The following is a 71,266-nucleotide window of genomic DNA, read 5'->3' as shown; positions in this document are numbered from 1 at the left end:
CTAGCACAGAGCCCAGAGCCCCAAGGCCTGGTGACTTAGCTTTAGACATGCCAAAAACATCACTCACAGTACTAGACAGAGTAGGTACAATTTTTATGTGAATGAGATAGAAGCTTTTATGTTAATTTATCGGCTATTGATGGAGCGACGGGAAGACTGATTCATGATCAGAATTCGATTTTACTGAGGTTTTCCAAGTCTTATATACCATTTCAGAGAGGTTAATCATTTCTACTACAATAATTAGGTTAGAAGATCATACAAGCAACTCATGCATTATACAACATCTTTATCCTAGAGGGTTGATTGAATCTTTTCCCTTAAACAGGTTTTAATCCCATCTTCTCATAAGCTCAAAGTTCTGTTTTTCCTTGCCACGGCATCCTAGTCACCAGACTAGTTATACTAATTAAGTCTGTCTTACTCTCAGACTTGCGTATTCCCACATTAATTGATAATGTACTATATGATAGAGCTTTTTCCATTAACAGATATGCTATGTGTGTAGGTTTTGTGTAAGGTTTGATACAATTCTTCATAGTTTTTTCGTAGTTTTACACACTTTCAAAGTTTGCTTTAGATCGGTGTAGAAAGAACGTTTAGAGTCGTGTTCTTAGTTAATGGAATAACACATAGATAAGGATATGAATACTCATTTATTGTTTATGGATAAAAATCCCTGTTTTGGGGACAATGGCATTGATTAATCGCTTCCTCGAGGATTGATCCATCCTCCTGCCATCTAGAAGAGAGAATGGGGCTCTGCCTGGGAGCCGTGGCCAGGACTTTGTCAGGTATCACCACTTGGGGGGTGCAGCTGCTGCTGCCGCGGCTGTTACAACAGAAGCCTTTGCTGCTGCGGCTGCTGCTGCAGAGAACTCTGCTTGAAACAGGACTCTGGGTCAGGAATCTGCCTTTTCCCTGTGGCTGGAACCCCTTGTCAATCTGCCTTCCCCCCGTGGCTTGAATTCCCTGTTATTATGTTATTGCCCCTGAGGTTGGAACTCTCTGTTGAGCTGCTTCTATGCTCCACTGGGACTTTAAGTAGTGTAATTCTTAGTAAAACTGCATGCTTAGAACTCTTACCTTCGAGACTGATGCGTTTATATAATAAACACCTTGGTAATAACAAGAAAATGCTCTTGGCCTTTTAATACCCTATGCCCATGAATAACTCGACAATCAATAAAGCTTTCCTTAACATACACATATTCATTAACATACAAATATTCATCCCTCAGTTATGAGAGCCAACTACCACATTACTCATCTCTAACAGTAGAGAAAGGGTTCTGCACATTAAAATACACTCTCATAAAAGAAACACATTTGCATGTGGAATTATCCTGATATCTGAAAAAACAATTAAAAAAGTTCCTGGTAAAATTAGCTCTATTGGTGTAAACTGAACTTCTTTCTCTGATCACTCCTGCTACCTTCTGGCCAAAGTTTTTATTGTTCTCCCAACATATTCAATTTCATGAAATCCTGTAAATACCTCAAACAGGAAAATAAACACATGGGAAAAAAACCCAAAAAAAACCAAAACAACAACAACAACAACAACAACAACAACAACAACAACAACAAAAAAAAAAAAAAAAAAAAAAAAAAAAAAAAAAAAAAGGCAAAAACCCACACACACCCAGCAGGAGGGCAGCAAGAGCTTCAAGCTGTGCTCCTGCTGCCCCACCTCTCCCCCTCAGTGCTGTCACAGACAGAGGGAGGGACCAGGAGGGACTGGGCCTGAGTGCAGTGACAGAGGCGCAGGCAGGGCAGGTGTGGGCAGAGCTGTTGTGCAGGCAGAGAGAAGGTGCAGAGAGGCCAGAGAGAGCGGGCCTGGCCATGTGGAGTGCCCTGTGCGTGGGCTTATTGCCCATTGTAGGTAAGTGAAGGCCAGTGCTGCTGGCCCCAGGAGCTGAGCGTGGCCCTGTGCTCTGCACGGCTCTGGGCAGCTGTGCTGAGCGCTTGCAGCCGCACCTGTTCCCACCTCCAGCTGCCCAGCCATGCCTGTGGAGCACGGGGAGAGCAGCCCTGCTCCTCTGCTGCCTCTGAGCTCGGCACCTCCATCCAAGCTGCCTCCTCTGCAGCCTGGCCACACGCAGGACACCTCCCTGCTGCACTCCCATCTTGGGACTCAGCGCTTTGCCCTGCCCCTGGACACTCTGCTCCTGGGCCACTGCGGCCCCTGTGGCACTGACCAGCTGGAGGATGGCAGCACAGGGACTGAGCCCCAGTGCCCGGGACAGCCTTTGTCTCTCCTGCCCTCATCTAGAGCAGTTTCAGGGACAGGAGAGTGGCTTCCTCACCATCCTGTCTGGGCAAGAACAAAGGGATTTGTCCCCCTGTGGTGAAAATCGTTTGTGCTTCTTTGGGGTAAATGAGAGAAAGTTTCCTGTCTGACAGGAAAAAGGAGGGAAGGAAATGTGAAGTCTCCTTCCTTGTGAGCCTTGAGAGCTGCTGCCATCTCTGTCCATCTGTGTCAGCTGGCTTCAAAGAGGAGGATTTTTTCCTCCCACTGTTGCAGTGCCATTCCAAAGCCCCACCAGCATTGCCCTGACCTTTGCAGAATCTTGGAGTGACTGTGGCTTATTCTTGCTCTCTGCAGCAGTCACTGGGCAGGTGACCTTGGAGCAGCACCCCAGGGAACTGACTGTGCAAGTGGGAAATTCAGTGACCTTTGAGTGCAGCATGAGGAGAGGTGATATGAACAACTACGTCATGTACTGGTACCGTCAGAGTCCATGGGGTGCTCCGGAATGGATTTGGAGGGGCCGTTACATCTATAGAGAAGGTTTCCGAGATCGCTTTGTGGGATCACTTGACGAATCCGAGAACAGATCCACACTGCAAATCCTGGCAGCAAAGCAAGGGGATGCAGCAACTTATTACTGTGGAGCAGCAGGCACCCTGGAACAGGTCTGCAGCAGAGTGAACCAAAAACCAACAGATGGGGAAGACAGATCTGTCTGCATTTCCTTCTAGCTGCTGCTCCCCGGGGCTCTTCTCAGGCAATGCCAGGTGCAGGAAACATCCCTCTGCCTTGGTGGCACTAAAAGGCCCTGGAGGGAGGGGTGGTAGAATGGCTGGTCCCATTTATGGTGCAGGAGGATCTGTTCTGGGAACTGCCAAGGCTGTTTGGGGAAGTGCAAGTTCCGTGGACATGTCCTGGGCTCCTGTGCAGCACAGCCTCATGTTTCCTTGGTGCCTTGCCTTGTCTTGCAGCCCTTTTCCCAGGACTCCCAGTCCAGACTAGGAAAGTGGGAATTGTGCTTAGACACATTTACAGCCTCCTAAAAGAAGACAAAGGGTCTTGCTGAGTGAGGAGAGAGTGAATGTTGTGCATACTTCATTCAGTTGTACTTTCAGCAATGAATTCCCTGGAAAACCTTCTGCATAAAATCTTTTGTTATGGACTTGACAAGTGCTCAGTGACATGGATTGTCTAAGTGTACACACTCCTGAACATTGCTTTCTCCCCAACCCTCAGAGCTGTGCCATTCTGTGGTCACAGGGAGAGTCCTGAGCCCTGAGCTGAGGAGGAGGACACAGGGCAGGGAGTGTCCTGGCTCTGCTGAGCCACCTGGTCCCTGCAGACTCCTGGGTTGCTGTTGGGAAAGATGGGACAGGAAGGGCTTATGGATATGATTTTCTGATAAGAAATAGTGGAAATATAAAATCTGTGAGTGAAATAGAAATGAAGGGCAGCTTTCAGATGTAGGCATGGCAGGCAGGAAGACGGTGATTAACTGGACATAGGTTGAAGGACAGAAAACAAAAGGACCCAAGAATGCAGTCTGTCCCCACCCTGCCAAAGCATCAAGGAAAAAGCAGTTAAGAGGAGTAGTCTTTAGAGTTTAGAATATAGGATGATATGGTAATTTAGTAGTTCTCATAGGCTGAATGCAACGTTTGTAGGTTTTGTATCTTGCTAGCGCAGGTTGGTCACTGTAAATTAGAATATTCAACACAAAGGAGATATAATGTGTTGTAATAAGGTCCTCGCCCTCCTACTTCTTACCTCTTCGTCGCTTCTCTTCCCTTCTTCCTGCTTGAATGCCTCTTTGCCCCTTCTCTTGCCTGCTCTCTCCCTCTGCTTCTTCTACCTCCCTCTCTCCTATTGGCATGACTCCAGCAATTTTCTTACTTCTCTTACCCCTCTTATCTTTTTCACCTCCGTTACCTCATACCCCCCCTTCTCTCTCTCCCTCTCTTTTTGGGGCTTCGCTTCAGCTGAGGCTGGTGGCTGAAAGCAGCCCTTTTTACCCACGGCCCTTGCAATAAAACCACATGTTTCTGAAATATCTCAGGTCTGCAGAGTTCCTTATCCCTGCCACCCACGGATATCCCTACAGGTCTCCTTTGCTGATGGGCAGGGGTGTAAGAGGGCTGTGACAGGAAGAAGCAGCCAGAGAAGTATCATCACTGGGGAGCAAGAGGGTGCTGGGTCAGAGTGCAGGGAGCAGGGTGAGGAGCACTTTGGCTTAGGGGAGCCCTGGCCAAGCCAAGCTGAGATCCCGGAGTTTCCTGTGTGGGAGCAGCAGCTCAGCAGAGCTACATCCAGAGGAAGGACAAGCTGACAGCCTCCCCAGTCACCTCTAAAGTCCCAGCAGAAGCTTGCGAGATTGCCTGAGAGAAAAGCCAGGGCTGGCCCCTTGGAGACACATCACCTTTTGCCCACCACAGCATTTCCTGCCAAACAAAGAGTCTGTTCTTGCACCACACAGAGTGAGAGACACCCAGGAGGGCAGCAAGAGCTGCAAGCTGTGCTTCTGCTGCCCCACCTCTCCCCCTCAGTGCTGTCACAGACAGAGGGAGGGACCAGGAGGGACTGGGCCTGAGTGCAGTGACAGAGGCGCAGGCAGGGCAGGTGTGGGCAGAGCTGTTGTGCAGGCAGAGAGAAGGTGCAGAGAGGCCAGAGAGAGCGGGCCTGGCCATGTGGAGTGCCCTGTGCGTGGGCTTATTGCCCATTGTAGGTAAGTGAAGGCCAGGGCTGCTGGCCCCAGGAGCTGAGCGTGGCCCTGTGCTCTGCACGGCTCTGGGCAGCTGTGCTGAGCGCTTGCAGCCGCACCTGTTCCCACCTCCAGCTGCCCAGCCCTGCCTGTGGAGCACGGGGAGAGCAGCCCTGCTCCTCTGCTGCCTCTGAGCTCGGCACCTCCATCCAAGCTGCCTCCTCTGCAGCCTGGCCACACGCAGGACACCTCCCTGCTGCACTCCCATCTTGGGGCCCAGCGCTTTGCCCTGCCCCTGGACACTCTGCTCCTGGGCCACTGCGGCCCCTGTGGCACTGACCAGCTGGAGGATGGCAGCACAGGGACCAAGCCCCAGTGCCCAGGACAGCCTTTGTCTTTCCTGCCCTCATCTAGAGCAGTTTCAGGGACAGGAGAGTGGCTTCATCTCCATCCTGTCTTGGCAAGGACAAAGGGATTTGTCCCCCCATGGTGAAAAGCCTTCCTGCTTCTTCGGGGGAAATCAGAAAAAGCTTCCTGTCTGACAGGGAAAAGGAGGGAGGGAAATCTGGAGTCCCTTCCTTGTGAGCCTTGATCGCTGCTGCCAGCTCTGCCCATCTGTGTCAGCTGGCTTCAGAGAGGAGGATTTTTTCCTCCCACTGGTCCCGTGTCATTCCAAAGCCCCACCAGCATTGCACTGACCTTTGCAGAATCTTGGAGTGACTGTGGCTTGTTCTTGCTCTCTGCAGCAGTCACTGGGCAGGTGACCTTGGAGCAGCACCCCAGGGAAGAGACCGTGCAAGAGGGAAATTCAGTGACCTTTGAGTGCACCATGAGGGGAGGTGATATGAGCAAATATTTCATGCACTGGTACCGTCAGGGCCCATGGGGCACTCTGGAATGGATTTACCGTGAGGGTGATATATATGGTGAAGGTTTCAAAGATCACTTTGTGGGATCTGTGGAGAGCTCCAGGACCACACTGCAGATCCTGGCAGGAAAACAAGGTGATGCAGCAACATATTATTGTGGAGCAGATCCACTGTGGAGCAGCTCTGCAATAGAGTGAATCAAAAACCAACAGATAGGGAAGACAGATCTCTCTGCATTTCCTTCTAACAACTGCTCCCCGGGGCTCTTCTCAGGCAATGGCAGGTGCAGGAAACATCCCTCTGCCTTGGTGGCACTGAAAGGCACTGGAGGGAGGGGTGGTAGAAGGGCTGGTCCCATTTATGGTGCAGGAGGATCTGTTCTGGGGACTGCAGAGGCTGTTTGGGGAAGTGCAGGTTTAGTGCACATGTCCTGGGCTCCTGCCCAGCACAGCCTCATTTCTCCTCTGTCCTTTGGCTGTCAAGTCATGGGATTATGGAGATGTGTTCCAGTAGCTTCCAGAGTGCTGTGCTGCATGGAACCAGGCCTTTTAGGAAAGCCAGATCAGCAGGGATGACATTTCTCTGGGTGGCTGCTACAGAGCTCCTGGTCAGGGAGAAGAATTCGAGAGTGGGTCGTGTGTTGACTGTGGTTCTCCTGCAGGTGCTCAGCAAGCTGCTGTCTCAGTGCTCCTACTCTTCAGTTAGATGGGCGCAAATATGCAATTGAGGCTTGTGGGTTGAGATAAGGACAGGGACATGTTGCAGGTGTGCCAAAATGAGCAAATTCATGGACCTGGAGAAATTTTTTTTGTTAATTAAATAAGAGTGGGAGAATGAAAAAAAAAAAAGACACAGTGAAAAATCTTTCATCTACCCAATCATTGCACAAGTTAGGGGAGTGCAACTACCAGTGAATTAAACATTTTCTCTGCTACTCCTTCCTGCTCTTGCCCTTCTCCTTCTCCAGAGTATTGACTCCACCCTAGAGGAGACATTTCTCCAGGAAGTTTTCAGCTTTCGTTCTTTGCATTGACTGGAGTTCTTCACAAACTCCACCTGTGTGGGACTGTAGTTCACAGTGCAGTCCTTCAGGAGCAGACTGCTTCAGTATGGGTACCTGCAGGTTGTCACAGAAAAGCTGCTGTGACATGGGCTTCTTCTCCCATGAGACCATAGTTCATGTCAGGACCCAGCTCCAGCATGAGCTCTTCATGAAATCTCCAGTTGCTTCTGTGTGGTGAATTCTATGGGCTGTAGGGTTAATATCTACTCCACCATCACCTGTCATCACCTGCACCACCATGGACTTCCCTGTGCCCATTAGGGCTATTTCCCAGCCCTCTTTCCTCAGGGACACTCAGCATGGCTTTGGGAAGTGGGAGTCTTGTGTAGACACGTTTACAGCATTCTACAGTAAGACAAAGGGTCTTGGTGGATGAGAAGAAGGTGGATGTTGTGTGCTCTTCATTTAACTGTGCTCTCAGCACTAACTTCCCTGGGAACCTTCTCAACAAAGTCCTTTTTTATGGACTAGAAAACAGCTCAGTTCCATGTTTCTTTCAGGAGTAGATATTGTGGGCTCCATCCTCTTCCCTTGGTCTCTGAGAAATGGAATTCCTGAAGGTGGATCTGGCTTCTGAAGCATGAGGGGAATAAAGCATTCAGGACCTCATCCCTGTCCCATGTCCTGTGTCACCTGGTCCCCATCCCATTCAGCAGTGGGGCCACCTCTTCCCAGCCTCGTTTATCCATGCAGCCTCCTGGCATGTTGACCTGACTCCTTGCTCACTGGGGAGGAATGTTCTTCAGGTCAGTGCTGCTAACACTGGGGACTACTGTGTCCCCTGCTGGGCTCCCAGGACTGGGAAAGACATGGACAGAGAAACAAATGCAGTGATGGGGCATGAGGACAAGGAAGCAAACACCTGACATAAAAGGAGAGCCTGCGAGATCTGGCTGCTTTTAGTACAGACCAGAAATATCTGGCAGGGAAATTTGTCACACACACCCCTTGCAGTCCTCCAGCGCTGGCCTTTTGTTTCTGCAAGGGAGAAAGAAAGAACTTCTAGTCATCATTTCTCAATTGAATTTCCTCCCATCTACTCTGCCCAGGATTGCAGCCTAGATCAACAAGCCGTGGCCAGCAATAGACTTGTCAAGCTCTAGGAAGCAGCCACTAGGACCATCAAATGAGAATATTAGGTCTTCCCCTTCTTTCCAAGGCCATACGTCTCTGTAAATAATAAAAAAGAACTTCTCTTGATAATACTGGTCTAAGCATCATCTCATGTCAAGGAACTTACAGACATTGCAAAGGAAGTTTTCTCTTCTGCCTGAGGCAAACACATCCTGCAGGAATGCAGCTGGGTTGGGGGTTAGGTTTGTCCCTTTTCCAGTCTAAGAAGCTGTCACGGCTTCTTCAGCACTGCTCTCTTGCTACAGTGTGACTCTGCACCCCCCTGCCCTGCTGGGACATCCAGCCCTTGCCTGCCAGGGACATCCTGCCGTTTCATCTACCAGTCCAGGAGTTTCTATTGTTCCAGCTTGGTACTTTTGGTGCTCTGAGGATCCTACAGGGGCACCGAGACTAAAGTGCCCTGGGTTTTTGTAAAGCAAAGCCCTCAAGAGCCTTGGTACTGTTTTGTTATTACTACTGTAGTCGTTGTTTTTGTTTGTTTTGTTATACATACTGGTAAAGAACTCCTATTTCTATCCTCAAATCTTTTGCCTAAAAGCCTCTAACTGCAAATTTATAATTGTAAAAAGGGATGGGGTGCGGGGGGGGGGTGGTGGGGTGGGGTGGGAGGGGGGTGTGTGTGAGTGGTTTATATTCTCCATTCCAAGGAAAACTCCAGCTTTCCCTGGCAGACACCTGTCTCCCCTTACCAAGACAACATGTGACTGAGTTTCACAGGATCAAAGAAAGTGTGAAATTGAAAAATGATTCTTTTAAACAAAGAAGGCTTAAAAATGATGGGAAAAGATTTTTTAATGCAGGCTGCTTTGATGGGACATTGGGTGATTGTTTTACAAAAACAGATAACAGATTCAGACAAGATATACGGAAGAATATTTTTTGAACTTATAGTGATGAAATAGATCGCCACAAGACATTGTATTGGTTCCAAACGTGAAAGCATTTAAGATCAGATTCAGTATGACCAGAGCAACCTATTTATCTTGGTTTGAAAGACAGGTGCCTGCCAAGGAAAGTAGGAACTTGCCTTGCAATGACATATGACACCCTTAGCTCCAAATCATTATAACTTTGAAATTATGGGACTTTCTGGGACAGATATGGAAAAAGGAATAACAGTTCTTTACTAGTACATATAACAACTCAAACAAACAAGAAGAACTACAGCAGCAACAACAACCAGACCCAGACACGCAGTCACAGCCTTCTCCTGGCCGCAGGCACTTTCCCCTTTGGTGCAGTTCCGGTCACAGCCAGCAGGGGCGCTGGTGGCTCCCGGCCGGGCAGGGCGGGTGCGCTGATTCCTCCGAGCCTGCAGGGGGCGCTGTGTCACGAGCTCAGTGGTGTCTCTGCATGTGGGTAATGGCGGGTGGGCAGGCAGGAGAGATGGAGAAGAGGCTTCTTATAAACCCACAGGAGCAGCAGGTCCCAGTGCCCCTCCAGATGGCAAAATGAGCTGTAGCAGGAACCTTGAAGCAGCAGCTGGAATGACAGAGGCAAACACCCCCAGAGTGGCAAAGAGTAACAAAAACTCCAGCGCTGCAACAGGAGCTGTGGGATTTGAGGCAGATATCGAGTATCACGTTAAAGTATAGCAACAATCCCTGAAGCAGCAGCAGAAAACAGCAGGGCTGGGCAGTGGCAGCCGGACTCCCGCAAACAGCCGGGAGACGCTCCCTCCAGAGCGGGTAGAGGATCAGGGGCCAGCATTTCCCCTGAGGCATCTGAACTGATGGTGAGCGTGCCTCCCAGTGAGATTGGTGTAGAAGAGGAACCAGTTTAATGACCACTCTTGTGAGCAAAGGCTCAGCCATGGTAGGAGGAGCAGTGGAGGTCAGAAGTCGGTGGTGGTAGTAAATTTTCCCCCAGCAGCAGCTCGGCACCAAGACTAAGACCACCAATCCTCCAATCCCCAGAGCCAGTGCCAGAAAGGAGCTGAGCCCAGCTACCTGACCTCCAGACCAAATCTTGCAGTATCTCTGCACTTCCCAAGAGAAAACCCCCCAGTTCAGAGTGTAGCCAACTGCACGCTGCCCCTTTCCCCCCTTCCCAGTCACATTTCTTGTCTCCAAAGTGTGGTCATTATCATCTCTTAGGCAACAAATGGGAGAAAAATGCCCTGAGAGAAAGAAAAGGAAAAACAAAAATCTTAAACTCCAACACCTGTTAAAGTTGAAAACTTCCCTGATTGCTACAGGAGGATTACACTAAATGACTTTTCAATTTCACTTCCAACTCAAACTATTCTCTGATTTTAAATCTCTCTATATTTCTGTACACTGAGGAGTCACGTGATGGTCCATATCAGCTGCAGAGATGAGAATGTGCTTGAGAATCTTTCCCAGGATCACAGAGGGCATGAATATTGAAGATGCCTCACTTATACAAAGAGGGCTTCAAGGAAAGATGATGACAGACTTTTTAACACAGCCTGAAGCAAAAGGATGAAAGGGCAACAGTTTGACCGAAAAAGAACTGCAGAAAAGTTGCATGGAAGAAATTGTTTATCATTAGGTGTTTACAGCTGTTTACAGCTTTTTTTGCTTTGTCATGGTGTTGGAAAACATACCAAAGTTAATTTTTTTTTTTTTTTGATAACTTTAGTCAGGTTTGTTTGCCTTTGCCCAGGTGGGAAAGAATTGAAGTATCTTTTCACGGCATTATTCCACCAGGTGAGGCCTTCTAAACTAAACATCTCAACAGACTGGGAGCAGCACAGAAGATTCACAAAAGATAATGACCATCAAAGGCCAATAATGAACCATGAACTCCAAACATCACCCCTTGCACGGTCAGAGGCACCTGCCCTGGGAAAGGAGAGGTAAGAATGAGGACCTAATTAGCATTGGAGGCCAAGATAAATTCATATCCAGTAGGTAACCAAATACTAAGTTCTGCAATTGGGATTAATGAACACCAAACGAATCAATTTCCATGGGGTTTGAGTGCATAAATATCTGAAAAAATCTGCTAATAGTCATGTCTCATGGAATAATTCTCTCTGCACACCCAGGCTATGTGTGGATGAAATTATTTCTGTTGCACATTGTGACCAGAACAACATCCTGGCCAGAATAAAATAATGCCTTCATTTTCTAACATTAAAAATGTTTTTGGAGGGTTTTTGTTTTTCCTAGAGTTTTGGCAGCAATGCCAAGGGTGGAACAGACTGGAAGTGTTACATCAGCACATTTCACAGCTTTCCTGCAGGATTCAAGGAATAAGGAGAAAAAACCAATTTGACACACTCAAGGGAGCAGCAGACAGACATGCCCATGTTAGCAATGGGAAACAGCAGCACTGCTGTGAAACCAGTGGCTAAAAATGAGAAACACACCTCTGTCTTTGTGAACAATAACAGTGCAAACAGGATGAAATCTTGATATTTGCTTTTTGTGTCTTTGTGAAAAACGAGTTCCACTCTTTTAAAAAAATTTTACAAGTTTAGTAAAAAATTAAGAAAATAGACAAATTAGGAGACAGAATAAAGTGAAGCCTCTCGGCTGAAGGGGCTTGGCACAAGGTGCGCCTGAAGCCCACCTCACCCTTTTAGGACTTCTATCTTTAAAGAGTGCTGTGTTGAATATTCAATAGATGTTAATCAAACATTCTTCTTTTGATCAGTTTTAACTACTCCAGATTATCTTATCTAATAGATTTATTTTGTGGGTGGTTCCACTCAGTCTGTTTACATGGCTGTAAATTTTCTTCTGAGGTTCTCTGGTTCTTTTCATTTGGATAAGAAAACAGAAAGTTAACAGTTTTTTATGAAGGGTCACAAGGTTACCCCCCTCCCATAACTCTGGCTTGGTGGTTTAAACGTTAAAAAGAATAGATTTAAAAAAAAAAAAAAAAAAAAAAAACCCAGTCTTAACCCTCTGGTATAATCAGAAAATACACATTTATTAACCTTCTAAACTCTTATTAATAAAATAAAATACAATGTAATTATACCTATAGTAGTCATGTTAATATTTGTGAAAAGCCAAGTGTATAATATGTATTTTTAACAATCTTCTAACTGCATCTGAGAATTAGGAAAATGCTCCACAGTTCCGGGCGACTATTAATCAGTATGATTAAGGTAAGACAAAAATGAAATTGAAAGCCAACTTCAGTCAAATATAACAAAGGCAAACAAAGTAAATTAAAGCACCATTAGCTGAACCAAAATGACTTCTGAATAATTCTTAAACGTGAACTGATTTTTTCTTTGGCATACAAATAGGCTTTCAGAAGAGAAATGCTTGAAAGTACAGAAAGATTTAGGCAATACAGAATGAAAATAATTTGAAAATTAATAACCCTGAGTGGTACTCCCCAGAAAAACCTTAAGCTATTTCACTCTCTCTTGTTGTGTGTTAAAAAAACCTCAATAATCAGATCCTTTCTCTGAGACACTTCTAACAGCAATACTCCTTTCCAAATTGTCAGAGCAATATTTTACAGAGATTAACACTAACTGTCCAGTCTGCCAAAAAAGCAAGGATGATAATGGCACTTTTAGTGTAGACAATCCTCTAGAACAGTATTAGATGTTCAGAAAAAGAGCAGGGTAGAGGGACAGGAAAACAAAAGGCACCACTACAAAGACATGAAAACGAGACATCACCTGGCACTGGAAAAACCCACAAATGTTTTTGTAGAACTATCTAGCACAGTGCGAACTACGTACCACAGTGACTGAAAACAACTGAACCACCACACACAAACTGTCTCCCTCCCTTCTCTTTTCCTTTCCAAGGCAGAAACATGATGGTCCTACTTTGTCTTTTTTTCCTCAGACAACTCTGTGCACATCCACCAATTTGATTCCCAGAATTATGTAAATATCAGACCTTAGGGGAGGCCCCTACATCTTGAGCATCATTTTGCCCTGATTTCTATGCCTCTATGGTCCTCCCCTGGCTAGCTGTGGACCTCGGGGCGGGGGGAATCTGGGCTAGGATGAAGATAAAAGACAAAGGCGCTCTTATTCTTCATGGGAAACGATCCCATAGGTTTAATGTAGAACCTACTCCTCAAAGACCAGGAGAAAAGAGGACAGGACCCCTCATCTGAGGAGTTTTAAGCCCTGAGAGGGAGGGGAAGGAAGAGGAGAGGCACCCAAGTTTGTCTGCTTTTCATTGTTTGTACTTTATTTTCACGCAGCTTCATGAAAACTACATATATTTTTAGAACGTATCTATTTTGTTTACATATTTCTCTTCTGGGAGGAGAAAGATGATTGATGGTGACATTCATCAATGAGGTCGAAGAGATTGGCTACCTGTGTAGCCAATCTTTTGCCTTCTGATCAAAGTATATATAAGACGGAGTCAGAAAAATAAAGAACAGAACTGTCACGCTGACCTTTCTGTGCCTGTCTTGTTCTTTCGTGTCCCTAACAGCAACAGGGGAGGGGGTCAGTTGACCAATGGGGGTGGACCCAGGGGAAGGGGAGATACAGAGGGTAAAAAGCAAAGGAGAGGTGCAAAGATATACGGGAAGGTATAATCAAAAAACATCCCGTGCAAAATGAACCAATATTTTGTGCAATACAACACTGTTGCCCTGTGGGTACTGCCTGGTTTATCTTTTTTTCTTTTCCTTCAGCACTGTGAGTAGGGCTCATGGGCGTGTTTCTCTGCTCCTTTGTCACTTGTGAGTCCAGAGCCAGTGTGTGCTGCACCAGGAGCCAGAAGCCAGGAGGACACTGGGCCACTCCCTTTGTGCGACAGCCTGACCCTGGGATGAGCCATCACTGTTGAGCTCTCCAAAGCAGCAATTCCCTGCCAAACCCAACTGTAATCTGCCACTGCTTCAGGGTATTTTTGCTGCACTTTAACTCAATAGCCCTTGTCTGCCCAGAACCACAGGGCTCATGCCACACTTTGTTTACCACCATGGGTATGCTCACCTCTGCCATCCCAGCCTGCTTCTCCAAGGTTCATGCTGCAGCTCATTTTGCTATTCCTGGGGATGTAGGAGTGGCTGATGCAGGGGGTTTGTAAAGGAAGCCCCTTCTCTCTCTCTTCCACTGCCAGAGCCACCATTACCTGATGAGGGAGACTGAGCTGCTGCAACAGCGCCCCCTGCAGGCTCGGGGGAATCAGCGCACCCGCCCTGCCCGGCCGGGAGCCACCAGCGCCCCTGCTGGCTGTGACCGGAACTGCACCAAAGGGATAGTGTCTACGGCCAGGAGATGGCTGTGACTGCATGGCTGGGTCTGGCTGTGATTGCTGCCAGAGTTGTTTGTTCGCCTTGTTAGATACATACATACTGGGAAAGAACAGTTATTCCTTTTCCCATACCTTTGTCTGGAAGCCCCATAATTTCACAAGTATAATGATTTGGAGGGAAGGGGATCATAGTCTCCATTCCAAGGGAGGTTCCTGCCTTCTTTGGCAGACATCTGTCTTTCAAACTAGGACAGCCACCGCCACCTGTGTGAAGCAGCACAGGCAGCAGATGGAGCAGCCACAAACTCACAAAGAGTACATTTATTTCCATGACCTTGCTAACCTGAGGGAATCCCTGAGCAACAGCCAGGCAGAGGCAAAGAGGACACTGACATCTAAACTGAGTTCATGCTAGAGGATCCCTGGAAGCAGTTCACCCTGAGCTATCAAGGGTAGTTCCAGCTGGAAGGTCACTTAAACAATTTATGATCCTCCTAAGTCTTCTGCTTTTAATGCATTATGCCAAACACTTCTAAAGCCATCCTGTTACATGCCAAGACTCCTGTCACACTACCATGAGTAGGCCCTAGAAAAGAGGTAGGGGAAATGAACTGCATTGTAAGAAATTCTTTGAAATAATACAAGAAGTGCTGATTATCTTCCTGCTTTCAATCCAGCTTAACTCCCTCAGAATTTTCAGAGGTGTCATGCAGTCCCCAAGTTCTCATTTATGACTCAACGTTTCTGATATTATTTTAGATCCTTCCTGGAAAGCCACACAGTGTTTCTTTATGTGGTATGTTAGGTCTTAAACCACTGAAGAAGTCATGTGACTGCCTGTATAATCCAAAATTCTGTGTAGCGGAATAGAAACAGTTTTTGCTATGAGATATATCATGGTGATTTTAGCAGGAGTATCACAATGATATAAACAGCATAGGGACCTGTACAAAAAGAAAAAGAGGAAAAAAATGGTGAGATATTTTGGAAAGAAAGGAGATGGGTGACTGTAAGGATTAAAGAAACAAATTGAACATTCTTTCTATATTGCCTTTTACCCTGGGAAGATAAAAGAGCTCGTGGGGATTCTAAAAGATGGAAGAAAGGGAGAAGATGAAAATTCTTTACTCAGTCAAGCTAACTTAAATCATTAAACTATTCAATTAACTTTTCCAGTTTTGAAAGTAAATTTACCACTGGATCCTTTTATGGACTTAAACCCATGGATTTATTAGGACTAATGGCTTTTCATCAACTGTTTCTACAACACTTTTGAGCAACATCAGGAAAAAGCGAGTTATTGGAATAAGTCTCAGCAGTGTGTGTATAGATAAGCTTATATTTGGACCAGGGACAACGCTCACAATTGTACCAAGTAAGTAACATTTCTTTACTTCTAAAACTTCATTTAAAATTGAGGTGGGGGTAAAAGAAGCAGTTTCATGGTTTGGGTTCACTGAAAGACTTTTCAGTGGCAATAATTCCATAAGTGCACTTGTTCTCCAGCCAGGCTTTCAAGCCAAATCCTCAGCTTGGATCTGCTCAGGAAGGTTTCCCAGGAATAACTGGGCTGACTCTACAGAGCACCATTATTCCATGATCCACAAACACCAGCAAGGCACTACTTATCATGTGATAACTGATTCCCAGTTTGGGCAGCACTCTGGCTCCAATTTCCTGTCAAGTGTCCAACTCTCCAGTGGACTTCCACTGCCTGACTTGGGGCAGGAATGCAGAGCTCAGTGAAGAGCTCACAGTGGTGAGGAGCTTTGAGACAGATCTGTAACTGCCTGGTTTGAGAAGTTCTGGTCTGACACCGGCACCACACTCACAGTGTCCCCAGGGAAGTAACTCCACTGCCCTGGGGACAGAGGAGGAAGGAGCTTAAATAGCCTTGGACTGAAATTCTCACAAGAGCCTCATCTCCAAGAGCTCCTAGAATGGAAGACAATTGTCTCCCAGGTTGTGTGGGTTCTGAAAAGACCAGTGTGTGGAGTAGGGATTACAGGAAGCCAGAGTTATTCCGATCTTTCTTTGGAATTCCATGATGTACAATAAAGGTGCATGTCACCCCAAGAAAATTGGCCATTCTGAAGAAAGACCTCTTCTTTCCATGCTCTTCCATGATTTTCTTTTTCTCGCTAAAGACAGCTATTTTAAGAGGTGCACAGACTCTGGGATTCTGTTTGATAATAAAAGATGTTGCACCTTAACTATCCAAGTCACTTTTGAGAGTGCTGAAACAATTAGTTGAAGCCAAAATTTCCAGGATATGAGCAACCTGTCCTTTTTGATTCTGAATTTCTTTGGGAGCTACTAATATGCATTTTAAGATGTTTAGAGCACAAATACTTCATTAGCCAATCTTTTGAGAACACTCCTAAATCAAAATTACATAAAATAACAACCATTAGTGTCACTGTGGGATGCTCCAGGCATATTGTGTTTCTCTGAAGCTCAGTGAAGGGCAGAGAAAATTTTCCTTTTGGTTCAAGTTCAATTATTCCAGATTAATCATTCCTTGAAAATGCTAAGGCCCATTACATTTTAGAATAAACATATCCTCCTATGACTTTATAAGACTAAAGGGCAGGAGAAGTGCAAATTTCTGTCCAAAGAGATTGTCAGAATATAAACCAGAAATCCCTTCCAGAACCAGGCAGTGGTAAAAATCCATGGCTCTATTCTCAGGTAATGCAACCTGACGGGACTCGGGTGAGGCTTCTGGGCTCAGATAAAACAAATCCTCTGCTCCCTACAATTATATTGTGTACATTATTTCTTGCTGATGGTCTTGTCCAGGGAGCCATTGCAGAGAAGCAGCTTTTCTGTATTCTGGCTGTTTGGAAAGCCTGGTGAGGAGACCACATGAAAAGCCTTTCAAAGTCTTCTCAGAGAACACAGAATGCACAGGACTGACAGGCTCTGGCCAACCATGGTACAACACCTGGGAAGGAAATGTTTGCTATCTCTTGGCTGTCTGGTTGCTGTAGGTGTGGACAAGTGTGTGGTTCTGCCTGTTTGATCAGGAGAGCCGGGCCATGAAGTTCTGGCAGAGCACCATTTGGCTTTCACCTCACGTCCTCAGCAGTGGCATAGGGCTGATGGGGAAAGGGTGTCAAATCAGAGCCCCTTGATCAAACTTCCAGCAGTACCCTGGGATGGACAAAATGTTAGAGCTGAGGGATCTCTTGACCTGACTGCAAAGCAGTCACCTTGCAAAATGAAAAGCCAAATGCTCTTCTCTTTACCCAAGAGGCTTCTCAGGATGCTCCCATCAACGCAGAGACATGTAAATCTTTGTGGATGTGTCTGACAACCTTTCATAAACTGAGGCCTTTCTGGCAAGGAAGGCTGCTGAAGGTTTCCTTTCAGTTCCATTTTTTAATCTAAATCAAATTGCTAATCTGAGTTAAGTCCTGACATTGGTTTTTGATATCGCTGTGTTTTTCCATATACAACCTGACCTAAAAAGTTCATGCAATCGTTTCTATTACTTGTACCTCTATTGGTGAAAAATAATTACATAAAAGACAGTAAATGAAAGTGCTACAAATTAGCCACAGCTAGAGTATATGTGAATTTTTTGGTCACTCAGCACTTGGGCAAGGCTGCAGTAAAATCAACTCTGTCCAAACCATGCTTTTCTTTACAGACATGCAAAACACCTCTGTCCCCGAAGTCATTGTGATGAAATCAAAGAAATTGGAGGAAGGTGGCAGCTCTAGGAAAGCAGCTTGTTTGGCAAGGAACTTCCTTACAAAGAACATCAGCTTGGAGATGCCCTCTGAGGAGGTCGTATATAAACAGAGCACATCCATTCTGACCTCCGAGGGGTTGTACAATGCAATCAAAGTGGTCAAGGTGACAAAAGACACAGAGGTGACCTGCACGGCCAAATCTGACAACAGCACAATAACAACAGAGCCAGGTACAGTTTGGTGGCACAACTGTCACTAATTTCTGCAGACAGTGGCCTGTGGGACTTTGTGTTCTTCTTCTTGACACCACAGCCCTGGGCAGCCAGCAGAAATGACAAAGTCATCTGGTATTTCAGCAGGGAGAGCTGAAAGATGTTTCAAAGCATCTGAAAGAAAAGGGTTCAACTATTTAATTACTTGGAGAGACCTTATTTGGCAAAGAGGAGAGAAGACACAATCAATTTGTTCCAAATGTGAATTTCCTTCTGACTAAATATCTTACCCTGTAGCAGCAAACCTGCTGCAGCTCAAGATGCAACAGCCTTTCTAAAATCTACAAAAAGTTAAAGATTGGTGTGTTGTAGAAATTGTTATATTTTGTGTAAAATTGTTATATTTTGGGGGTCAGTTTTCTTAGTCCTGAAGGTCATTCAAATAGTAAAACCAAAATAATGCAGCAATTCTTCTGTTTCTGTCAACTGCATGGAAAAATTGTCTCCTCAAAAAATTGTTGGAATTAATGACCGATCATCTGAGCCACATCCTGGTCATCTGAGCCCCAACTCTTCTCAAGTTCTACAGGACATGTCACATGAACATTTCTTTTAACCTTGCATGGATATAGTTTAAAATGCCTTTTCTTTGTCAGCTACAGAAGAGGAGGCTGAAGAACCAGTAACAGTGGCCAGCGCCAAGGTTTGCAACAGCACAGACCCCTCAGCACAAGGTGAGTGACTCAAACAGGCTGTGAAGTGACATTGCTATCTGGGGGTTAGAGACATGGAAATGTATTTTCTCCAGGGCAGAGGAATGAGAACACAACACCTTCAGCAGACACAAGCTGCTGTTCCAAGGCAGCTCCTGCAGTTACATACAAGCCCCAGGAAGCAAAAAGCCATGCAGACAGACCCTGGGCTCCCCTGTTGTTGTTATGTTCTCTATCGTCTGTTCCTTTAATGCTCTTCCTTCCCCTTCAATTGTCACCTGTGGGTTTTCCCACTTTCTGCCAAGATCACAACATCAAAACCTAGACCATGATGTCTCCCCTCTTTTCTGGTCACTGAGCAGATGCTGAAGGGCAGAGGGTGAACATGCTGTCCATGGCTGTGTTGGGTTTGAGAGTCCTGCTGGCAAAGAGCATCGCCATCAACACCCTCATGAGTATCAAGTTGTTTCTTTTCTGAGGTAAGGGAGCACCCAGCTACCAAACAGTGGTTCATAGGCCCCAAGTCATTAAATGTAGTTTAAACATCTCTTTACTCTTCCAGACATGAGGAATGAAGGCAAGAGGAACCTGAAGGAGAGCAGGAAAAAAGGTGAACCAGCAGCACAAGGGGCTTGAACAAGCAGGGGCAGAGCTGCTGACAGAGACCACCCAGGACACAGGGCAGCACCTTCCCCTGAAGACATTGAATACTGATCATTCCTGCCTGGGCAGCTGATTTACACTGAAGAGTTCTAAGTGCTTTTGCTGTTTCCTCTCCTCTGAGAACTGAGGAGAGTGCATTTATCCTCATCCTCCTGCTCAACAGATCTCCCCACTCTTCTGGCATTTGCACACACACAAGTGTCCAACCTGCTTCAAGAGCTTTGAAAACTCCAGTGCTCACTCTACATACATGGCCTTTGAAGAGCTCCTTTTCCCAGGCATGTTGTGTTACTGCCTGGAGAACTGCAGTATTACTGCTGAGGGAATTCAAAGCCAGGAGTTGCCATATAGCTATTGATTTAGACAGCTTCAATAACAAGAATAAGTGTGTATTGCAGATGAGAAGAGCTGTGTAGGATCTGAAGTGATTCAATTCAACCAGATAATGTTCATTTCTTTATTAAGCCTGCATTTCTTCTGCCAAATATATCTCATGTGCATTTTAGGTTCCTGTACGTGGAATGAAAATAAAGTTGTTCATAGCCAAAATGCTGTGGGTTTTCTGTGCTCTTTCTTCTGAAGCTGCAGATTGCTGAAATCCAACTCACCTAAAGCCCACTGGGATTAGAAACACAGCTTGATAACATAGATTCCTGCTGGCTGAATTTGTCCTTTCCAGACTCTGTGCAGGGAAGTGTCTCTCTGGCACGTTCAAAAGCATCAGTGAGGAGAGTCCTTGCTGAAGGCATGAGGCAGGAGAATGCTCCTATCAGCAGAGAAGAAACCCTGTTGTTGTTTTGCACTCAGTGACAGGTGGAAGGGGCCACCAAAAAATAATACCAAGTGGTTTGATGGAGTGATAGTTCCCATGGCAACTTGGTTCTACCCTAACAGAGCCCAGCACACACCTTCCCCAGCTCATAGCCCTCTCACAAGCTACAGGCAGGATGCTGTGGCCACCATTTCTGACTCAGTTACCCCAGGCAGGATTAACCCTCCCCTGCTTTTGAAAACACAAGTTAACCACATCCTGAGGGGAAAGAAGGCTTTTCTCCCCCTGGCTGGGCTCCTGCTGGCTTCAAGAGAGCCTCTGCAGAGGATACAGCAAGCTGGGCTGCATTAGAGTTTGTCAGGTCAGGCCCCCAGGGTCTGCAGACACCCAGAGAAGACCCTCAGCCCTTGCAGAAGCTGTGTGAAATTTCCATGGCAAATGCAAATCCTTTAAAATGCTCATTCAATGCATTCTACCTCCATAACATAAATCAGGGGGAGCAGTTCATCAGTATTTTTATCTTGAGTTTCCAATGTCACCCAGAACATTTTTCTCAAACACTCCACATCTTTTCCCAATCTCTCAGGCAGGTTTATATTCTGAGAATACTCGCTCAGACAAAACCAGTGGAATCAGAGGGACAGGAGGGAAAGACCAATCATGAAGTGCTGTTATAATCCCTTAGACATAAAGTCTTGATGAAGTCTGGGGCTTGCATTGGATCCATCTCCACCTCCTCTGAGAAGCACTTTATAAAGCAGGGGTGTCTTTTCTGTACCTCATAGCTCAATGTGAGGGACTTTCTTTTGCAGCTCTACCCCTTTCTTGTCCCCAGTCTCTGCATCAATCTTTACAAATTAATTCTATTTCAATGTTCCTGGCCCTGGATTAATCCATGGAGTAAAGCTGGAGAATGAGCATTGTTGTTGGACTGTGCCATACTAGAGCAAATCGTTATTAACTTGCTTTTGCTGACACCTCTGACAGTGAGTGTTTCACTGACTTAAAGCCCTCATTTCCTGTCAGGGCCCAAGACTAAACAGCCCCCACTAAACAGTGGCTTTTGACTTTACATGTGCAATGCAGAACATGCTACTGAAGAAAGCTGGAGAACTGAATTGTTTCCAGACCAATAGTAAGATTGTGTTTAGTGTGGTTAATTCCACAGAAAAGGGCAGAATTTGCATCTCTCCCAGCTGATATCAGCTGAGGAAAATATTGTAGAGAAACTGTGCTCCACATTAAAATACCTTCCCTTTAAAAAAGCACATTTGCATGTGCAATTTTCTTGAAATCTGAAAAACCAGTATTATCCTGTAAGGGATCCCATGATAGCAAAATAATGTTCGATGAGTACAACTCCTTTGACATAATACTTTTTGAACAAAGTAGAACTCTTTGATACAATACATTTTGCATTTAATACTACCTCTATTCTCCCACAGATTCATTTGTGTCCATATTTGATTGTGATCAGCCTTTGAAAATCTCCAGGGCTTGAGCCACTCCAGTCCCTGCAGATATTCAAAGGCCACCCAGACATGGTCCTTGGCAAACAGCTCCAGACAATCCTGCTAGAGCAGGGGAGACCCAGTCACCTCCAGAGGTCCCTTCCAACCTCAGTCATTCTGAATTGCTGTGACACCTTTCTCATACTGTGGGAAATGGTAAGAAATTTAAAATTTCTTTCTATACCTTTAGTCAGGGGATTTGCTCACCTCTGCCCAGGGGAAAGGAACTGAAGTTTCTTTCCTAAGGACTTTTTCAGCATTCAAGGACTGATGACCTTAACATTCCAGCAGACTGCGGGTAGCAAAGAAGGTACATAAAAGATAACTACTATTAATGAACATTAGCTCCAAACATCACCCCTGGCATGGTCAGAGACACCTGGTTTGGGAAAAGATTGATAAGAGCACAAAGAATGAGAATCACATTAACACTGAAAGTGAAGGGATCAATAGAAACCGAATATTACAAACTTGTGTAATTTGGCATCAATGGACATTGAACCAATGAATTTCCCTGGGTTTTGACAGTATGAAAAAATCTAGTGACAACTATGTGTAATGGAAGGATTTTTTTCTGCACAAGCTACACAACGTGTGGATGAAATTATTTCTGTTGCACATCTTGGCCACAATAAAGTAATGCCTTCATTCTCTAACACTAAAAAATGCTGTTGGAGAGTTGTTGCTTTTACCCTAGTTTCACTGACAAGATCATCCACAATGTGAACTTCAATAAAATGTTTTAAGTCATTTGAGGACATTTTTCACCTCTAGCACATCATACGTATTTTTCCTCCCCTTTGGTGAGTCTCACACATAGAGTGTGGTATCTGACATCTGTCCTGCTGAGCAAGTCAAAGTGCTGAGAGCTCTCTCCAGTGGCAGTCAACATTAAAAGCATCCTGAAAGAATAACTCTCTTTCTAAGTGGTTACACCAGAAAGCATCATGAAGAACTCCACGAGAATGGGCAATAATAAATAGCTTTTTGTACTGCTGAATCCTTCTGTTTTCTTATACAGTTTTAAAAATACGATGTAATAGTCATGTTCCTGCCTCTGCTGGGCATAATCTGATCTATCTGTTGTGTGTCCCAAAATACTAAAAAGTTCCTGACAAAATTAGATTTAAAGTAAACAGAAACTCATTAGGAGGATGGTTAATTATGTGACTGAAAGGCAAGTTCTCTTTCTCCCGCTCCCACATGTTTCACTCAGCAGATATGCTCTGAACTGATCTTCCCCTGACAAACTACTCAGTGCTCCTGGGAATGTCTGTCTTTCCAGCACAGCTTTGAAAATAGATGTCAAATCTGGGATTTCTATAGGGAAGGCCTTAGTTGATTCCTGGCTATGACAAAGCCTCTCAAGATCCGGGCAATTCCTTTTTTGTGACTTGGATAGAAATATAACCTGCAAGATGACAGAGTAGAGACACTCAAGCCTTCATTATGTGGCTATCTCTAACAGACATTTTGCATATACAGTTTTATTTTGATGACAAATAATCTTTGGTCATTGGGATCCACCTGCATGGGCAAACTGCTACATCACCCAGGCAGAAAATGTTCACTGACAGGAGTCCCCTCCAGAGGCTGAGAGTTTCTATCTCTTCCCAATCCCCTTGTCAATGCCCACAGCCCCACACAATTTCACCATGAGGAGCACCTACAGGAACATACACAGGGTGAGGTACCACAGGAACAGCCCAAGCAGCATTGTCACCTGTGGCCCCATACCTGATACAACTCATGCTTACATCAGATTTGTTTCCCACCCACTCTGGGCAGATCTGTTTGTATCTCAACTCTTCATGCCCCACAGTGGGAGCCAAATAAGGCTGTTGTGGTTTAGCAAATGGGATTTCCCAATTTAGTGTTGCCACTGACCCACTCCAAACCAAGCCTGAGGGTCTTTCAGAAGATCACAGAAAGTGTGAATATGGAGAGGATTTAAAGAAAATATGGAAACCACACAGAGTGAGAAACACCCAGGAGGGCACCAAGAGCTTCAAGCTGTGCTCCTGCTGCCCCACCTCTCCCCCTCAGTGCTGTCACAGACAGAGGGAGGGACCAGGAGGGACTGGGCCTGAGTGCAGTGACAGAGGCGCAGGCAGGGCAGGTGTGGGCAGAGCTGTTGTGCAGGCAGAGAGAAGGTGCAGAGAGGCCAGAGAGAGCGGGCCTGGCCATGTGGAGTGCCCTGTGCGTGGGCTTATTGCCCATTGTAGGTAAGTGAAGGCCAGGGCTGCTGGCCCCAGGAGCTGAGCGTGGCCCTGTGCTCTGCACGGCTCTGGGCAGCTGTGCTGAGCGCTTGCAGCCGCACCTGTTCCCACCTCCAGCTGCCCAGCCATGCCTGTGGAGCACGGGGAGAGCAGCCCTGCTCCTCTGCTGCCTCTGAGCTCGGCACCTCCATCCAAGCTGCCTCCTCTGCAGCCTGGCCACACGCAGGACACCTCCCTGCTGCACTCCCATCTTGGGGCCCAGCGCTTTGCCCTGCCCCTGGACACTCTGCTCCTGGGCCACTGCGGCCCCTGTGGCACTGACCAGCTGGAGGATGGCAGCACAGGGACTGAGCCCCAGTGCTGGGGACAGCCTTTGTCTTTCCTGGCCTCATCTAGAGCAGTTTCAGGGACAGGAGAGTGGCTTCATCTCCATCCTGTCTTGGCAAGGACAAAGGGATTTCTCCACCCATGGTGAAAATCTTTCCTGCTTCTTTGGGGAAAATCAGAGAAAGCTTCCTGTCTGACAGGGAAAAGGAGGGAAAGAAATGTGGAGTCTCCTTCCTTGTGAGCCTTGATAGCTGCTACCAGCTGTGCCCATCTGTGTCAGCTGGCTTCAAAGAGGAGGATTTTTTCCTCCCACTGGTCCAGTGAAATTCCAAAGCCCCACCAGCATTGCCCTGACCTTTGCAGAATCTTGGAGTGACTGTGGCTTGTTCTTGCTCTCTGCAGCAGTCACTGGGCAGGTGACCTTGGAGCAGCACCCCAGGGAAGAGACCGTGCAAGAGGGAAATTCAGTGACCTTTGAGTGCAGCATGAGGGGAGGTGATATGAACAGCTACGTTATGTTCTGGTACCGTCAGGGCCCACGGGGCACTCTGGAATTGATTTACCGTGAGGGTAATATATATGGTAAAGGTTTCCAGGATCGCTTTGTTGGATCTGTAGAGAGCTCCAGGACCACTCTGCAGATCCTGGCAGTGAAGCAAGGAGATGCAGCAACTTATTACTGTGGAGCAAGAATCACCCTGGACCAAGTCTGCGACAGAGTGAACCAAAAACCAGCAGATGGAGAAGACAGATCTCTCAGTATTTCTTTCTAACAGCTGCTCCCCGGGGCTCTTCTCAGGCAATGCCAGGTGCAGGAAACATCCCTCTGCCTTGGTGGCATTAAAAGGCACTGGAGGGAGGTGTGGTAGAAGGGCTGGTCCCATTTATGGAGCAGGAGGATCTGTTCTGGGAACTGCCGAGGCTGTTTGGGGAAGTGCAGGTTTAGTGCACATGTCCTGGGCTCCTGTCCAGCACAGCCTCATGTTTCCTTGGTGCCTTGGCTGTCAAGCCATAGGATGATGCACCTGTGTTCCAGTACCTTTCAGAGTGCTGTGGTGGATGGAGGCAGGCCTTTTAGGAAAGATAAATCAGCAGGGATGACATTTCTCTGGGTGGCTGCTACAGAGCACTTGATCGGGAGGAAGAAGTTGAGAAGGGGTGGTGAGTTTACTTTGGTTGTTCTTTAGGAGTTCAGCAAACTCCTGTCTTAGTGTCCCTATTCCTTAATTAGACAGGGGGAAAAGTATGCATTTGAGGCTTGTGGGTTGTGATAAGGACAGGGAAATGTCGCAGGAATAACAACACTGCCGATACATGGACTTGGAGAAATTACTTTGACTTTTTGTTGATCAAATCAGAACGGGATAATGAGAAGAAAAAGATACATCAAAAACCTTCCATCAACCTCATCATTGCACTGGAAGGGGGAGTGCTACTATCAGTTATTAACACATTTTCTCTGTCACTTCTTCTTTCTCCTGCTTTCCTCTTTCTCCAGGGTGTTGAGTACACCCTAGATGAGACATTTCTGCAGGAAGTTTTCAACTTTGGTTCCTTGCATTGACTGCAGTTCTCCACAAACTCCTGCAGTGTGGGACTGTAGTTCACAGTGCAGTCCTTCAGGAACAGACTGCTTCAGTGTGGGTACCTGCAGGTTGTCACAGAAAAGCTGCTCTGACATGGGCTTCTTCTCCCATGAGGTCACAGTTCCTGTCAGGACCCAGCTCCACCATGAGCTCTGCATGAAGACTCAGAGCTGCTCAGGATATATCCAGCTGCTTCTGTGTGGGCAACTCTCTGGGCTGTAGGGTCAGTATCTACTCCACCATCACTTGGCATCACCTCCACTGCCATGGGCTTCACTGTGCACATCAGGGTTATTTCTCAACTCTCCTTCCTCAGGGACTTCCATCATGCCTTTGGGAAGTGGCAATCTTGCGTAGACACGTTTACAGCATTCTACAATGAGACAAAGGGTCTTGGTGGATGAGAAGAAGGTGGATGTTGTGTGCTCTTCATTTACTTGTGTTCTCAGCACTGACTTCCCTGGGAACCTCGTCAACAAAGTCCTTTATTATGGACTAGAAAACAGCTCAGTTCCATGTTTCTTTCAGGGGTAGATATTGTGGGCTCTATCCTCTTCCCTTGGTCTCTGAGAAATGGAATTCCTGAAGGTGGATCTGGCTACTGAAGCATGAGGGGAGTAAAGCATTCAGGACCTTATCCCTGTCCCATGTCCTGTGTCACCTGGTCCACATCCTATTCAGCAGTGGGGCCACCTCTTCCCAGCCTCGTTTGTCCATGCAGCCTCCTGGCACATTGACCTGACTCCTTGCTCACTGGGGAGGAATCCTCTTCAGCTCAACACTGCTGACACTGTGGACTGCTGTGTCCCCTGCTGGGCTCCCAGGACCGGGAAGGACATGGACAGAGGGAAATAAATGCAATGAAGGCCCATGAAGACAAGGAAGGGAACAGCTGACATATACGGAGAGCCTGGGTGACCTGGGTTCATTTAGCATGGAGAAGAAAAGGTTGAAGGGGATCAGGCACTGTGTTGAAATACCTGAGACTCTGAAAGTTCCATTCTTGAGGACATTCAGAACTGAACAGGATAACTGTGAGCACCTACTGCCCGTGGCCCCATCAGGCAGCTCAGCCCCACGCAGCTGCTCTCTCAGTCACCCTCACTGAGATGGGGGAGAGAAACAAAAGGGTGGACTGAGAAAATGTGTGTTTTGACAACAACAGAGTTGAATATTCAAAGCAAAATCAGCACACAGTAGCCAAACAACATCAAGACAAAATTCCTGATTCCTGTTGGCACAAAGAAGCAGCAAAGCTGGCTCCTCTTCTGCTGCCCTTTCCTTATGCCCGTTCTGGCTCTCCAGAAAGAACAGCATCAGGTCTGATGGCCAGGCAGAGCCATCATGAGAGAGCCTGGGGGTCTGAACCTGTGTCTGCAGCCTTACAGAACAACAACACACCCTAAGTTGTGACACAAGAACACACACCACAAAGACAGCAAACAACAAAAACACAGAAAATAAACCCATGCTGAATAACTCTCCTCATGCCTCTGTGTGCCTCTCATTTACCCACCCTAAATCTCTTTTCTACCATTTGCAGGTTTCTCTGTTCCTTTCCAGCTTTGAAACTTGCAGCCTGAGCTGAACACAGGATTGTCCTCAACACCCCTGCAGCACATGGTATTTCTGCTAGTTCTCAGCGAAAAATGCTGAGAAAGGTAAGAGCTAACTGCAATATTCTTTACAAGAATCTGCAATCTGCTTACAAGAAGGAGCAGCGCCTGAGACTTTGAGCTCTGACCTCAGGGCTGCTTGGTCCTGATCACTGTGATAAATAGATATGATTTGTGCTGACAAAAGTGAAACTGTAATCAATATTTTAAAAGAGTAGTTATAATGTAACTTTTTAAAAGAGAGAGGGGGAAGTTTCCCCCCCTTCCCCAGCAGATGTTCAGTAGAGAAGAAAACACTGAGATTAGAAAGCTGTATTTGTTTGGAGATGGGAAAGTTTTGAGAAAAATCCAGAGAAATGTTAATTAAAATAAATTTATTGCCTCCGTGTACCATAAAATTATTCGGAGTTGCATATATAGTATTTATTGACATAATAGAAGCTTAGTACACCTGTGCAACCAATGGATTCATTGGAAGGACTCAAGAGAAAGATGAGAGCCTTCATCCCTGTGACCTGCGTAATTGAGGACACTCCTAAAAAGGGGATGGTGGAGTATGCGCAGTGGAGGCGGAAATAGTTGGTGATGAGACCAGTGATGTAAGTTTTATGAATTAAAAATAGGAGGGAATGAGAGGTGACACACAGTATAAAAGAAGTTAATTTTAGAACATTTTATTTGTTCAGGGGACAGGAGACCAAGTCCTGCTCCCAAGCCCACGGGAATGTATCCCGCAGTATAAATTTGCTTTTGTATTATTATTTAGAACCAATGCTCAAATTAAAATTGCTGCTATATTTAATTTTGTTTGGAGTTTGGTTTTGGATTGGATAATTAAGCAACAGATTCATTTATAACATCATCCACCTGCAGTCAGTTCTTCCAAGGTCAGAATGCTCCATAACCAGAGAAAATCAGTAGATGATTTATCTTTCAATAAAACCTAACACTGAACCATGTCCAGAAGTGGAATCAGCCAGAATCCAAGAGAAATTCTAGCCCCTGCATGATGCCTGACTTTTGATGAATGCATATCCTGCACCACTGACCACTCATCTGCAACACCAGCATTGGAGCAGAGTATAGGGATGCAGCACAGGACAAGCACTCAGGGATTATGTGAGCAAGAGTTGCTGATCAGGCACAGATCTGAGCTGCTTTGTTTTGCAGCAGGATCTGCCATGGACCAGTTGAGAGCACACTATAGGCAATGTATAAAAGAATAAATTCCCTTTGTGATTCTCTTCTCAGCCTACTTGTGTTCCTGCTCAGGTAACAAACAACTGACTGAGGTGGCAAAGTCAGTTTTCTCCCTGGCCCATATTGATTAAAATAAAAATTAAAAATTATTTCTGTGGCCACAAAGCTGGGGAATAGGACCTCAGCTTCACTGCATCCAGGATGTTGCTTTCATGCTATTGTTTTAACCAAATCAAATATAACTTTGCCTGGGTGATCAGGGGAGAAGGGAGGATGAGAACAATTTGTACTTAGATACATAGGCCTTAGAAATGAAGCTATTCACTACTAGATCAGGTGAAACTGTACCTAATCATCATATGATAGACGATACAATTGTAAGAATTGTTGGTAGTTGAATATGATTATTATCAAACCAGAATCATGAGAATCACACGGAAAGATATTTACCAAAAGTCATTCTTGGGTGTATACAATAGAACAACGGGGGCTTAATGATTAACATAAGAGTTGTATAATGAAGGGGTATAAAATGGTATACTTTTTGAGCCCTTGTTGGAGTTGGATTTGGGTCTGTACATTTGTGTCCTCAGTACTTAAGTTGTGTCCCCAGTACTTAAGTGTGGCCAAAGCAGTGACGGAGGGTCACACGTGCGGCTGCTGTATGGGACACGAAAAGACGAGACAGGTGACAGGAGGTCAAGAAGGAAAGCTTCCACTTTATTTTTCTGCCTCCATAATATATACAATTTTACAGACAGGCCAAGATGGGCGACACACCTCTTCGAACTCCTTGGTGAACACCACCATCAATCATCTTTCTCCTCCCAGAGGAGAAGAATTCACACAATTCTAAGAATATACATAGTTTACTTGAAGCTGCGTGAGAACAAAATGCAAACAGTGAAAAGCAGGCAAACTTGAGGCAACACAGCAGTGCCGAGGAGAGCGGAGCCATCACCTCCCTCAGCTGCGGGCAGCCTTTGGCCTGAGGCGGCCGCGGAGCCCAGGCACTTCCCGTGCCACGAGGGCGAATTTGTGGGCGCGTCGGGCACGAAGGCCTCGGCTCCGTGCGGCAGAAGGCGCTGTCCAAGCGAGCAGCGCTGCTCGGTGTGCGCGGCCCGGCCGTGGCCGGCGCTGCTCCTGCCCGGCGGGGCGGCGGCGCCGGGGCCCGGGGCGGGTGTGTCGGGGCGGGCAGAGGCGCCGGCGCTGCCCCGGCGAGGCGGGGCCGGGCGGGAGCGGCCCGAGCGCGGCTCCGCTCGGCTCCTGTGCGGCTGCCGCGGAGCCGGGGCCGGGCACGATGGCGGCCGGGCTGCGGCCGTGGCTGCTGGCCTTGGCCTTGGCCTTGTGGCCCGCAGGTGAGAGCCGGGCGGGGAGGGCAGCGAGCCCGGCCCGGGGAAGGAGGGACAGCGACAGGGACCTGCAGGAGCGGGGCCACGAACAGGGACCGGGACAAGGGCAAAGGACAGGAGCAGAGGCAGGGTCGGGAGCACAGAGGGGCAAAGGCCGGGGCGCACATAGGGACAGGGGCCGGGGGCCGGGGCTGGCGGCTGTGGCTGTGCCGGGCCGGGGGCACCGGGACACCGGGACAAGGCCTCGGTCCGTGCTCGTTCCCTGCCCGATTGCTGCTCTCCCTCCGCAGGGCTCCGGGCACAGCTGAGGCTGCAGGAGGCCGGCGGAGGGCTGCGAGCGGCCGGGGACTCCGTCACCCTCTCCTGCCGTGGCTCTGGATTCACCTTTAGGGATTATGGAATTTATTGGTACCGTCAGGTTCCCGGAGGAAGCCTGGAATGGGTGTCCTTTATTAGTTTTAATCCGACAGTTTTTTCTTTTGACCAGTCAGTGAAGGGTCGGGCCGAGATCTCCCGGGACAATTCCCGGTCCGAGGCTTATCTCTCCCTGCTGACCCTGCACCCCCGCGACTCTGCCCGCTATTTCTGCGCTGTTCACACGGGGACAGGAAAGCCAGCTGAGCTTTCGCACAAACCAGCTCGGGTCCGGCTCAGCACCCACGAAATCTGGAGATGGTAAATTCCAAAGTGGTTCAGGGCTGTTCCTAAGAAATCGGGGACCATCCCCACAAACCACAAGTGATCCTGGCCTTCCATTAAGAGCTCCTTTCCCAAAAACTGAGGCTTTCCTTCTCCTGAGTCCCAATTGCAATGTTCTGTTCTGTGGAGGAGGTTCAAGGTTTTTCTGTCATCCAGTCAGCCTGGTGAATGCCTCCAGTCCTTGTCTGCCTTCCTTGATCCCCTTCTTAAGTGGAACACGCAAATCACCTGGGCTTTGGTAGCACCACTACTGGCTTTGTTTGACCCTTTTGGGAGCCATATCCTTGCACCACTGAGAGAAAAGCAGTGAGCCTGATTTTCTTTCAGGTGCATTTCTAGGTGATGAGATCCAAGCAACAAGCTCTGCAGTGTGGTGGCCAGCAGGGAACACTGGCAGCCTCCGTTGCACTTACAGCTCCAAAGCCTCCTGTATTTTTGTGGCCCAGTATCAGCAGCATCCTGGTGAAGCCCTGCAGTACCTGCTGCAGTGCCAGGCCCCTGGAGGCTCCTACAGCCACACAGCCCCTTTTGCCCACAGGAGGTTTTCCTGCGAGGCTGATGAGAGCTCTGGGACACTGACCATCAGCCGGCTGGAGCTGGGGGACAGTGACTCTGTTACTGCACCTGGAGGGACCACAGCGGGAGACACTTGGGGTGTCCATGAAGTACATCAGCTGTCTCCTCTCCTGCATGTTCACGTGGGTCCCAGCCCATACAAGGGAAGAGTCAGTGTGTGAGTTGTTCCTGGGGTCAGAGAATTGGGGTCCCATTGGTACTTGGGGCTTGCAGAGGAGAGGAGGAGAGTAGGGAGAGGGGAGAAAAAGGACTGTTTCAACCATCTAGTCCAGCTGCCTGACCATTCCAGGCTTCAAACAAACATAAAGCTGGTTGTACACAGCATAGGTGTCATTTAAATTCCTTTTCCATAGTGTCAGGATGGGGGCATTGACGGCCTCTGCAGGACGCCTGTTCCAATGTTTGACCACTCTCAGTAAAGAAATGCTTTCTGCAATCCACCTTTCACCTCCTCTCGTGTAGCTCTGAACTATTCCCACATCCCATCACTACATACCAGGGAGAACATCCTGCTCCATTTCACCTCCTCACCAAGCTGAGAGAAGGATGAAGCAGCCCCAGAGTCCCTTTTTTATCAAACCAGACCAGTGTTCCATGGGCTTGGGTCTCTAGGGAGCCCGGCACATCACAGAACCACAGAATATTGTGACTTGGAAAGAATACACAAGGAGGAGTGAGTCCAACTCTTAAATGCATGACCCATGTACAATAGGGACCAAAGGAGTGACCATGGCAGTATTAAGGCCATGCTCTAAACAAGTGAGCTAACCTCAGGTAACCACTGACATGCTGGAGCAGCCCCATGTGTCCCAGGACAACCCGCTTCCCCCTGGGGCTGCATCCCACTGCCTCTTTCCCCAGCCTCAAGCCTCCAGTCTCGGTGGGCTCCTCTACCCTCTCCAACTCATCTTTCCCACCCCTGTCCTGGAGATCTCTTCCACAAAGAACTGTATCCAAATACCCAGAAAGAGAGCAGGGAATGGATTCAGTCTGTGGTGGGACTGTGTGGAGTGGGGCAATGCTTCCCAGAAGGGTGGTGGCAGTGAGGACAGTGACACTGTCAGGACTCAGAGCTGTGCCAGTCTGTGGTCAAAGGGAGAGTCCTGAGCCCTGAGCTGAGGAGGAGGACAGAGGGCAGGGAGTGTCCTGGCTCTGCTGAGCCACCTGGTCCCTGCAGACTCCTGGGTCACCTTTGCTGATGGGCAGGGGTGTGGGAGGGCTGGAACAGGAAGAGGCAGCTGGAGAAATATCACTGAGGAGCAAGTAGGGTGCTGGGCCAGAGTGCAAGGAGCAGGGTGAGGAGCACTTTGGCTTAGGGGTGTCCTGGCCAAAGCCGAGCTGAGATCCTGGGGTGTCCCATGTGGGAGCAGCAGCTCAGCAGAGCCAGGTCCAGAGGAAGGACAAGCTGACAGCCTCCCCAGTCAGCTCTGAAGTCCCAGCAGCAGCTTGCGAGATTTCCTGAAAGAAAGGCCACGGCTGGCCCCTTGGAGACACATCACCTTTTGCCCACCAAAGAATTTTCTGCCAAACAAAGAGTCTGTTCTTGCACCACACAGAGTGAGAGACACCCAGGAGGGCAGCAAGAGCTGCAAGCTGTGCTCCTGCTGCCCCACCTCTCCCCCTCAGTGCTGTCACAGACAGAGGGAGGGACCAGGAGGGACTGGGCCTGAGTGCAGTGACAGAGGCGCAGGCAGGGCAGGTGTGGGCAGAGCTGTTGTGCAGGCAGAGAGAAGGTGCAGAGAGGCCAGAGAGAGCGGGCCTGGCCATGTGGAGTGCCCTGTGCGTGGGCTTATTGCCCATTGTAGGTAAGTGAAGGCCAGGGCTGCTGGCCCCAGGAGCTGAGCGTGGCCCTGTGCTCTGCACGGCTCTGGGCAGCTGTGCTGAGCGCTTGCAGCCGCACCTGTTCCCACCTCCAGCTGCCCAGCCCTGCCTGTGGAGCACGGGGAGAGCAGCCCTGCTCCTCTGCTGCCTCTGAGCTCGGCACCTCCATCCAAGCTGCCTCCTCTGCAGCCTGGCCACACGCAGGACACCTCCCTGCTGCACTCCCATCTTGGGGCCCAGCGCTTTGCCCTGCCCCTGGACACTCTGCTCCTGGGCCACTGCGGCCCCTGTGGCACTGACCAGCTGGAGGATGGCAGCACAGGCACCAAGCCCCAGTGCTGGGGACAGCCTTTGTCTTTCCTGCCCTCATCTAGAGCAGTTTCAGGGACAGGAGAGTGGCTTCCTCACCATCCTGTCTTGGCAAGGACAAAGGGATTTGTACCCTCGTGGTGAAAATCCTTTATGCTTTTTTGGGGGAAATCAGAGAAAGCTTCCTGTCTGACAGGGAAAAATAGGGAAGGAAATGTGGAGTCCCTTCCTTGTGAGCCTTGATAGCTGCTACCAGCAGTGCCCATCTGTGTCAGGTGGCTTCCAAGAGGAGGATTTTTTCCTCTCACTGGTCCAGTGCCATTCCAAAGCCCCACCAGCCTTGCCGTGAATTTTGCAGAATCTTGGAATGACTGTGTTTTTTCCTTTCTCGCTGCAGCCGTCTCAGTCACTGGTGCAACCACCTTGGAGCAGCCCAGGGAACTGTCTGTGCAAGAAGGAGATGCAGTGACCTTTGAGTGTACCATGAGGGAAGATGATATAAACAGGTTCTATATGTACTGGTACCGTCAGGACACACAGGGCGCTCTGGAATGGATTTGCATGGACAGTTATGCCTATGGAGAAGTTTTCCAAGATCGCTTTAGGGGATCAGTTGAAAGATCCAAGAACAGATTCACACTGAATATCCTGGCAGCAAAGCAAGGGGATGCAGCAACTTATTACTGTGGAAGAATCACGCTGGAGCAGCTCTGCAGCAGAGTGAGCCAAAAATCAACAGATGGGGAAGACAGATCTCTCAGCACTCCTTTCTAGCAGCTGCTCCCCAGGGCTCTTCTCAGGCAATGGCAGGTGCAGGAAACATCCCTCTGCCTTGGTGGCACAAAAAGGCACTAGAGGGACGGGTGGTAGAAAGGCTGGTCCCATTTATGGTGCAGGAGGATCAGTTCTGGGAACTGCAGAGGCTGTTTGGGGAAGTGCCGATTTAGTGCACATGTCCTGGGCTCCTGTCCAGCACAGCCTCATTTCTCGTCTCTGCCTTGGCTGCAGAGCCATGGGATGATGGAGCTGTGTTGCTGTAGCTTCCAGAGTGCTGTGGTGAATAAAGCCAGGCCTTTTAGGACAGCCAGATCAGCTCTGAGTGGCTGCTGCAGAGCACTTGATCAGGAAGAAGGAGTTGAAAAGGGGTGGTGAGTTGACTGTGGTTGTCCTCCTGGTTCTCAGCAACCTGCTGTCTTAGTGCCCCTTCTCCTCAATTTGATGGGGCAAATCATTATATTGAGGCTTGTGGGTTGAAATAAGGACAGAGACATGTTGCAGGAGTGACAACGTGGGCAAATACATGGACTTGAGGAAATTTTTTCTAAATTAGAAAGTAGGATATTGAAAAAAAAAGACATATCGAAAAACCTCCTATGTACCCAATCATTGCACAAGAATGATTATTAACACATCAATTATTAACAATTATTAACACATTTTCTCTGTCACTTCTTCCTTCTGCTCTTCTCTTTTTCCAGACTGTTTAGTCCTCCCCAGAGCGGAAATATGTGCAGGAAGTTTTCAACTTTGGTTCCTTGCATTGACTGCAGTTCTCCACAAACTCCTGCAGTGTGAGTCTGTAGTTCACAGTGCAGTCCTTCAGGAACAGACTGCTTCAGTGTGGGTACCTGCAGGTTGTCACAGAAAAGCTGCTCTGACATGGGCTACTCCTTCCATGAGACCACAGTTCGTGTCAGGACCCAGCTCCACCATGAGCTCTGCAGGAAGTCTCAGAGCTGCTCAGGACATATCCAGCTGCTTCTGTGTGGGCAACTCTCTGGGCTGTAGGGTCAATATCTACTCCACCATCACTTGGCATCGCCTCCACTGCCATGGTCTTCACTGTGCACATCAGGGTTATTTCCAAACCCTCTTTCCTCAGGGACTTCCATCATGCCTTTGGGAAGTGGCAATCTTGTGTAGACACATTTACAGCATTCTACAATGAGACAAAGGGTCTTGGTGGATGAGAAGAAGGTGGATGTTGTGTGCTCTTCATTTAATTGTGGTCTCAGCACTGACTTCCCTGGGAACCTTATCAACAAAGTCCTTTTTTATGGACTAGAAAACAGCTCAGTTCCATTTTTGTTTCAGGAGTAGATATGGTGGGCTCCATCCTCTTCACTTGGTCTCCGAGAAATGGAATTCCTGAAGGTAGATCTGGCTGCTGAAGCATGAGGGGAATAAAGCATTCAGGACCTCATCCCTGTCCCATGTCCTGTGTCACCTGGTCCCCATCCCATTCAGCAGTGTGCCCACCTTTTCCCAGCCTTGTTCATCCATGCAGCCTCCTGGCACATTGACCTGACTCCTTGCTCACTGGGGAGGAATCCTCTTCAGCTCAACACTGCTGACACTGGGGACTGCTGTGTCCCCTGCTGGGCTCCCAGGCCTGGGAAGGACATGGATAGAGAGAAACAAATGCAGTGAAGGGGCAATGAGGACAAGGAAGCAAACACCTGACATAAAAGGAGAGCCTGGGAGATCTGGGTGCATTTAGAACAGACCAGAAACATCTGGCAGGGAAATTTGTCACACACACCCGTTGCAGTCCTCCAGCACTGGCCTTTTGTTTCTGCAAGGGAGAAAGAAAGAACTTCTAGTCATCATTTCTCAATTGAATTTCCTCCCATCTACTCTGCCCAGGATTGCAGCCTAGATCAACAAGCCGTGGCCAGCAATAGACTTGTCAAGCTCTGGGAAGCAGCCACTAGACCAATCAAATAGGTATGCTTTCTTTCTTTCCAAGGCCATGTGTTTAGCTAAATTATAAAAAAGGGAACTTCTCTTGGTAATTTGGCTCTAAGCATCCTTCCATGGCAAAGAACTTACAGACATTGCAAAGCAAGTTTTCTCCTTTGCCTGAGGCAAATATCTCCTGCAGGGATGCAAATGCAGCTGTGTCTGAGTCTTTCATAACGTCACAGGAAGAGTGAAATTGAAAAATGCTTCTTTTAAACAAAAAAGGCTTAAAAACAATGGGGAAGGACTTTTTAATACAGGTCGCTTTGATGGGACAAGGGGTAACAGCTTTACACAAAAAGACGAGAGATTCAGTCAAGATGGAAAAAAATTTTTTTTAAAAAAATTACTGTTCTGAAATCAATTACTCGAAGAAATTGTGTTTGCTCCAAACCTGAAATCATTTATGATCAGTTTCAGGATGGCTTCAGCAACCTCTTTATCTTGGTTTGAAGACAGATCCTTGACAAGGAAGGTGGGAACTTCCCTTGGAGTGGAGAATATGACCCCCTTTGCTCTGAATCATTATAACTTTGAAATTATGGGACTTTCTGGAAAAGAATACCAGTTCTTTACTAGTACGTATAACAACTCAAACAAACAAGAAGAACCACAGCAGCAACAACAACCAGACCGAGACACACAGTCACAGCCTTCTCCCGGCCACAGGCACTTTCCCTTTGGTGCAGTTCCGGTCACAGCCAGCAGGGGCGCTGGTGGCTCCCGGCCGGGCAGGGCGGGTGCGCTGATTCCCCCGAGCCTGCAGGGGGCGCTGTGGCATGAGCTCAGTGGTGTCTCTGCATGTGGGTAATGGCAGGTGGGCAGGCAGGAGAGATGGAGAAGAGGCTTCCTTTACAAACCCACAGAACAGTTGGTCCCAGTGCCCCTCCAGATGGCAAAATGAGCTGTAGCAGGAACCTTTGAGCAGCGGCTGGAACAGCAGAGATGAACATCTCCCAGGTGCCAAAGAGTAGCAAAAACTCCAGAGCTGAGCCAGGAGCCGCAGGATGTCGGGAGGACATTGGGTATCAGGTTGAAGTGTAGCAACCATCCCTGAGGCAGCAGCAGAAAACAGCAGGGCTGGGCAGTGGCAGCCAGGCTCCCGCAAACAGCCGGGAGACGCTCCCTCCAGAGGGGGTAGAGAGTCAGCGGTCAGGGTTTCCCTTGAGGCACCCAAAGTGATGGTGAGCGTGCCTCCCAGTGAGATTGGTGTAGAAGAGGAACCAGTTCTATGACCACTCTTATGAGCAACGGCTCAGCCATGGTAGGAGGAGCAGTGGAGGACAGAAGTCGGTGGTAGTTCTGAATATCCCCAGAGCAGCAGCCTGGCACCAAGACTATGACCATGTCCTCTCCAATCACCAGAGCCAGTGCCAGGGAGGAGCTGAGCTCAGCTCTACACTTCCTAAGAGAAAGCCCTCCATTTAAGAGGGTAGCCAACTGCACCCTTCCCTCTCCTCCCCTTCCCAGGCACATCTTTTGTCCCTAAAAGTGTCATCGTTATCATTTCTTAGGCAACAAAAGGGAGAAAAATGCCCTGAGAGAAAGAAAAGGAAAACCAAAAATCTTAACCTCCAACACTTGTTAAAATTGAAAACGTCTCTAATTGCTGCAAGAGGGTTACACTAAATGACCTTTCAGTTTAGCTTCCAATTCAAACTATTCTTTGTTTCTAAACCTCTCTGTATTTCTTTATATTGAGGAGTCATATGATGGCCCCTATCAGCTGCTGAGATGTGAATGTGCTTGAGAATCTTTCACAGGATCACAACAGGGCTGAATATTGAAGATGACTCAAAGAGGGCTTCAAAGAAAGATGGTGAAAGACTTTTTTAACGCAGCCTGAAGCAAAAAGACCAAAGGGCAACTGTTTGACACAGAAAGAAGATGCAAGAAATTTATATGCAAGAAATTGTTTATCAGGAGGTGTTTACAGCTTTTTTGCTTTGTCATGGTGTTGGAAAACATACCAAGGTTAATTTTTTTTTATTTTATAACTTTAGTCAGGTTTGTTTGCCTTTGCCCAGGTGGAAGAGAATTGAAGTTTCTTTTCAGGGCATTATTCCACCAGGTGAGGCCTCATAAACTAAACATCTCAACAGACTGGGAGCAGCACAGAAGGTTCACAAAAGATAATGACCATCAAAGGCCATCAATGACCATTAATGAACCATGAACTCCAGACATCACCCCTGGCATGGTCAGAGACACCTGCCCTGGGTAAGGAGAGATAAGAATGAGAAGTTAATTAGAATTGGAGGCCAAGATAAATTCATATCTAATAGGAAACCAAATACTAAGAAGTGCATTTGGGGCAAATGAACACTGAACCAAAGAATTTCCATGGGGTTTGGGTGCATAAATATCTGAAAAAAATCTGGTAAAGCTCACGTGCCAGGGAATGTTTATCTCTGCATACTTAGGCTATGTGTGGATGAAGTGATTTCTGTTGCACATCGTGGCCAGAACAACATCCTGGCCAGCATAAAATAATGCCTTCATTTTCTAACACTAAAAATGTTTTGGAGGGTTTCTGTTTTTCTTGTAGTTTTGGTTACAATGTCAAGGGCGGAACAGACTGGAAGTGTCATATCAGTATATTCCGCAGCTTTCTTGCAGAACTCAAGGAATGAGGAGAAAAAACCAATTTGACACAGTCAAGGGGACAGCAGACAGACATGCCCATGTTACCAATGTGAAACAGCAGCACTGCTGTGAAATCAGTGGCTAAAAATGAGAAACACACCTCTGTCTTTGGGAACAACAACAGTGCAAACAGGATGAAATCTTGGTATTTGCTTTTTGTGTCTTCAAACTGCATCTGAGAATAAGGAAAAAGCTCCAAAATTCCAGACTACCATTAGTCAGTTTGATTAAGGTAAGACAAAAATGAAATTAAAGGCCAACTTCAGTCAAATAAAACAAAGGCAAACAGAGTCAATTAAAGCACCATTAGCTGAACCAAAATGACTTCTGAATAATTCTTAAACATGGACAGATTTTTTTCTTTGGTATGCAAATAGGCTTTGAGAAGAAAAATGCTTGAAGGTATAGAAAGACTTAGGAAAAACGAAATGAAAATAATTTGAAAATTAATAACCCTGAGTGATGCTCCCCCAAAAAACCTGAACTATTTCACCCTAACCCTCTTGTTGTGTGTTTTAAAACCCACCAGTAAACAGATCCTCTCCATGAGACACTTCTAACAGGAATATTCCTTTCCAAAGTGTCAGAGCAATATTTTACTGCGATTATTGCTTACTGTCCACTCTGCCAAAAAAAAAAAAAAAAAAAGAAAAAAAGAAAGAAAGCTAGGATGATAATGATATTTTTAGTGTAGAGAATCCTCTGGAACAGTATTAGATGTTCAGAAATAGAGCAGGGTAGAGGGACAGGAAAACAAAAGGCACCACTACAAAAACATGAAAGATGAGACATCACCTGGCACTGGAAAAACCCACAAATGTTTTTGTAGAACTATCTAGCACAGTGCGAACTACGTACCACAGTGACTGAAAACAACTGAACCACCACACACAAACTGTCTCCCTCCATTCTCTTGAATGGGGGAAACATAGTGGCCCAACCTCGTCTGTTTTCCTCAGACAACTCTGTGCACATCCACCAATTGGATTCCCAGAATAATACCAGAAAATACCAGAAAATACCAGAAAATCTTTCCTATTTTCCCAAGGCAGATTTCTTCACCATTCAACCTGAGATCCTGGCTCTTGCAAACAGCTCATTTTAGACATTTGATCACCAGCTCCATTTGAACAAGTAGGCAGGATCATTCTATGTTTAGATATTTCCATTTAAGTTCATCATTATGTTTCTCTCTTTGTCTCAGAGCACAGAATAGGATTTTGGTAAGAACAAAGATCCTTTTAATTTCAGATCCAGCAATGGCCAGAAGCAGATGCATAACAAGACCTGCACAAACAAAAATGGCACTTTTCACTGGGAATCTGTCCACTAGAGGCATCAGAAGAGGGATTGATTTATCTGTGGTTGCTTTGTATTTACCCTTTATGAGTTTACTCTGGAGACCATTTTTCATCATTTTAGACTTCTGTCACAATGCTTGACTTACTGCTTCATCAAGAGGAACCATTCTTGAGGTTCAAGGAGATAATCTCTGACAATGAGCAGCTCTCCTAGACCCCTCCTCTGTCTAGGACCATAACCATGGGATTCCTCCCAGAAGATCCCTGAAGAGCCCAGATTTTGCTCTGCTGAAGCAAAGGGCTCCAGTCCTGTTTTGCATTGCTCTCTTCTGCCTGGGTCCTGAGCTCAAACAGTGCATGGTCACTGCAGCCAAGGCTGCCCCGACCACCTCACATCCATCACCAATTCTTCCTCACTGGTATGTAGGAGGTGCAGCTCTCCAGCCACCTGTGTCAGCAATTTTGCATCAGCACACTCCAGGAAACTCTTGAGTGTGTGTTTTCGGTTGTGCTGTCCTGCCATCAGACAGTTGACACATTTCAATACCCCATGAGGACCAGAGCCAAGGAATGTCTCATTTGTCCCAAGAAGGCATTGCCTATTTCTTCCCATTCCTCTCATCTTTTCTACCCATATTTACGTCTTGGGGATACCTTAAATTCCCTATCCATTTATGTTTGGGGGGTTTTTTGTGTCCAGGATGGTCACTGCCTCCCCTGGCTCTGAGAGTGTCATGATGAGTGAGGGGCAGTGGAGATCTTGTGAGGATTGGGGGCCAGTGGCGGCTGCTACTTCCTTCTGGTGGAGCTTCTCAACTCAGGAGCCACATGGCAAGGGCGTCTGTCAAGACGTACTTTGCCCTGTGGGTTTTGCCTGTTTTTCTTTCTTTACTTCTTTTCCTTCCACACTTTGAGTAGGGGTTGTCGGCATGTTTCTCTGCTCCTTTGTCACTTGGGAGCCCAGAGCAAGTGTGTGCTGCACCAGGAGCCAGGATTACGCTGGGCCACTCCCTTTGTGCCACAGCCTGACCCTGGGATCAGCCATCACTGGTGAGCTCTCCAAAGGAGGAACCCCCTTCCAAGCACCACTGTTGTCTGCCACTGCCTCAGGGATTTTTGCAACACTTTAACTCAATAGCCCTTGTCTGCCCAGACCCCCACAATTCCTACCACACCTTCAGAGTTTCTGCAACACTTTCTTAACCACCCTGGTGTGCTCATATCTGATGTTAGAGCCTTCTGTTTCAAGGTTCCTGCTAGAGCTTGTTTCACTATCCAGAGAGGCACCCTGGGACCAGCTGCCCTGTGGATTTGTAAAGGAAGCCCCTTCTCCATCTCTCCTGCCTGCCCACCTGCCATTACCCACATGCAGAGACACGACTAAACTCCCGCCACAGCGCCCCCTGCAGGCTCGGGGAATCAGCACACCCGACCTTCCGCCGGGAGCCACCAGCGCCCCTGCTGGCTGTGACCGGAACTGCACCAAAGGGGAAAGTGCCTGCGGCCAGGAGAAGGCTGGGACTGCGTGTCTGGGTCTGGTTGTTGTTACTGCCAGAGTTGTTTGTTTGCCTTGTTATTTATACACATACTGATAAAAAACTGTTATTCCTTTTCCCATACCCTTGCCTGGAAGCCCCATAATTTCAAAGTTATAATGATTCAGAGCAAAGGGGGTCATAGTCTCCTTCCAAGGGAGGTTTCCTGCCTTCTATGGCAGACACCATCATTCAAATTAGGACCAGCCACCACCACCTGTGTGAAGCAGCACAGGCAGCAGATGGAGCAGCCACAAACTCACAAAGAGTACATTTATTTCATGACCTTGCTAACCTGAGGGAATCCCTAGCAACAGACAGGCAGAGGCAAAGAGAGACACTGACATCTAAACTGAGTTCATGCTAGAGGATCCCTGGAAGCAGTTCACACTGAGCTATCAAGGGTAGTTCCCCAGCTGGAAGGGACACTTGAGAAATTTACCATCCTCCTGAGTCTTCTGTTTTTAATCCATTCCTCCCAACACTCACAGAGACACCCTGCTACATCTCTTGGCTCCCAGCACAGTATCATGAGAACACACAAGGAATGGAAGGGGAACAGAGTGCATTGGAAGAAATGCTTTGAACCAACACAAGATGTATTGATTATTTCTTTGCTTTTTATCACGCTTAACTCCCTCAGAATTTTCAGAGGTGTCATGTAGTCCCCAAGTTCTCATTTACAACTCAACCTTTCTGATATTATTTTAGATTGTTCCTGGAAAGCCACACAGTGTTTCTTCATGTGGTATGTTAGGTCTTAAACCACTGAAGAAATCATGTGACTACGTGTATAATCCAAAATTCTGTGTAGCGGAACAGAGACAGTTTTTGCTATGAAATATATCACAGTGTTTTGGGCTGGCATACCACGATGATATAAAAACCATAGGGAGCTATACAAAAACACAAAGAGGAAAAAAAGGTGAGATATTTTTTGAAAGAAAAGAGATGGGTGACTGTAATTATTAAAGAAACAAATGGAACATTCTTTCTTTATTGCCTTTTACCCTGGATAGATAAAATAGCTCATAGAGATTCTAAAAGATGGATGAAAGGGAGAAGTTGAAAATCCTATCCTCCATCAAGTTATTTGAAAACTATTCAATTAATATTTTTCACTTTCCTGTTTTGGAAGTAAATTTACATCTGGATCCTGTCATGGATTTGCACCCATGGATAATTAGGACTAATGGCTTTTCATTTCCTGTTTTTACAACACTTGTCAACATCGTCAGGAAAGACTGAGTTTTGGGCTAAGTCTTAGCAGTGTGGAGACAGCTAAGCTTATATTTGGACCAGGGACAACGCTCACAGTTGTACCAAGTAAGTGACATTTCTTTTCTTCTAAAACCTCATTTAAAATTAAGGTGGGGGTGAACAAAGGAATTTAAAGGCTTGGGTCACTGTAAAGATTTCAGCTGCAATAATCCCTTGAGTGCACTTGTTCTCCCAGCCAGGCTTTCAAGTCAAATCCTCAGCTTGGATCTGCTCAGGAAGGTTTCCCAGGAATAACTGGGCTGACTCTACAGAGCACCATTATTCCATGATCCTCAAACACCAGGAGGGCACTACTTAGCATATGATAACTGATTCCCAGTTTGGGCAGCACTCTGGCTCCAATTTCCTGTCAAGTGTCCAGTTCTCCAGTGGACTTCCACTGCCTGACTTGGGGCAGGAATGCAGAGCTCAGTGAAGAGCTCACAGTGGTGAGGAGCTTTGAGACAGATCTGTAACTGCCTGGTTTGAGAAGTTCTGGTCTGACACCAGCACCACACTCAGTGTCCCCAGGGAAGTAATTCCACTGCCCTGGGGACAGAGGAGGAAGGAGGTTAAATAGGCTTGGGCTGAAATTCTCACAAGAGCCTCATATCCAAGAGCTCCTAGAATGGAAGACACATTGTCTCCCAGGGTGTGTGGATTCTGAAAAGACCAGTGTGGGGGGCAGGGATTATAAGAAGCCTCAGTTATTCTTATTTGTCTTTGGCATTCCATGGTGTTCAATAAAGGTCCATGTCACCCCAAGTTTTTCTAAAGGAATATGAATGTTGGGTTGTCAGAGGTGTTTGTGATGTTGATCTGTGTTATCCTGAAGATTCAGGTGCATCCTCCTGCAACTGTTGCTGCTCTTTCAGATGTTTTCATGTCTTTAAAGTACTTTAAAGTACCCATGTTATTTTACATAGCTAAAACCTCCCGCTCTTCTTCCAGAAATACATGGAACTGCCTTGGCTGCTTGGGGTGCTGCCTAATATCTGTCCATATCTGTAGGATATGTTCCATTGGAATAAATCTGTATTTTGAAAAAATCTCAGTGCACTTCCAATTCCAAAGGGACAAAAGAATGCAAAGATATCATTCTGGAGAAAGACCTTTTCTTTCCATGCTCTTCCATGATTTTCTAAGGACAGGATATATTCAGAGCTGAGCACAGACTCTGGGATTCTGTTTGACTGTAAAAGACATGCAGTCTTAAGTAACAATGTCTGTTTAGTGTCTTCTGAAATACTTAATAAGCTGAAGCTAAAATTTCCAGGATGTGAGCAACCTCCCCATTTTGGTTTTGAATTCCTTTTACAAATATGCATTTTAAGGTGTTTAGAGCACAAATACTTCATTATCCAATCTTTTGCAAATTCCTCCAAATGAAAATGACATAAAATAACAACCATTAGTGTCACTGTGTGACACTCCAGGCATATGCCGTTGGGACTCAGTCAGATAGGGTTTTCCTTTTGATTCATGTTAGATTATTCCAGATTATTCATTCATTGAGCATGCTATGGCCCATTACTTTTTAGAATATATGGATCCTTCTCTGATTTTACAAGACTGAAGTGAAAGAGAAGTACATCTTCTGTCCAAATAAATTGTCAGAATACAAACCACAAATCCCTTCCAGAAGCAGACAGTGGTAGGAATTCATGGCTGTATGGTCAGGTAATTCAAACTAGTGGGACTCATGAGAGGCTCCTGGGGTCAGATAAAACATCTTGGGTGTATTGGGAGAGTTTTTTAGCTAAATAAATTGTTGTATTTTTTGGGTCAATTTTTGCAGTCCTAAAGGTGATTCAAATAAGTAAAACTAAAACAATGTAGGAATTCTTCTATTTCCTGCAACTGCATGGAGAAATTGTCTCCTCAAATTAATGTTGGAATTAATGTCTGATCATCTGAACATCTGCTCTCTGAACTACAATTGCACTGTGTACAGTATTTCCTGCTGATGATCTTGCCCAGGGAGCCATTGCAGAGAAGCAGCTTGTTTGTATTCTGGCTGTTTGGAAAGCCTGGAGAGGAAACCACATGAAAAGCCTTTCAAGGTCTTCTCAGAGAACACAGAATGCATAGGACTGACAGGCTCTGGCCAGCAGAGCTCTGGCCACAACACCTGGGAAGGAAATGTTTGCTATCTCTTGGCTGTCTGGTTGCTGTAGGTGTGAACAAGTGTGTGGTTCTGCCTGTTTGATCAGGAGAGCCGGGCCATGAAGTTCTGGCAGAGCACCATTTGGCTTTCACCTCACGTCCTCAGCAGTGGCATAGGGCTGATGGGGAAAGGGTGTCAAATCAAAGCCCCTTGATCAAACTTCCAGCAGTACCCTGGGATGGACAAAATGTTAGAGCTGAGGGATCTCTTGACTTGGCTGCAAGGCAGACGCCATGCAAAATGAAAAGCCAAATGCTCCTCTCTAGCCAAGAGACCCTCTCAGGATGCTCTTGTCAAGCAGAGACATGTAAATTTTTGTGGATATGTCTGACAACCTTTCATAAACTGAGCTCTTTCTAGAAGGCTGCTGGAGGTTTCCTTTCAGTTCCATGTTTTTACTCTAAATCAAATTGCTAATCTGAGTTAAGTCCTGACATTGGTTTTTGACATCACCCTGTTTTTTCCACATACAACTGGACCTAGATTCAAAGGTATTTTCATTAAAAGAGAAATCATGGTACCACAATAATTGGCTGGCTACTAAATCCTTTTGACTTATTTTGACAATAGTTTTCTTGGAAAACAGCTGGTTGTGAGTTTTATCAATCTTCTTTCATTACTTGGACCTCTATTGGTGAAGAACACCTACATAAAAGACAATAACTGAAAGTGTTACAAATCAGTCACAGCTAGAGCATGTGTCAATTTTTGGTCACTCAGCACTTGGACAAGTCTGCAGTAAAATCAATCCTGTCCAAACCATGCCTTTCTTTACAGACATTCCCAAAACTTCTGTCCCCGAAGTCATTGTGATGAAATCAAAGAAATTGGAGGAAGGTGGCAGCTCTGGGAAAGCAGCTTGTTTGGCAAGGAACTTCCCTACAAAGAACATCAGCTTGGAGATGCCCTCTGAGGAGGTCGTATACAAACAGAGCACATCCATTCTGACCTCCGAGGGGTTGTACAATGCAATCAAAGTGGTCAAGGTGACAAAAGACACAGAGGTGACCTGCACGGCCAAATCTGACAACAGCACGACAACAACAGAGCCAGGTACAGTTTGGTGGCACAACTGTCACTAATTTCTGGAGACTGTGGCCTGTGGGACTTTGTGTTCTCCTTGACACCATAGCCCTGGGCAGCTAGCAGAAATGACAAAGTCATCTGGTATTTCAGCAGGGAGAGCTGAAAGATGTTTCAAAGCATCTGAAAGAAAAGGGTTCAACTATTTAATTACTTGGAGAGACCTTATTTGGCAAAGAGGAGAGAAGACACAATCAATTTGTTCCAAATGTGAATTTCCTTCTGACTAAATATCTTACCCTGTAGCAGCAAACCTGCTGCAGCACAAGCTGCAACAGCCTTTGTAAAACCTACAAATAGTTAAAGATCAAATGTGATGTATAAATTGCTGTATTTTGGGGGTCAGTTTTCATAGTCCTGAAGGTGATTCAAATAGTAAAACCAAAACAATGCAGGAATGCTTCTGCTTCCTGCATGGAGTACTTGTCTCCTCAAAAAGATGGTTGGAATTAATGACTGATCATCTGAGCCCCAGCCTGATTATCGGAGTCCAAACTTTTCTCAAGTTCCTTCAGGAAATGTCAAATGAGCATTTCTTCTAATCCTGCATAACACATGGATATAGTTTAAATGCCTTTTCTTTGTCATGCTACAGAAAAACCAGTAACAGTGGCCAGTGCCAAGGTTTGCAACAGCACAGACACCTCAGCACAAGGTGAGTGACCCAAACAGGCTGTGAAGTCACATTGCTATCTGGGGAATAGTGACATGGAAATGTATTTTCTCCAGGGCAGAGGAATGAGAACACAACACCTTCAGCAGACACCAGCTGCTGTTCCAAGGCAGCTCCTGCAGTTACATACAAGCCCCAGGAAGCAAAATGCAATGCAGACAGACCCTGGGCTCACCTGTTGTTGCCATGTTCTCTATCATCTGTTCCTTTGCTGCTCTTCCTTTCCCTTAAACTGTCACCTGTGTGTTTTCCCACTTTCTGCCAAGATCACAACATCAAAAACCAGACCATGATCTCTCTCCTCTTGTTTTTGTCACTGAGCAGATGCTGAAAGGCAGAGGGTGAACATGCTGTCCATGGCTGTGTTGGGTTTGAGAGTCCTGCTGGCAAAGAGCATCGCCATCAACACCCTCATGAGTATCAAGTTGTTTCTTTTCTGAGGTAAGGGAGCACCCAGCCACCAAACAGTGGTTCATAGGCCCCAAGTCATTAAATGTAGTTTAAACATCTCTTTACTCTTCCAGACATGAGGAATGAAGGCAAGAGGAATCTGAAGCAGAGCAGAATAGAAGGTGAACCAGCAGCACAAGGGGCTTGAACAAGCAGGGGCAGAGCTGCTGACAGAGACCACCCAGGACACAGGGCAGCACCTTCCCCTGAAGACATTGAATACTGATCATTCCTGCCTGGCTGATTTACACTGAAGAGTTCTAAGTGCTTTTGCTGTTTCCTCTCCTCTGAGAACTGAGGAGAGTGCATTTATCCTCATCCTCCTGCTCAGCAGATCTGCCCACTCTTCTGGCATTTGCACACAACTGTCCATCTTGCTTCAAGAGCTTTGAAAACTCCAATGCTCACTCTAGATACACTCTAGGCCTTTGAAGAGCTCCTTTCCCAGGCATGTTGTGTTACTGCCTGGAGAGCTGCAGTATTACTGCTGAGGGAATTCAAGCCCAGGAGTTGCCTTTTAGAGCTTTGGGTAATATTTAATAACAGTAAGTGTGTATTGCAGATGAACAGAGTTTTGCAGGATCTGAAGTGATTCAATTTGACCATATAATGCTCATTTCTTTATTAAGCCTGTGTTTCTTCTGCCAAATATATCTCATGTGCATTTTAGGTTCCTGTAGTTGGAATGAAAATAAAGTTTTACTCAGGAAAAATGCCCTGGGTTTTCTGTGCTCTTTCTTCTGAAGCAGGGATGGAGATTGCTGAAATCCAAGTCACCTAAAGCCCACTAAATTTAGAAACACAGTTTTAAAGACATAGATTTCCTGTTGGCTGAATTTGTCCTTTCCAGACTCTGTGCAGGGAAGTGTCTCTCTGGCACATTCAAAAGCCTCAGTGAGGAGAGTCCTTGCTGAAGGCATGAGGCAGGAAAATGCTGCTATCAGCAGAGAAGAAACCCTGTTGTTGATTTGCACTCCGTGATAGAAGGAAGGGGCCACCAAAAATAATAGCAAGTGGTTTGATGGAGTGGTAGTTCCCATGGCAACTTGGTTCTACCCTAACAGAGCCCAGCACACACCTTCCCCAGCTCATGACCCTCTCACAAGCTACAGGCAGGATGCTGTGGTCACCATTTCTGACTCAGTTACCCCAGGCAGGATTAACCCTCCCCTGCTTTTGAAAAAACAAGTCAACCACATCCTGAGGGGAAAGAAGGCTTTTCTCCTCCTGGCTGGGTTCAAGAGAGTCTCTGCAGAGGACACAGCAAGGTGGGCTGCATTAGAGATTGTTTAGATCAGACCCTCAGGCCTGCAGACATGCAGAGAAGACCCTCAGCCCTTGAAGAAGCTGCATGAAATTTCCATGGCAAATCCAAATCCTGTAAAACGCTTGTTTAATGTATTCTATTACCGCAATGGAAATCATAAATTTCATCTGGATTTACCTATGACATGCAGAACAATTTTCTCAAGCACACCACACCTTTGCCCAGTCTTTCAGGCAGATTCATATTTTGGGAATACTCCCTTCGTCAAAACCAGTCGAATCAGAGGGACAGGAGGGAAAGACCAATCATGAAGTGCTGTTATAATCCCTTAGTCATAAAGTCTTGATGAAGTCTTAGGCTAGGATTAGATCCATCTCCACCTCCTCTGAGAAGCACTTTAGAAAGCAGGGGTGTCCTTACTGTACCTCATGGCTCAATGGGAGGGACTTCCTTTTACAGCTCTGCCCCTTTCTTGTCCCCAGTCTTTGCATCAATCTTTCCAAATTAATTCTATTTCAATGTTCCTTGCCCTGATTCATCCATAGAGTAAAGCTGCAGAATGAACATTGCTTTTGGACTGTGCCACACTAGAGCAAATTGGTATTAACCTGCTTTTGCTGACACCTCTGACATTGAGTGTTTCACTGACCTAAAGCCCTCATTTCATGCCAGGGCCCCAGATTGCCCCCACTAAACAGTGGCTTTTGACTTCGCATTGGCAATGCAGAAAATGCGGCTTAAGAAAGCTAGAAAATTGAATTGTTTTCAGAAAAGACCCCATAATTGGAAGCTTTTGTGCAGTCCAAATGTAAGGTTGTGTTACTGTGGTTCATTCCAGAGAACAGGACAGAATCTGCAGCTCTCCCAGCTGAAATCAGCTGAGGAGAGTTTTGTAGGTGCAAGAAACAACACTAACTTTTAAACTTGCAATGATTTATTAAACCTTAACAAAATACAACAGAAGACTGAATATAGAAAAATTACAGCCCAGGCACTTTGGAACTAAACTGCCAAGTGCTCTGCCACAAGATGGCTGCTCTGCCTTTTATACCCCTGGTGCTTCATCTGGGAACCCTGGCCCCTCCCACTGTCTGCCAATCAACTCTTCTTACCATCCATTGGTGGAGACTGCTATCTTTCCCCTTGATTGGAGGTCAGGTGTTGCCATAGTAACAAATCAGCCCGCCCCCAAATGCCCCAACTCCCAAGGCCATCCTGTGACAACAATGGAAGGGGAGAGGAAAGACGACGACGGTTGAACTTTTCACAGTAATATAACTATATATAAATGAAACTTCTCTCAACATACACATCATACTCATCCCTTAATTGTGAGAGCAAACCATCACACTACTCATCTGTAACAATAGAGAAACTGTGCTCCACATTAAAATGCCCTCTCCTAAAGAAGCACATTTGCATGTGCAGTTATCCTGACTTTTGAAAAAGCAATATTTTCCTGTATGGGTTCCCATGATAGCAAAATAATAGAGGATGATTACAAGCAGAACTCATTGGTACAATATATTTTAACAGTTCTACCTCTATTCTCCTACAGATTAATTTGTGTCCATATTTGATTGTGCTCAGACAGCCTTTGAAAATCTCCAGGGCTTGAGCCACTCCAGTCCCTGCAGATATTCAAAAGCCACCCAGACATGGTCCTTGGCAAACAGCTCCAGACAATCCTGCTAGAGCAGGGATTGGGAGGGACCACCTCCAGAGGTCTCCTCCAACCTCAGTCATTCTGTATTGCTGTGACACCTTTCTCATACTGTGGGAAATTATAAGAAGTTCAAAATTTCTTTATATGCCTTTAGTAAGGGGATTGGTTTATCACTGTCCAGGGGAAAGGAACTGAAGTTTCTTTCCTAAGGACTTTTTCAGCATTCAAGGCCTGATGAGTTTAACATCCCAGAAAACTGTGGGTAGCAAAGAAGGTACCTAAAATATAATGACCATTAACAAATATCAGCTCCAATATCACTCCCGGCATGGTCAAAGACACCTGGTTTGGGAAAGATCATTAAGAGCACAAAGAATGAGAATCTCATTTACATCGAAGGTGAAGGGATCAATAGGAAACCAAATACTACAAACTTGTGTAACTTGGCATCAATGGACATTGAACCAATGAATTTCCCTGGGTTTTGACTGTATGAGAAAAATCTAGTGACAACCATGTGTGATGGAAGGATTTTTTCTGCAGAAGCTACACAATGTGCGGATGAAATTATTTCTGTTGCACATCTTGGCCACAATAAAGTAATGCCTTCATTCTCTAACACCAAAAAATGCTGTTGGAGAGTTTTTGCTTTTCCCCTAATTTCAGTGACCAGACCACCCACAATATGAACTTCAATAAAATTTTAAAGTTATTTGAGTAAATTTTTCACCTCTACCACATCATACGTATTTTTCCTCCCTTTTGGTGAGTCTCACACATAGAGTGTGGTATCTGACATCTGTCCTGCTGAGCAAGTCAAAATGCTGAGAGCTCTCTCCAGTGGCAGACAACATTAAAAGCATCCTTAAAGAATAAAACTCTTTCTAAGAGGTTACAGCGGAAAGCATAATGAAGAACTCCATGAGAATGGGCAATATTAAATAGCTTTTTGTACTGCTAAATCCATCTGTGTTTTTATACAGCATTAAAAATACAATCTAATAATAATGTTCCTGCTTCTGCCGGTCATAATCTGACCTATCTGTTGTGTGTCCTAAAATACTAAAAACTTCCTGGTAAAATTACGTCTCCTGATGTAAACTGAACTTCTTTCTCTGACCTCTCCTGCTACCTTCTGGCCAGAGTGTTTATTGCTCTAATATCATTTTCAATTTTATTAAATCCACTAAATAGGAAAACAGGAAAAAAACCCATAAAAACCCAACAAACCAACAAACCGAAAGCACTCAAGAAGTGTTGTGTTTGCACATACCACAAATTAAACTTCTTTGCTCTTCATTTGCATTCTGCCCCTGCCAGCTGGTGCAGTTAGAAAGCCTTGCTAAGGGATACAGAGGCTTTGGAAAGTCCTGGATCAGGAAGCTGAAAGAGCTGAAGAACTGAAGGTAGTTCAGGGAAGCTTCATTTGAAGGTTCAGACTAAAGCAGGGTTAGAGCTGGAAATGATTTGTAACAGAAGAAATGGAGTAGAACACAGGAAGCACTTGCAGCACTGCTTTCAAAATTATTTTCTAATCTCAAATACTGCAGCAGTCCTAACTTGGGTTTCCTGCCTGTGTTTTGTAGGAATCAGGCTGAATCTCTTAGTAAGTCCACATTCCTGACTTGTGATCAGAGTGGTGTCTTCTGACAGATTTTGCCTTGGATTCACAGGTGAGAAACTGTGGTTTTGCTGAACTCTGGAACAAGCATTTCTCCTTGCCAAATGTCAGGAAATACAGGAGGGAAGGAGCATGGTGGCAATGAAAAGTGGTATGTAGAAAATGACAGGAGGAAACCCAAGGCAGAGCCAAGTGAGCACCACAACGTCTTGGTAATTCAGTTACAGCCTTGCTTTGATCTGGATCTTATTCAGGATGTAGTGAGTGATGTGTGCCCTGATTGGGTGCGGGAAGGAGAACTGTGTGTGGTTGCATTCATGGCATCTTCATTACTGCATTTTGGAAAACTTCCCATAGGCAGGGCAGCCACTTAAAAATGTGCGGAACAACTCAGGAGAGGCAATGGAGAGCTGAAATGGGCATGTCCATCACAGAAACTCATTAGGAGGATGGCTAATTACCTGACTGCAAGGGCAAGTTTTCTTTCTCTCCCTTATGTTTCAATCAGTAGATATGGCGTGAAGTAAAGTACTGGGAATCTTATCTTCCCCTGCAAAATTGCTCAGGATGAGGGAGTGCAGAGCTCCTTGGAGTGTCTGTCTTTCCAAAGCACAGCTTTGAAAATACATGTCAAATCTGGGATTTCTGTAGGGAGGGCCTTAGTTGATTCCTGGCTATGACAAAGCCTCTCATGATCAGGGCATTTCCCCTTTTGTGACCTGTATTGAAACATAACCTGCAAAGAGACAGAGTACAGACACTCCAGCAACTATTACATGGTAATCTCTAGCAGGGATTTTGCACATACAGTTTTATTTTAATGACAAATATAGTCTCTGGTCATGGTGTTCCACTGGCATGGGCAAACCGCTAGATCATCCTGGATAGAATCCCTTCAGTTCACACTTGACAGGAGTCACCTCCAGAGGCTGAGAGTTTAGTTCTCTTCCCAATCCTCTTGTCAATGCCCACAGCCCCACACATTTTCACCATGAGGAGCACCTACAGGAACATACACAGGGTGAGGTACCACAGGAACAGCCCAAGCAGCATTGTCACCTGTGGCCCCATACCTGATAAAACTCATGCTTGCATCAGATTTGTTTCCCACCCACTCTGGGCAGATCTGTTCTTATCACAACCTTCCTGCCCCACACTGGGAGCCGAATAAGGCTGTTGTCGTTTAGCAAATGGGATTTCCCAATTTAGTGTTGCCACTGACCCACTCCAAACCAAGCCGGAGGGTCCTTCAGAAGATCACAGAAAGTGTGAATATGGAGAGGATTTAAAGAAAATATGGGAACCACACAGAGTGAGAAACACCCAGGAGGGCACCAAGAGCTGCAAGTTGTGCTCCTGCTGCCCCACCTCTCCCCCTCAGTGCTGTCACAGACAGAGGGAGGGACCAGGAGGGACTGGGCCTGAGTGCAGTGACAGAGGCGCAGGCAGGGCAGGTGTGGGCAGAGCTGTTGTGCAGGCAGAGAGAAGGTGCAGAGAGGCCAGAGAGAGCGGGCCTGGCCATGTGGAGTGCCCTGTGCGTGGGCTTATTGCCCATTGTAGGTAAGTGAAGGCCAGGGCTGCTGGCCCCAGGAGCTGAGCGTGGCCCTGTGCTCTGCACGGCTCTGGGCAGCTGTGCTGAGCGCTTGCAGCCGCACCTGTTCCCACCTCCAGCTGCCCAGCCCTGCCTGTGGAGCACGGGGAGAGCAGCCCTGCTCCTCTGCTGCCTCTGAGCTCGGCACCTCCATCCAAGCTGCCTCCTCTGCAGCCTGGCCACACGCAGGACACCTCCCTGCTGCACTCCCATCTTGGGGCCCAGCGCTTTGCCCTGCCCCTGGACACTCTGCTCCTGGGCCACTGCGGCCCCTGTGGCACTGACCAGCTGGAGGATGGCAGCACAGGGACCAAGCCCCAGTGCCCAGGACAGCCTTTGTCTTTCCTGGCCTCATCTAGAGCAGTTTCAGGGACAGGAGACTGGCTTCCTCACCATCCTGTCTTGGCAAGGACAAAGGGATTTGTCCCCTCATGGTGAAAATCTTTCCTGCTTCTTTGGGGAAAATCAGACAAAGCTTACGGTCTGACAGGGAAAAGGAGAGAAGGAAATGTGGAGTGTCCTTGCTTGTGAGGCTTGATAGCTGCTACCAGCTGTGCCCATCTGTGTCAGCTGGCTTCAGAGAGGAGGATTTTGTCCTCCCACTGGTCCAGTGACATTCCAAAGCCCCACCAGCATTGCCCTGACCTTTGCTAAATCTTGGAGTGACTGTGGCTTGTTCTTGCTCTCTGCAGCCATCTCACTTGCTGGTGCAGCCACCTTGGAGCAGCTCAAGGAACTGACCGTGCAAGAGGGAAATTCAGTCACCATCCCGTGCACCATGAAGGGGGATTCTATGCGATACTACTCCATCTCATGGTACCGTCAGGGCCCAAGTGGTACTCAGGAATGGATTTACAACGAGGATGGTACTTATGGAGAAGGTTTCAAAGATCGCTTTAAGATAAAAGATGAGAGAATGAAGAACAGATTCCCACTGCAGATCCTGGCAGCAAAGCAAGGGGATGCAGCAACATATTACTGTAGAGCAAGAGTCACCCTGGAGCAGCTCTGCAGCAGAGTGAACCAAAAACCCAACAGATGGGGAAGACAGATCTCTCAGCATTTCTTTCTAGCAGCTGCTCCCCGTGGCTCTTCTCAGGAAATGGCAGGTGCAGGAAACATCCCTCTGCCTTGGTGGCACTAAAAGGCCCTGGAGGGAGGGGTGGTAGAAAGGGCTGGTCCCATTTATGGTGCAGGAGGATCTGTTCTGGGAACTGCAGAGGCTGTTTGGGGAAGTGCCGATTTAGTGCACATGTCCTGGGCTCCTGTCCAGCACAGCCTCATTTCTTCTTTGTGCCTTGGCTGCAGAGCCATGGGATGATGCAAATGTGTTGCAGTAGCTGCCAGAGTTCTGTGGTGGATGGAGCCACACAGGCTGTTTAGGAAAGCCAGATCAGCAGGGATGACTTTGCTCTGGATGGCTGCTACAGAGCACAGATCAGGAAGAAGTCATTGCAAAGGTGTGGTGTGTTGACTTTGCTTGTCCTCCAAGGGCTGAGCAAGCTGCTGTCTCAGTGCTGCTCCTCTTATTGGTCAGGGGGAAAGATACGCAGTGAAGTTTGTTGGTCCAGATAAGGACGTGGAGCTGTCCCAGTAGTGACATCATGGGCAAACACTTTGACTTGGGGAAAGGAGTTTAAGTTATTGCCAGTCAAAATCAAAAGAGATAGTTAATGAGAAATACGGATGAATCATGTATCACTGCACAGGGATGGGGAATGTGGCTTGAAATCACTTCAAAAACATTCAAAACATTCACATGTTTTCTTTGCCATTTCATGCTTCTCATTCTCTTCCCCTGCTTCTGTGCTGTGTCCAACCAACAGATGATATTTCTCCAGGAACTTCTCCAATACAGGTTCTCCCCTGTGGCTGCAATTCCACAAAACATGTCCACCATGGGTCCTTTCCATGTGGTGCAGCCCTTCAGGAACAGACCGAGGCACTGTGGCTCCTCTGTGGGACACAGGTCCTGACAGAAAACCTCCTCTGGCATGGGCTACTCACAGCTCCTGTCAGGAGCCTGCTCCAACGGGAGCTCTCCATGGAGTCATTGATTTTTTCAGCTCATATCCACTTGCTCCTGTGTGGGATCCTGCACTGTCTGCAGGGTCAGTATTTGTTCCACCACTAATCCCCACCAGCTGAGAGGGACAAATCTTGGTTTTCAACCTTGAGCAGCTGGGGAATATCTGCTCTGGTTTCTGCAGCACCTCCAGCCCCTCCTTGCTAAATCCTCCTCCTTGCTAATTGCAATACTGATGCTTAGAACAATGAGTCCTGCCTGAGACTTTTACCTCAGTGTTTGTTCTTCTGAAGGCTCAGACTACACCCAGCTCAGAATACTCTGGTGCAAAGACAAAACACTGGAAGGGCAGATCTGCTCTGCTCCTCTGCAGCTCCCACAGAGCCTCAGATATGGCCAGGCAGGAGCTCAGCCCAGGAGGAGAGAGGGACAGGCAGGGGCAGGGGCAGAGACTGGAAAAGGGACAGGAGAAAGGCAGGCTGTAGAGGTAATTTTCTTCCAGAATGAGGGACAGGAGAAAGACAGGCTGTAGAGGTAATTTTCTTCCAGAATGGGACTATGCTTTGAATCTGTGCTGGAAAGAGTGTTGGTAATTCGGGAATTTTTGAGTTATTTCTGAGCAGTGCTTACATGGAGTCAAGGCCTCTTCTGCTCCTCATTCCACCCACCAGTGAGTAGCTGAAAGTGAACAAAATTTGGGAGGCAACACAGATCATTCAGCTGACCCCAACTGACCAAAGGTGTCACAGGACATCATGCTCAGCATGTAAAGATGGGGAAGAGGAAGGAAAGGGGGGATATTGAGTTACAGCATTTGTATTTCCATGGAACCTTTAAGCATGATGGAGCTCTGGTTTTCTGGAAGAGGCTGAACTCTTGGCTGTGGATGGGAAGTAGTCAGTTAATTCCCTGCTTTGCTTTGCTCAGACATGCAGTGTTTGCTTTATTTATTAAAGTGTTATTTATTAAACCCATGAATTTTCTCACTTTTACCCTTCCAATTCTGTCTCCAGTTCAATGAGGGGGAAAGCAGCAAGTAGCCATGTGGGGCTTAGTTACCATCTGTGATTACACCAAGACAAAGAAACACAATGGGCACTGAAAGAGCTGCAGTTTTTACATGGAAAGGCAGAACTTAACCATATTTGGATACTGCATGATGTTTAGAGTGTCTCACAATAACATTGCAGTAACACATAACAAGAATCAATTAATTGTATCTGAGGAAAGAGTGGAACTGTACCAGAAACTTCACTGCTAACGATGGACCTTTGCAGGAAATCAAGGTACAGAGACTTCCAAAATCTTGTGCCTATAGGTCAAGACATAGAAATGAATACAGGGTTTGATTTAAGACCTTGGGAGAGGCTTCCAGATTTAGAGACCAGAAGCAAGAATGTGGATTTGTAGTTCAAGCAGAAACATGTTAAGCTAGGTAGTGGAAAGTTTTAGCGTTTAAGGTTTAGTTATAGAATGAGTTATAAAGGCAGTAAGAAGTTAGAATGTGTAACAATGCAGGTTTTAGTGGCATAATATGATTGGCTAAGAAAATCTTCAGTGTGGCAAAACGTGTAAAAACAATTAAAGACTGGTGCAAAGACACTAACTTAACTTTGTGGCAGTAGTTTATTGCCTAATGAATCTTTATAAGGCATCGTAACTGGAGATACGACAACCTCTGACTTCTGATGTGAGTATGTTCTTACCCTCTCATGAGGGTGGTGAAGGTAAGAGCAATAAATCATCCTTTTAACACGTCTCTCAGTGGTCCCATCTCTCATCTATGCCGACAGACTTTCCCAGGACATAATGAAAAACTCCTTCCCTGCACTCCCAGCTCTGGCTACATGTGAATAAACACAGGTGTTCTTCTTCTGAAGACTAAGCATTCATTTCTTTATTTAGGTGATTAGACCTTCATGGAAGACATTGGGAGATCAATGCAAATGCATCCATGGGCCTGTGTTCCTGAGCACAGTGCCTGAGGCATCCTATACAGGAGCTACAGGTGCCAGAGGGTCAGGCAGTTGTCCCCAGGCTTTGCCCCAGTTTCCACCTTTGGCTCAGTCACGTGAAAATGGGAGGCTTCCTCAACCCTTAGTGTGGGGAGATTTCCTCAACCCTTAGTGCTTAATTAGTCTGTCAGTGCCCCAGGAAAGCTGAGACCCTTGTGCCTAACCACCCTGTCAGTGTCCAGTTCAGGGGACCCTGCACTGAGCTGTCTGGCTGGATTGGAGGGCAGCTCGACTGACTCAGTCAGGGAAACACCATCAGCCTCAGGGAGACCCTTCAGCAGGTATTCCCCTTTACAGGAGTGTGTTCCCTGCTGCTGGTGACTGCCAGCACCCAGGAAGGATTCACACTGACACTTTTGCAATAACAGTCCTTATCAATGTAAAATCATGACAGGTTAAGGTTCAAAGATTGTTGATGATAGCGAATGAATGCAAAAATATACTTGAAGGAATACAAGCTCTAATCCCCAATAAAATATTCAGTCTGAATAGAGGATGATTCTGACTCAGTAGGTGTCCCAATGGGGGAGAAGACAGACTGAGCTCATTCACTGATCCCAGCAGCCATAATGCTGTCTTCCCTAACTTTTCTCCCATTCTCCACTTACTCTTACACTATTTCTTTATGTTTAGGTGGAGCTCGAGTGACTCTAGTCATGCTTACCTGTGTTATTGGTGACTGTAAAATTCTCTTGCTTTGCTTTTAAAGATACAGCCAGAAGGAACACAGAGCAGGTGCCCAGTGAGGGGAGGTTGTACCTCAGGGGTGGGTAACTTTGGGTTGGAGGGGTGCATTAATATTATTATTAGCCTTTAATGAAGTAAGTTCATCTGGATTAATCTCAGGGCCATTCAACACAGCACTGCCTGCGAGGCCAATGTCATCTGTCTTGCAAAGGGTACAGAGATAATGCCACTTGATTTCTTCTGTCACCTCCCTCTTCTCTTGCAGGTATCAGCAGCCCAGGCACTTCCCCAAGCAGATACTTTCGCTGACTTTTTAAATCAGTGCTCTTAGTTGTCCTCTCCATAGCTGATGTTGTGATATACTGTTTCACTTTCAATATCTAATTTTCTATGATCACCTGTAGTGTCTCCACAGAATCCATCACCTAACTTTTCTCTGTTTTGTTAGGAAGGTGGAGTAGGGTATTTCTGTTCAGGGAAGAAGATAATTCCCACCACAGCCTTTAAAAAGAAAAGTTGACTTCTTGACAAATATATCCCGGAACCAGCTTTCCATCAATTAAAGCCTTGGACACATGTTGCAAGAGACTCTAATTATTAAGAGGCTGGACAGAGCAACGACACAACCCAACCGATTTGGCTACCATGATGTTCTCCAATTTATTGTTTTCCAACAGCAGGTTATATAGAATCAGAGTATAGGTGTCGACCTCTCAGCAAGGGCTCATGGAAGAATTCCAAAAACCATGCACAAACTACCTCCAAAATCTGCTTTCCCTGCCTAGGGACCCATTTGTAGAGCAAAGAGGGACTCCCTCTGTTCTCATTTCCTCTTGATGGAGGTTAGGATTTTTCCCTTTTTTTTTCTTTCACCCCAGGACTTTTTCTCCCATTTGTTGCATAAGAGATGGGAACAATAATACTTAGAAAAAAGGGGCTAGGATGGCGAGAGGGGGAAAGGGGTGCAGTTGGCTGCAGTCTCTTTAGCTGGGGGGCTTCCTCTGGGAAAGTGCAGAGATATCGCACAACTCAGCTAGGGATCAGGGGCTGGGCTTGGGCCTCTGTCTCTCTGTCTCTCTCTCTCTGAAGACTTAATTTGCTGTTACTGTGGAGTTCTGTCCTTCACTGCTTCTCCTTACTGTGGGTGAGCCTCTGCTCACAAGAGCAGCCATTGAACTGGGACATTTTCTACACTTGATCCCACTGGGAGGGAACCTCACCATCTGCCTGGGTGCCTCAGGGGAAACCCAGGAACCTGAACCTCTCCCTTTCCTGCAGGGAGCGTCCCCCAGCACCTGTGGGAGCCGGGCTGCTGCTGCTGAGTCCCACTGTTTTCTCCTGCCGCTTAAGCTTTTGTACTACACTTTAACTCCACACCCGCATGTCTGCCCAATGCCCATGACTTCTGCCACAGCTTCAGAGATTTTGCTACACTTTGGTTGCCACCCAGGTGTGCTCACCTCTGCTGTTGCAGTTCGCCACCCCGAGGTTTCTGCTACAGCACATTTCACGACCCATAGTGGCACTGGGGCCAGCTGCTCCTGTGGATTTTGCAAAGGGAGTCACCTCCCCTCTCCTCTACTGCCTGAGCCGCCATTACTGCATGAGGGAGATGCGGCCGACAGCGCCCCCTGCAGGCTCGGGGGAATCAGCGCACCCACCCTGCCCGGCCGGGAGCCACCAGCGCCCCTGCTGGCTGTGACTGGAACTGCACCAAAGGGGAAAGTGCCTGTGGCCGGGAGAAGGCTGTGACTGTGTGTCTGGGTCTGGTTGTGGTTGTTTCCGGTGTTGTTAGTTTGCTTTGTGAGATGCACACACATTCTAGTATTTATTTATTATATGTTACTTCTTTTCCCATATCTTTGCCTGAAAGCCCCATAATTTCATAGTTATAAGAATTTGGAGCAAAGGGGGTCATATTCTCCATTCCAAGGGAGATTCCCACCTCCCATGGCAGACACCTGTCTTTCAAACTAAGACACTGTTCCAGGACACAGATAGCAAAAAGGAAGGCAGAACTGAGCTTTAAAAAAAAGAAATGCAAGTATATGTGGCTTGTGGGGGGCAGTGAGCACAGGTGTGTCTCTGTGGCCACTAAAATGGAAAAGGAGCTGTTTAACAGCCTGGGCGGTTTCAGTGAGAAGCAGGGTGAGGTCTCACTGCTCTGGGAAGATTTGCCAGCCAGGGCACGGGATGTGAGAGGCACCTGTGTGTACCCAGGCCAGGGCAGGGGATGTGATAGGCACCTGTGTGTGCCCAGGTCTGTTGCAGGAGGTGTTTAGAGCTAGTTCTCTTTTTCATGCCAAGGGTTGAACCAAATGGGAACATCACATCAGCACATTCCACAGCTTTCCTGCAGGACTCAAGCAACACGGAAGAGAAAAAAAAAATTTAGCACACTCAAGGGAACAGCAGATGAACATGCACCTGTTACCAATAGGGAATAGGTAATACCAGTAGGTTATAACAGCAGCATTGCCGTTATAACCACTGATTAAAAATGAGAAACACACCTCTATCCTTGGGAACAACAACAGTGCAAACAGGAAGGAATCATGCTATTTGCTTTTTGTGTCTTTGAACTGCTTCTGAGGATAAGGAAAATGCTCCACAATTCCAGGTTACCATTATTCAAAATGATTAAAGCAAGATAAAAATCAAATTAAAATCCAACTTCAGATGTTCCCCACCTTGAAACCCATTGAAAAGCACATACAAACAAATCAAAACTCCAAACAATGGCCAACTCAGTGGTCAAATCATCTTTTCAGAGCATTATAATATTTAAGAGGAAAAAATGCTGATCTAATTGGGACAAAACTCATATGACCCTTATAAATATGCAACTCAAATCACAAATACAAAAAATTAAATAGCTGAGTAAATAAACATTTTTATGTCATTAATGCAAAGAGAGTCAATGAAAGCACTCTTTCATTTTCATTGATACCTAAACCAGCAAAACCATCAGCTGAACAAAAATATGTTCTGGACAATTTCCAAACATGGACAGATTTTTTTCTTTGGCATGCAGATAGGCTTTAAGGACAGATGTGTTTGAAGGTCCAGAAGGACTTAAGGAATACAGAATGAAAATAGATATAAAGTTATTAATCCTGAGTGACTTCTGTCCAGATGCAAATCAGGGCAATATTTTAATGACATTAATCCTAACTATTTAATCTGCCAAAAAAAGCAAGGATGATAATGGCACTTTTAGTGTAGAGAATCCTCTGGAACAGTATTAGATGTTCAGAAATAGAGCAAGGTAGAGGGACAGGAAAACAAAAGGCACCACTACAAAAACATGAAAGACGAGACATCACCTGGCACTGGAAAAACCCACAAATGTTTTTGTAGAACTATCTAGCACAGTGCGAACTACGTACCACAGTGTTTGAGAACTATTGAACCACCACACACAAACTGTCTCCCGCCCTTCTCTTGAATGGGGGAAACATGGTGGCCCAACCTTGTCTTTTTTTCCTCAGACAACTCTGTGCACATCCACCAATTTGATTCCCAGAATTACTCAATTAGCAGAAAAACCTCTCCTATTTTCCAAGACCAATTTCTTCACCATTCAACCTGAGATCCTGGCTCTTGCAAACAGCTCATTTTAGACATGTGATCACCAGCTCCAGTTGAACAAGTGGACAGGAACATTCTATGTTTAGGTGTGTGCATTTTACCTCAGCATTATGTTCTTCTCTTTCTCTCAGAGCACAGAATAGGATTTTGTAAGAACAAAGATCCTTTTAATTTCAGGTCCAGCAATGGCCAGAAGCAGATGCATGAAGAACAAGACCTGGATGCCAGAAATGGCACTTCCCACTAGGAATCTCTCTGCTACAGACATCAGAACAAGGACGTGGAATCACTCATGGTTGCTTTGTATTTACCCTTTATGAGTTTACTCTGGAGACCATTTTTCATCATTTTAGACTTCTGTCACAATGCTTGACTTACTGCTTCATCAAGAGGAACCATTCTTGAGGTTCAAGGAGATAATCTCTGACAATGAGCAGCTCTCCTAGACCCCTCCTCTGTCTAGGACCATAACCCATGGGATTCCTCCCAGAAGATCCCTGAAGAGCCCAGATTCTGCTCTGCTGAAGCAAAGGGCTCCAGTCCTGGTTTTGCATTGCTCTCTTCTGCCTGGGTCCTGAGCTCAAACAGTGAATGGTCACTGCAGCCAAGGCTGCCCCGACCACCTCACATCCATCACCAATTCTTCCTCACTGGTATGTAGGAGGTGCAGCTCTCCAGCCACCTGTGTCAGCAAGTTTGCATCAGCACACTCCAGGAACCTCCTGAGTATGTGTGCTCATCTGTGCTGTCCTGCCCTCAGACACTTTGCACACTTCAAGAACCCCATGAGGACCAGAGACAAGGAATATCCTGTTTGTCCCAAGATGACCTTGGCTTTTTCTTTCCCATCAGGTGATGTGTAGTAGCCACCCACCACTGCTGCTGTGGCCTCTAATCCTGACCCATCTGCTGTCAGCTGGCTCACTGCACATCCCACAGCACAAGTTCCAGCTGTTGTCTCAGACAAAGGACAATGTCCATTCCTTGCCTTCCCAGCCTGTCTTCCCTGAAGCCTGGCTTCAGTCACTACAATGCTCCTGAAAACTCTCCCACCACATCTCCATGGTCCCACAGCTCTGCCTCCAGCCCACAGAGTTAGAACTCAAAGGCTGAGAGAGCTGGGGGTGCCCAGCCTGGAGAGGAGAAGGTTCTGGGGAGACCTCAGAGTCCCTTCCAGTGCCTAAGGGGCTCCAAGAGAGCTGGAGGGGAATTTGTAAAAGGGTCCAGAGTGACAGGACATGATGGAATGGCTTCCCACTGCCAGAAGGCAGGGTTAGATGGGATATTGGGAAGGAATTCTTGGCTGTAGGACTGGTGATGCCCTGGCACATATTGCCCAGGGCATCCCCATCCCTGGAAGTGTCCAAGGCCAACTGGAGTGTCTTCAGAGCAACCTGGGATAGTGGAAGGTATCCCTGACCATGTAAGAGGGATTGGAAGTAGATGATCTTTATGGGCCCTTCCAACCCAACCCAACCCAGGATCCTCTCTTGGAGAGGGGCCCAAGCCATGTGCCCTGACCTGCATTACACCACTCATTTCCCTTCCTAGGTCATGTGAGCTGTCCCACCACTCCTTTCTTCTGTCCATGAGGTCGTTGCCCTGCACCTACTGGTGGAGCTCCAAAGTCTCGTGTTTGTTCCTCTACTACATGTGTTTCTGCACAGGCGCTGTAAAGAGTCACCCAACCATGGTAATTTCCCAGAGGGTTCTCTTTTCCCCCACAGATATTCCCTGTGTATATGCACACTCTCAAAGTGCACCCCTTTCAGCCCTTTGGTTTATTCTTCTTATTAAGCCTTTCTTCTTCATACCAGTCCTCACGTTTCCTACCCACATTTCCCACTGCTTTCTCACTCGATTACAGTTCTCGCTTCTGCTTTTAATCCATTACTCTGACCACTCTGATGCCAGAATGAGTTTTGCTTTTATATTTCCTTCATATTTATTTGCAGCTCTGTAGACTACTACTAAATAGTTATAGAGTTCCTAGCCAGCTCCAGTACTTTTCCCTCTGCTTTCCCTACCTTTTGCAGAAAGACTAAAGACATTCTAGAAACTCCAGGCCCTGGAGATCCAATGTGCCTATCCTATCTTGGTTCTTCCTGGGAACCAAGGATGAAATACTCTCTCCAGACATATTTTCATAAACAAACTTTAGTTCCTATATTAAAGGAGGGTTACAGAAAAGCTGGAACCAAAAAGGGGGGAATTGCTTTATCACTCGTACTTCTAATTGGGGATTCTAGTCAATTATGCTAAGTTTCTAAACTTATAAAACTGTACTCGCCCTTTGTGGAGTGGCATTTTTCCATATCTGCCCCTTGGAGGCCTCCAGTAAAGACCAGTCTTTATGGTGCCTGTCATACTGATACAGTCTCCAAAGTGTGTTGTTTTATTTCTAGGTCTCCAAGGCATCACTGCCAGAGCCATCTGCTGCTCCCCAGGTCTCCCATTGCCCTGTCATTAGAACAACAAGGAAGAGAAGTAGGGGTCAATGATTGCAGTTGCAATACATTTGGCCAGTCGTTTGAAAGTGTCCCCAGTTCAAGTCCGTGGCAGGGGGACAGCTGGTCCAGCAGCACGGAGCCCTCCATTGTTATCAGACACCATTTGTGGATGTCCATCCTCAGAGCCATCAGAGATTGGCTCTGGAAGACACGGTGGAAGCTTCTGGCAGCTTCTCACAGAAGCCAAAATCCAGGCTGTGCAGTATCAACACACTCCTTCACTCTTTGATCCTCACTCCTAAGGTTTCAGTGCCTCTACACAACAAAGAACAATCCTTTTGCCTACTTTCTCCCCTTACAAAAAACAGCATGAAGACTTTCTAGGGTCCTGAAGGACCGCCCCCCCCCCACCCCCCCCCCCCACCCCGCACCAATTCTAAAACCCAGAGGGCACATTCCTCCTGTTTCTGAGAACTGAAACAATGAGGGAAAAAGTGGACAGCTTGCTGCAAGTCAGAAGAATTTTCAGAAATGCTTTGAAAAAACAAAACAACCCAAACCAAACAAAACAAAAGCAAACAAAAAACCCCGATCCCTGGTAATTTTCCTGCCTTCTATCCAGTTTAATTCCCTCAGACTTTTCAGAAAACTTGTAATCCCCAAGTTTTCATTTACATCTCAGTATTTCAGATTCTATTTTAGATTCTTCCTTGAAAGCCATATAGTGTTTTTTCATGTAGTACATTGGCTCTTAAACCACTGAAGAAGTCATGTGACTGCCTGTATAATCCAAAAGTCTGCGTAACGAAACAAAGAGAGTTTTTGCTACGAAATACCTCACTGTGCTTGGGGGGCTGGGGTATCACAATGATATAAACAGCACAGGGACCAGTATAAAAACCCAGAGAAGGAAAAAAGGTGAGATATTTTGGGAAAGAAAGGAGAGGGATGACTGTAATGTTTAGGAAGAGAAATAAAACATTTTTTTTATATTTCTTTTTATCCTGGATACATAAAAGAGCTCATGGGGATTCTAAAAGATGGAAGAAAGGGAGAAGTTGAAATTTCTGCACTTATCAAGCTAACACAAATCACTGAACTGTTCAAGTAATATTTTTTTCCCTTTCCAGTTGACAAAATAAATGTACCTCTGAAATCTGTCATGGACTTGCACCCATGGAGAATTAGGCCCAATATCTGGATTTTCATCTCCTGTTTTTACAACACTTTTGAACACTGTGAGGAAAGAGTGAGTTATTGGACTAGGTCTTAGCAGTGTGTGGACAGACTCTGAATGGACCAGGGACGATTCTCACAGTTATACCAAGTAAGTGACAATTCTTTATTTCTAAAACTTCCATAAAAATTAAGGTGGGAGTGAACAAAGGAATTTAAAGGCTTGGGGTCACTGTAAAGATTTTCAGCTGCAATAATCCCTTGAGTGCCCTTGCTCTCCAGCCAGGCTTTCAAGCCAAATCCTCAGCTTGGATCTCCTCAGGAAGGTTTCCCAGGAATAACCGGGCTGACTCTGCAGAGCACCATTATTACATGATCCACAAACACCAGCAGGGCACTACTTAGCATGTGATAACTGATTCCCAGTTTGGGCAGCACTCTGGCTCCAATTTCCTGTCAAGTGTCCAGTTCTCCAGTGGACTTCCACTGCCTGACTTGGGGCAGGAATGCAGAGCTCAGTGAAGAGCTCACAGTGGTGAGGAGCTTTGAGACAGATCTGTAACTGCCTGGTTTGAGAAGTTCTGGTCTGACACCAGCACCACACTCACAGTGTCCCCAGGGAAGTAACTCCACTGCCCTGGGGACAGAGGAGGAAGAAGGAAATTAAATAGCCTTGGGCTTAAATTCTCACAAGAGCCTCATATCCAAGAGCTCCTGGAAAGAAAGACAATTGTCTCCCAGGTTGTGTGGGTCCTGAAAAGACCAGTGTGGGGGGCAGGGATTATAAGAAGCCTCAGTTATTCCTGTCTTTCTTTGGAATTCCATGATGTTCAATAAAGGTGCAGGTCACCCCAAGGTTTTCTAAGGGAATGTGAATGTTGGGTTGGCAGAGGGGTTTGTGATGTTGATCTGTGTTATCCTAAAGATTCAGGTGCATTCCTCTGGAACTGTTGCTGCTCTTTCAGAGGTCTGCATGTCTTTAAAGTACTGCAAGAACATCCCAGGTTTTGTTGCATGGCTAAAACCTCCTGCTGTCCTTCCAGAAAGATGTAGGACTGCCTTGGGTGCTGCCTGATATCTGTCAATATCTGTAGGATATGTTGCATGGGGAAAAGTGTGTATTTGGGAATCATCTTGGTACACTTCCAGTTCCAAAGGGACAAAGGAATGGAAATTTACCAGTCTGAAGAAAGACCTGTTCTTTTCATGCTGTTCAATGATTTTCTCTTTCTAGTGAAAGACAAGATATTTTTGGAGCTGCACAGAGACTCTAGATTTATGTATGACAAAATTGGATCTTATGAATCAAAGTCCGTGTCAAGACTGGTGAAATACTGAATAAATTGAAGCCAAATTTCCAGAATGTCAGCGACCTCCCCTTTTGATTTTGAATTCCTTTGGGAGATAATAATATGCCTTTTAACATGCATGCATGAAGATAGATACTATTAAATTTTACCATAGTTCTATATTATGTATGTTAAGTATGATATGTATATTTTTATATCATATTATTGTAATATTATTATTATTGTGGTTATAACACATTTTGAGAGTACCCCTACATCAAAATGACAGAAAATAACAACCATTAGTGTCACTGTGGGATATACCATGCATATTCTGTTGAGGCTCAGTGAAGGACAGGAAAGGTTTTTCTTTTGGATCAGATTGGATTATTCCTGACTAAACGTTAATTAAGAATGCTAACGCCCATTACATTTTAGAAGATATGGATCCTTCAGGGACTTTATAAGACAAAAGTGAAAGAGAAGTTAAACTTTCTGTCCAAATCAATTGTCAGAACAGAAAACACAAATCCCTTCCAGAAGCAAGCAGTGGTAGGAATTCATGGCTCTATTCTAGGGTAATGCAAATCAGTAGGACTTGGGTGAGGCATCTGGGGTCAGATAAAACAAATCCTCTGCTCTCTCAACTACAATTACATTGTGTACATTATTTCTTGCTGATGGTCTTGTCCAGGGAGCAATTGCAGAGAAGCAGCTTGTTTGTATTCTGGCTGTTTGGAAAGCCTGGAGAGGAGACCACATGAAAAGCCTTTCAAGGTCTTATCAGAGAACACAGAATGCACAGGACTGACAGGCTCTGGCCAGCCATGGTACAACACCTGGGAAGGAAATGTTTGATATCTCTTGGCTGTCTGGTTGCTGTAGGTGTGGACAAGTGTCGGGCCATGAAGTTCTGGCAGAGCACCATTTGGCTTTCACCTCAGGTCCTCAGCAGTGTCATAGGGCTGATGGGGAAAGGGTGTCAAATCAGAGCCCCTTGTTCGAACTTCCAGCAGTATCCTGGGATGGACAAAATGTTAGAGCTGAGAGATCTCTTGATCAGACTGCAAGGCAGACACCGTGCAAAATGAAAAGCCTAATACTCTTCTCTTTACCCAAGTGACTCCTCAGGATGCTCCTGTCAAAGCAGAGACATGTAAATCTTTGTGGATCTGCCTGACAACCTTTCATAAACTGAGCCCTTTCTTGCAAAGAAAGCTACTAAAGGATTCCTTTCAGTTCCTTGTATTTACTCTAAACTGAATTGCTAATCTGAGTTAAGCCCTGACATTGGTTGTTGTCATCACCACTGATTCTTTGTAAATGACATGATCCAGTGGCAAAGGTATTTAGTTGAAAAAACAAGTAATGTTTTAAGTTTCAAGTCATACCACAATAATTACTTGGCTACTAATAAGTTGGCTACTAAATACATTTGACACCAATAGTTTTCTGATAAAACAGCTGATGCAAGTTAAAGCAATCTTCTTTCCTTACTTGTCTTCTTATGGCAAGGGATAATGACATAAAAGACAGTAAATGACAATGTTACAAATACGTCACAGGTGGAGTATATACCAATTTTCCTTCACTCAGCACTTCAGCAATTTGCAGTAAAATTGATCATGCCCAAACCATGGGATTTTTCACTAACAGTCCAAAACCTTCTATCCTAGAGGTAATTGTGAAGAAAACAACTAAATCACCAGATGTTTGGACCACTGGGAAAACAACTCCTTTGCCAACAATTTTCCATACAAAGAACATCAGCTTGGAGATGTCCTCTAAGGAACAGAACACATCTGCTTCGACTACACAGCTGATCTGCACGGACAGGTTCGACAGCAGCATGATAACAATACTGCCAGGTACAGTTTGGTGGCACAGGTGCAACATATTTCTAGGGACAGTGTCCTGTGGTGCTTGGTGTACTCCTGCTAGTCAGCTTTGTCCTGGGCAGGCAGCAGAAATGAGAAGCAAATCTGGTATTTCAGCAGGGAGAGATGACAGATGTTTCAAAGCGTGTGAAAGTAATGGCTTCTACTGTTTAATAAATTTGGGAGGAAGAGGGAAGATATAATCATTATGTTTAAAGCGTGGATTTCCTTATGACTACATATTTCACCCTGTAGCAGCAAATCTCCTGCAGCACAACCTGGAAGAGCCTTTCCAACACCAACAAAAACATAGAAAAGTGGTATTTTTTTTAACCTTTATTACTAAATCACATTTTATACTTTGTGGGACTGTTTTTGTAGTCCTGAAGGTCATTCAGGTCGCTGAAGGGGTCAATAAGAGGGTTTGCAACAGCACAGACCCCTCAGCACAAGGTGAGTGACCCAAACAGGCTGTGAAGTGACATTGCTATCTGAGGGATAGAGATATGGAAATGTATTTTCTCCAGGGCAGAGGAATGAGAACACAACACCTTCAGCAGACACCAGCTGCTGTTCCAAGGCAGCTCCTGCAGTTACACACAAGCCCCAGGAAGCAAAAAGCAATGCAGACAGACCCTGGGCTCCCCTGTTGTTGCCATGTTCTCTATCGTCTGTTCCTTTGCTGCTCTTCCTTTCCCTTAAACTGACACCTGTGGATTTTCCCACTTTCTGCCGAGATCACAACATCAAAATCCAGACCATGATCTCTCCCCTCTTGTTTTTGTCACTGAGCAGATGCTGAAGAGCAGAGGGTGAACATGCTGTCCATGGCTGTGTTGGGTTTGAGAGTCCTGCTGGCAAAGAGCATCGCCTTCAATACCCTCATGAGTATCAAGTTGTTTCTTTTCTGAGGTAAGGGAGCACCCAGCCACCAAACAGTGGTTCACGGGCCCCAAGTCATTAAATGTAGTTTAAACATCTCTTTGCTCTTCCAGACATGAGGAATGAAGGCAAGAGAAACCCGAAGCAGAGCAGGAAAAAAGGTGAACCAGCAGCACAAGGGGCTTGAACAAGCAGGGGCAGAGCTGCTGACAGAGACCACCCAGGACACAAGGCAGCACCTTCCCCTGAAGACAATGAATACTGATCATTCCTGCCTGGCTGATTTACACTGAAGAGTTCTAAGTGCTTTTGCTGTTTCCTCTCCTCTGAGAACTGAGGAGAGTGCATTTATCCTCATCCTCCTGCTCAACAGATCTGCCCACTCTTCTGGCATTTGCACACACACAAGTGTCCAACCTGCTTCAAGAGCTTTGAAAACTCCAATGCTCACTCTAGATACATGGCCTTTGAAGAGCTCCTTTCCCAGGCATGTTGTGTTACTGCCTGGAGAACTGCAGCATTACTGCTGAGGGAATTCAAGCCCAGGAGTTGCCATATAGCTATTGGGTTTAGACCGCTTCAATTACAAATAATGTGTATTGGAGATGAGAAGAGCTGTGTAGGATCTGAAGTGATTCAACTCAACCAGATAATGTTCATTTCTTTATTAAGCCTGTATTTCTTCTGCCAAATGCATTGCACATGCACCTTGAGTTTCTGTAGTAATGACAAAAATAAAGTTGTTCATGGCCGAAATGCTGTGGGTTTTCTGTGCTCTTTCTTCTGAAGCTGGAGGTGGCTGAAATCCAAGTCACCTAAGGCCCACAGGGATTAGAAACACAGCTTGATAATGTAGATTTCCTGTCTGTCCTTTCCAGACTCTGCAGAGAAGTGTCTCTCCGGCACATTCAAGAGCCTCAGTGAGGAGAGTCCTTGCTGAAGGCATGAGGCAGGAAAATGCTCCTATCAGCAGAGAAGGAACCCTGTTGTTGTTTTGCACTCCGTGATAGAAGGAAGGGGCCACCAAAAAATAATAGGAAGTGGTTTGATGGAGTGATAGTTCCCATGGCAACTTGGTTCTTCCCTAACAGAGCCCAGCACACACCTTCCCCAGCTCATGGCCCTCTCACAAGCTACAGGCAGGATGCTGTGGTCACCATTTCTGACTCAGTTACCCCAGGCAGGATTAACCCTGCCCTGCTTTTGAAAACACAAGCTAACCACATCCTGGGGGGAAAGAAGGCTTTTCTCTCCGTGGCTGGGTTTCTGCTGGCTTCAAGAGAGCCTCTGCAGAGGATACAGCAAGGTGGGCTGCATTAGAGTTTGTCAGGTCAGGCCCCCAGGGTCTGCAGACACCCAGAGAAAACCCTCAGCCCTTGCAGAAGCTGTGTGAAATTTCCATGGCAAATGCAAATCCTGTAAAATGCTCATTCAATGCATTCTACCATCATAACATAAATCAGGGGGAACAGTTCATCAGTACTTTTATCTTGAGTTTCCCATGACAGCCAGAACCTTTTTCTCAAGCACTTCACACCTTTGCCCAAACTCTCATCCAGATTCCTATTTTGAGAATACTCCCTTAGAAAAACCACTGGAATCAGAGGGACAGGAGGGAAAGGTCCATGATGAAGTGTTGTTATAATCCCTGAGTCATAAAATCTTGATGAAGTCTTAGGCTAGGATTGGATCTTCCCCTACCTCCTCTGAGAAGCACTTTAAAAGCAGGGGTATTCTTTCTGTACCTCATGACTCAATGGGAGGGACTTCCTTTTACAGCTCTGCCCCTTTCTTGGCCCCGGTCTCTTCATCTTT

The 71,266-nt window shown here is 46.2% G+C and overlaps 1 protein-coding gene, 1 long non-coding RNA gene and 1 gene segment (V, D, J or C); all 3 read left to right on the top strand.

The window, feature by feature from the left end:
* Positions 1–15,087: 15,087 nt before the first annotated feature.
* Positions 15,088–19,845, top strand: LOC136372332 (T cell receptor delta constant-like). The segment is given in 5 exon segments: positions 15,088–15,554; positions 17,835–18,110; positions 18,749–18,826; positions 19,168–19,284; positions 19,368–19,845. Coding segments are annotated over 3 exon segments (468 nt in total).
* Positions 19,846–29,979: 10,134 nt separating this feature from the next.
* Positions 29,980–48,026, top strand: LOC136372093 (uncharacterized). Its single transcript, XM_066336557.1, has 8 exons — positions 29,980–30,057; positions 30,342–30,726; positions 31,166–31,448; positions 42,919–43,006; positions 45,885–46,160; positions 46,786–46,845; positions 47,188–47,304; positions 47,388–48,026. The coding sequence occupies exons 1-7, from the start codon at positions 30,000–30,002 to the stop codon at positions 47,301–47,303; spliced, it is 1,266 nt and encodes a 421-aa protein (XP_066192654.1). The 5' UTR covers positions 29,980–29,999; the 3' UTR covers position 47,304; positions 47,388–48,026.
* A 17,042-nt stretch (positions 48,027–65,068) lies between these two features.
* LOC136372336 (uncharacterized) lies at positions 65,069–70,201 on the top strand. Its single transcript, XR_010745473.1, has 4 exons — positions 65,069–65,554; positions 68,369–68,560; positions 69,365–69,481; positions 69,565–70,201. It is a non-coding gene; the product is annotated as an uncharacterized lncRNA (long non-coding RNA).
* Positions 70,202–71,266: the final 1,065 nt, after the last annotated feature.

This window comes from Sylvia atricapilla, chromosome 27, assembly GCF_009819655.1.
Source record: "Sylvia atricapilla isolate bSylAtr1 chromosome 27, bSylAtr1.pri, whole genome shotgun sequence".
NCBI classification, from domain to species: domain Eukaryota; kingdom Metazoa; phylum Chordata; class Aves; order Passeriformes; family Sylviidae; genus Sylvia; species Sylvia atricapilla.
This window is presented reverse-complemented; position numbering and strand designations above follow the sequence as displayed.

Excerpts from the sequence above, each read along its gene's own strand:
- LOC136372093 (XM_066336557.1), top strand. The coding sequence starts at position 30,000 with ATGGCGGCCGGGCTGCGGCCGTGGCTGCTGGCCTTGGCCTTGGCCTTG. Across the intron at positions 30,058-30,341 it reads CTTGGCCTTGTGGCCCGCAG|GGCTCCGGGCACAGCTGAGG; the intron begins GTGAGAGCCGGG and ends CTCCCTCCGCAG. Across the intron at positions 43,007-45,884 it reads AACGCTCACAGTTGTACCAA|ACATTCCCAAAACTTCTGTC; the intron begins GTAAGTGACATT and ends CTTTCTTTACAG.